General features: G+C 34.5%; 2 protein-coding genes across 2 annotated transcripts; one reads left to right on the top strand and one right to left on the bottom strand.

Annotated features, from left to right (window-relative positions):
• Positions 1 to 29,114: 29,114 nt before the first annotated feature.
• On the top strand, positions 29,115 to 32,722 carry LOC113504512 (cilia- and flagella-associated protein 299-like). The gene is made up of 4 exons (XM_026886845.1): positions 29,115 to 29,415; positions 29,786 to 29,963; positions 30,389 to 30,586; positions 32,417 to 32,722. The coding sequence occupies exons 1-4, from the start codon at positions 29,246 to 29,248 to the stop codon at positions 32,585 to 32,587; spliced, it is 717 nt and encodes a 238-aa protein (XP_026742646.1). The 5' UTR covers positions 29,115 to 29,245; the 3' UTR covers positions 32,588 to 32,722.
• Positions 32,723 to 34,193: 1,471 nt separating this feature from the next.
• On the bottom strand, positions 34,194 to 49,171 carry LOC113504511 (nitric oxide synthase-like). The gene is made up of 21 exons (XM_026886844.1): positions 48,946 to 49,171; positions 47,695 to 47,857; positions 43,639 to 43,730; positions 43,216 to 43,357; positions 41,806 to 41,948; positions 41,212 to 41,386; positions 40,645 to 40,826; positions 39,855 to 39,969; positions 39,096 to 39,326; positions 38,672 to 38,776; positions 38,517 to 38,593; positions 37,930 to 38,030; positions 37,571 to 37,800; positions 37,234 to 37,482; positions 36,876 to 37,029; positions 36,391 to 36,560; positions 36,092 to 36,302; positions 35,758 to 35,845; positions 35,412 to 35,682; positions 34,918 to 35,109; positions 34,194 to 34,592 (listed from the first exon to the last, which is right to left on the bottom strand). The coding sequence occupies exons 1-21, from the start codon at positions 49,110 to 49,112 to the stop codon at positions 34,449 to 34,451; spliced, it is 3,402 nt and encodes a 1,133-aa protein (XP_026742645.1). The 5' UTR covers positions 49,113 to 49,171; the 3' UTR covers positions 34,194 to 34,448.
• Between the last annotated feature and the right edge of the window lie 22,918 nt (positions 49,172 to 72,089).

Here is a 72,089-nt window from a genome sequence, read left to right as displayed (position 1 = left end):
TGCTTCGATCCCGACCATTGACCTAAAATTCTATACTATCACCATTCTCGACCTCGTTCTTTATTTGGAACGGTACTTAGTTTTCGGACTAAAGATATAGGCACTTTGGATAAAATCTTTACTAGTGGTAACAACAGTGTTAACAGCCTTATACTCAGAACGCATAACTGCCAATGACATGTGCAATAACACCTATTATCATTCAAACAATAAGAAACTTATTATAACATATCAGTGCTTAACTTTGATTAACCCTGGGAAATGTTCATCATCACACTTATAACTTTAATCCAATCATAAGCATCAAACCAAAATGACCTCCCTCCGGACATGATCATGCAACCTCCTTAGGTAACGATCACAACGGGTAACCTCTATCCAGTCACTACCACACGTAACTTCCATCCGGTTACAAACACAACACCCACTACTAGAGAACCTCACTTTCTCAAACCTTGATCAAAATAACATTAAACTTGGTTTCTTTCAATTTGACACTTTATTTGTCCTATACATAGCCCCTTTTGTAAATCAATAACTTTAAAATCTTAAATAACCAACTTCTTAACGAAACTGCCATCAACTCATACTGATAAATATGCCGCTCCTTATCAAAAATAAATTGTAATCGACCCACCGTTGTGTTAGTGATCCTAAGGAAAGCTTGACCATAAGCACCCAGTTCAAATTAACTCGATACTCGCTGGAGCTCACACAGCGCAACACGATCAGATCACTCTCCGCACTTCGCACCAGTTTCCCTCGATGACTTTAAGGTACAGACATAGCGGTCGACATAGGTCGCTCCTCCTCCGCAAATAACTGTCTCTTTGAATCGACATTATAAGACGACAAGCTGTAATAAGAGCAATAATTAGTTGTCAATATTGGCACCATACAAAAATCAAACTCAAGACATTTTGCTTAAACTTCCGATACCTCGCCTAATGGCTACAATCGTTATACTTACTCACTTCTTTTTTTCAAACACAAGACATACAACTGACTTGACCACATACAATTGGCTCGAAGTGATGATGCTACATTCCATTTAGCAAAGACAAATTCACTTACGTGCGTTGCTTTTCTTTATTAACTTAGTACAATAACCATCAAACCTTTAAACGTCTTGCCGAATTTCAATTTAGTACGCATTGTAAGACAGCAACGTAGTATATAGTTGGCCAATTTTCATTTTCAAATCTAGATTTCAAACCAAATCAATCCGCTTTCTTCCAAATGCTTGATCTGTCAACCTGCTTTTTCTCGTACAAACTGCTTTATCGTCGATACCGATTTCAGAACAACCTCACTTCTGTCTTCTAGAAGCTTATACAGGAACTTGATTGTTTTCTTTATACGGTTGCGGCACTCATTCGATACGTAATCCTGCTTGCCACAACTATAGGCCTTTGGAACGTCTTCTACTCGTGACTTCATTGCCACTATCGGCGAAATGGTATACTCATACATAGTAGGCTTTGTTTTCTAAAAGTAAGCGCGACGAGTTCTTGTTGCAGTCTACTGCGACTTTTAATATCTGTGGTAAATGCAATTCTGTACAATCGTGGTTCTATCATCGCTGCGTGCGCCAATGTAAAAGCAATAGCAGTCTTCTCCACTGACAAGAACTTCATCCGTGCGGTTCAGGTGCTCATAACTCATATCAATCATCGACTTCTATTGAGTAATCGCCATAAATTTGCAGCTGGGGTTTTTCAATTGATCAAATGTTGCCAAAACACGTCTTCAATTCAGGCATGCTATTCCAGGAAACGGTCTATATTATCTTCACCAAATGTATTTCGTAGTTGCATTGCAAAAAGATATTTCCAACAATCGCAATAATTTTCTGAGGACATATTTTCATGCTGACCTGTATTTATCTTTTACGATGCGTCGCTGGTAATCCCACTTCTGATGTGGGAGCGTCAGGAACATTTTCCGAACAGTCTAGGTTGGCCTCCATCTTGGGCGTATGAGCGACGGGATGTTCGAAATAAAAGCGTCAATGTTATCTTGTAGATTGTATAATGTGAACTTATAACATTATGGAGTAGAATACAATAGGACGGTTGAGATGGAATATTATTTGGAGCCAATAGGTTAGTACGTGCTCGCTATTTTTATGACAACTGTCTTGACAAGCAAAACGAACGTCGTCGCACCTAGCGCCACCTACTACTCTATTCGGGGTAACCCGCTCCCTTTTATAATTTACCACTTACTCATTATAATAATAATTATGGACTATCTTAATACACATTTCCACAATCAATTAAAATCGTCTAAATAAACAAAGTATTCTCAATTAATCCGCGCGCCGTCATATATGTATATATAAATCGTAAATCGTTGGTCTATTTATAAATAGGAATTTAAACTACAGTTATTGTAATTGGTTCAATTCAATTTGGTAAGTTTAGGGTCAGACCAGGTTCACAAGAGTATTAAACCTTTTACTTTCCGTTGTCCATAATTCACGCCAATTACACAGCAATTTAATACGTTTTTCCTTCCTAGCCCACTGTGTCCCAATGCTGGGCAAAGGCCTCCCCCAAATCCTTCCACCTTTCTCTGTTCTGGGCCGTATGGAGCCAGCCCGCGCAATACATAATGCAATGGCAAAATATTTTTACATTGCATTGTTGCAGTCTTGAATCTAATTAAAACTCTACATCAAAAATTACATACACAAAATAGTTCCAAACTATTGACGGCCTACTCGGAAAGGTATTCGGGTTGAAACTGAAACAGCGCTTATGAACAAAGTTTACACATATCACGGAATCACGAGATTAATTAGCTATCCTCGTCCATGGAGTCTGGCATTCAATCGCGATGATGATTTGATTAATTGCGAGCTATTTCAACTATTCATATATTCGAATGTAGTTTTGTTGTTCGTTATTTGTTTTGGATATCGTGTTGTGGAATTTAATGTAATGAGTTTTAAAAGAACGCGTTATGTTTTAGTAAGTTTGGCGTGCAAACGACAGCAGGTATGTCGTTCTACTTTCTTTTATAAGATACTACTGAAAAACATTGATTGAAAACGACTTGAGAAGATTTTTAACCACTACTCGTAGCGACCTAGCGTGCTCATCAATGCGAAAACCTTTCCTTCATGGGAAGACACCTGTGTCCAGCAGAGGCAAATTTATAGGCTGTTTTTTAATGATAGACTAGAAACTGTTTTATGGTATAAGCGTCAGTGTTACAAAAAAGGTGTATGAAATGAAAATACAATATCGGAAAAACTTTTCCACACCACGAAGTAAATAAAGCCGCAAAACTGTTGGCAACTAGAAAAACATACCATGTTTATTAATTCAGGCAGGTGCCATAAATTACTCAAATCAGTCAACAGTATAATAGTCTTATGTAAAGTAGGAGGCAATTGTAGGCGTAAGTGGGTAAAACAAATGGCGCCCGTCTAATGAAAGCCTCCCAATTTGCCGCGACATGTAAAAACTCTGGGTAATACTGCACATACCCTTTCTTCGTCCTTTTTATAAACCGCAGACCGCAACAACGGTCAACTCGCATTCATTCTGACTTTCATAATGAACTCTTGGTTACCTCTCCATCCTAAATGCATATAACTTTTTCAAATAGTTTTTAATCTCAAAAACGTGTCGTCAAGTACTCGTTATGCTGCACGGATAGAGAATGGTTAACTTTATAAAACCTACTGAGCGCTTTGTGCCTCAGTGCACAGGTGCGATCCCCGCGTAGGACAAGCATTTGTCTGATCCACGATTACTTGTTCTAATCATTGAGCATGTCATTTGTAAGTTTATGAAACTCTTAAAAATGCCAGAAAGGCTTAAAAATGCCACTTGCTTGTAATTTTTATTGTAACCTAACACAGGCAAACTCAGCTGATTTCAAAAAACAGTTAAACGTACCTACTTACTATACTAATTGTAATTAGGCAAAGAAGTAGCAGACACGAAAAAATATTAAAATATCTTAATTATACGTTAGCTATTATGATATCATTACTAAATTAAATCTGATAAACATTTCAGCGGATAGACACCTGTCCAAAAATAATTTGGTTTTACTTAAACTTAATTAAAACTTGATAATGTAGTCATGAAGTAAGAAAACCTAGATATAAGTGGACATAAAACATTTTCAGTCCTTGTTTCATTCTGCAGCAGATTCAGTCAGTAGCTTACAAAGATTTTTCAGGAGCAGATTCCATTGCAGGACCTACAAGATTACACCACATAATGAGAGAGCAATATTCATATACCATAACCTTTTGAAGCTGTATTTTTTGTACCAACGTTGGAGCGAGATAGAGAATCTCATCATAAAGCAGCATCTCTTTTCAACAACTGCAAAAGTACTACTCTATGACTTGTTGGTTTCTGTAATGTGTAGATGTTTTTTCAACCTTATTCAATGACGAAGTAGGACAAAGCTTTCCTTGTTTGCCCGTTGAGTTTGATTTGTATGTCAACTGGACTCGCGTAAACCCGTGTTAGCTCTATTTGTGTTTGCTTTGTGACGATTATTATCGTGGATTGTGGAATATTTATACGAGGCGGAGTGGACGAAGTGCTGTGATAGAAATGTGAGATTTTTGTTGAAGTTGGAAGGAATTTTCGGGTAGGAAATTTATGCCCATCGTGAAGTGCACTAGGTTTATAGCTTGGCATTTTTTGACTTGGTATTTACAGCTAACCTGAGTGCAGGCTTTGACTGCTTTACGGGACTAATTGGCTAGACTTTACAAGTCCCCAGCCAAAAGCTTGTTCTGATTTGGAGATTTAAATGTCTGGTTAGCATTACTCTCAAGAATTGTTAGTATTTACATTACTAAGACAGAAAATAAACGTTATGCTTTATTAGTAATTAAAGTTTTCTTTTTCATTTAAATCGAGAGATTTAAGAAAAAAAAATCTGATTCATGTTTTTAACGAAATCCACAAAAATATTATTATGATGTCTCCATCCTAAAAGTATAAGTAAGGTTCTTCAATACCACGTTTTTGAGAGTTCTAACAACATAGATTTAGCTTTGTGGATACTTACAGTTAACACCATTTTCAACTGGCTTTAGAACTGAATTACAAATGGTTAAGAGGTATGCAGTTAGAAAACAGGAACTAAACGAAAATAGACAAGTCCAGAAACTTGGGATGTTCACCGCTCGAACCAATTCACAAACTTGTTGGAAACAGACTTAATTCTATCGGTTACCGTGATCTGGAAGTTTAACATTGAAGTCGTTACATTGGCGTGGGATGTAAAGAGTAGCATAATATTAAAATTGATGGAAAAATGCGTATCTAGACCAAACTTTAGAAAAAGTTAAGGGAATATTTTGAGATGAATTCAAAAAACATCTTTTTTATTGGATTTTATAAGAATTAGGTCTATTAACTAATTTGGTTATTGTTTATGAATGTCATGTAAAGCTTATTTTACACAACCAGTTTTCTGACCTCTAGTATAATAATTTTAGAGAATCTGTCTCTGGAATGAATTGAAAAAAACTATAGCAGGCAGAAGATGGGTGCGAACTACAAGAGAGAAGACAGTGGTATAAAGAAAAGGAGATTTACGCCAAAGTAAGTTACTCAAGGCAGATGATGAAGAAAGAGGTAAACAGAATTTTTGACCGAAAGGTATTGGTCAGATATCTGTTTTACTTACATTTATCCTTAAAAATCTAGATAGCTTATCTTACTAAGATAAGGTATCCAGCTTAGCTCAGAATGCTGCGCACGTAAATACCTAGAGCGACAAGCACAGACCACATGTAACTCACGTAAACGCATAATTTGCGTAAACCAATAGAAGATTTGAAGAGTCATCCCTATTTAACAATTAACATAAATTCTATTATCGCATACAGGTAGGAATAGAATATTTACGTAATTAAGAGACTCAGCTTCGTTTTATGAGAAAATTGGTGGTGGGTTATTGTCGGGGTATTTTTTTTTTTAATTTTGTCTTTTGTATAAATATGTTCAGCGCTATACATTCTATGTATGGTAAGTTTCCTATATTCTGAACTGTAGTTCGAAAAATGTTGAACAGCATTATGAAAACGATTTCAAACCTCAAATCATACGTCTCATTACAGTTTAATTATTCTATTACATGACAGTTTACGCCAAATTTGAGGAAATTAATATTAATACCCAGCACGCATAAATATCGAAATTCTATTCTGACAATTAGCATAAACCTAGGCTGTCAGGGTAATTTCATAGATCAAATTCGCAATCAACGTGATTGGGTGAAATATTGTGCTCTTGCATTTCGGACAGGCGACAATTAGGCATTAATTGTAACGGGCGGCGAGTTCCATCTCCTGTGTCATGCGGACATAGATGGTGATGCAGTTGTTGAAAATTTCAATATTGATTCAATAGGTATTTGACTAAAAATATGTACATTTTTCATTTCATCACATCATCAAAACATAAGAAAGGTGAAAAGCACTTTACTTTGGTACTGACAACTTAAAATATCACTTGCTAGTAAGTGACGTCACACGAGAATTTAAATCAATGTGTCAAAGAAAACATACGAATCTAATATTGTTGGAAACCTGTCTGACGGCGAAAACATTTCTTTTTGTCAAATACTCTATTGTGTCAGTTTATGAGATGTTTATAAGATGATCCTCCAAGTTTCGGAAGAAGGAAGAATTAATTGCCGCCATTTATCGAACACATTATTTAATTACACTTACACGCATACACAGCAAAAGACCTACAAAGTGTTCAAAGGGCTAAATACATTGCAGTACCTACAAAATTTCTCTTCACATCAGTAACTAAATTTATCTCTAAACCGAGGAAAAAATTGATAATATCATTTGTTTACGAAGTCTTTTACCATAAAATTCTATTATACTCTAGCCAAGGCCGTAAAGCAGTTATGAAAATAAAATTATTCCCCTTCCTTACTCGATGGAGCTTCATACTCTATTGTGAGACGGTCAAAGAAAATCTTGTCTTTAAATATTTGAGGTATCCCCCCGATCGTCAGATGTTTGTAATGCAATTTCTTACTGAGTATCTTGAAGCTTGTGACATGAATTTTGTCTTAGGAAAACAAAAGATGCTTTTGAATACCTTTTAGACTTCTTTTTTAAATATAGAAAGAAAGATGTTGTAAACGTTCCAATTAAGAATGTTTTTTGTTTGAATTTTGTTATAATACTTTACTTAATTGACACTTAAAGTTCCTATTATTATATACCTACTTATGATACTTCTCCCAGGCAACGCAAGTTCCTATTTAATGCGCGAATGAATAAGGTTGTTTTGCGGTTGTCGCTTGGTAACTAAAATCATTAGCATTAGAACCTAGCGTTGCCAATTGTAGCTGTACTATTCACACATTGTGCTTTTTACATATAAGAAGATAATTTTAGAAAACGATGTATATAATTAGCTGCTCTGTTGGACTAGTGGTTCGTGGCCCTGTCTACTATACTATGAGATGAGAACCATCAATTGTGTTTGTGAGTGTATTTAATAAATATGTATATATATTTATGTATATAGAAGTGTAAAAGTATGCTTATTAGATGCCTAGTACGGCTAGTACTCACGAGGTTAACTGAGTTTGAGAGAAGATGACGTTGTGCGATGTGTGATGAATTGCAATGCCATGCTACGCCCCAGTTGAAAGCGGGAGATGTTGCACAGCGGTTCAAGTTAGGTCACTAAGAGTCCGACTCTATCAACTACCTCGACCGGTGAGGACCATGGACACCCATCCACGAGAATTTCCCAGACAAACCAAGTGACGCGTGAAAGTTGTACGATATTATGTTATTTTACTTATCCAAAAACAAACAAGCTATCTAAATTACCTCTGCTATTTGGCCGAGACAAGGATGATCGTTACAAAAATGTTTACTTCCCACACAGCGCCGGTATTTGTCAAACTCTTGAATGGTTTCGTTTGTAAAAATAACAGGGAGGGAATAAAATACCGCTATTTTTGGCAACTTGTGTACCTTATAGGTCAGAATGTAGATTTGTCTGCTTGAATAATGGTCTACCTACAATTTCTTGGGTCCTGAAATTTGCTTACGTAGATTTGTAAGCGAGATGTTTTCATTTCATAACCGTTTACCTACATTATGACAATAGAGATGACAACATATTTTTTTCGATTTCGGTACTGTAATTTTTTCTTTTGTCCCGCAAACATAAATTGATTAAATAGTGAATGGAACTTACGCATGACGTCACTTTTGTGTATAAATTATGCTTTCTTACGTCACAAGCGTACTCTCCTGAACTTTAGACCAGTTTATCTTTATCTTTAGGTGTGATTATTTATTGTCCGGATAAAGGCAGAATACTTGTTTAACATTTTTAGTTATCTATCTGATATACTAAATAGATTTTTATATCTATCGTCATACTCATCGAATGTTATATTTTGGAGGTTCGTCATTGGTCAAACATTAGTTCTTTGTCGAACTCCCACACTCCGCTTCGTATTTAACCATAGTTTATATCCTATCATTAAAACCCACTCAAGCTCTACAAAGAACTTCCACAATTCCAGTTCTACAATATATTTTCAATTACTACAATGTAATATAAAGCTTGAAGCCGGCAACATCAAAGCGGTCATTAATTGGCTGTCACCACAAACCGGTCGCTCGCACCACATAGTTGAGACTCGGATAGATTCCCGATGGCACACGTAAGCAGGTAGGAAATAAATAAGCTTGGATGTAGTGGACCTCATTTGTACTGTATTAAGGGGTTGGGTGGATTAAATATGTTTTTGTATTTGATAACGTATGGACAGAATCAATTTAAGAAGAATGTTGAAGTTCAGAAGAAGGAATTTTCTTAAAAAACGACTATCTGAATAAGGAATTCTTGTGTTAATAAATTGTGTTCTGGTTAATTTGTGGCTTAAAAAAGCAACACTAAGGGATATTTGAATATGATGAAAATCCATAGAAAAGAAAAAGAAATGTGTATACTTCGATGTCATATAGAAATTTTAAAATAAAATAAACTAAGTACCTCTTTCCATTTCCGTTTGTCCACATAATTGTTATGTATGGCTCAATCTAAAACGACTTCTGCCCAAAATGAAAAAGCCACATACAATGCTAAAATCTAAAACATAAAAATGTTTTCCGTTGCCACAATTACGTTAAAACGTTCATTTGTAAAGGTTTGTTCATACAGAAAATATAAAACTCCAAGTCCTTTTTGGGTTCCGTACCTGAAAGGTAAAACCGTAACCCTACTAAGGCTACGCTTTCATTCTGCCTGTCCGTCTGCCTGCAAGTCTCCTCGTTATGAACCGTGATAGCTAGACTTTTGAAATTGTCATATATGTCGTATCACTGTTGCCATTATCACATTGAGGGAAAGCAATGGTTGGCGCAGGCAAAGATGTGATTGATGACTAATAAAATTTTAATTGCAAAATTATTTTTCCTTTGCCTACTCGTACAGAATCTTCAGTCAAAGTGTTAGAGCCAGAGACTCACTCGTTTTTAAACAAATTTTACTACGCACTATTAGTGATAATTCCATGTAATACCTACTAGAGCTTAGGATTAGCTAAGATAATAAAATAAACTTATTTCCATTCCATACAGTTCCCTATTCAATGTGTATAATCCAATTAAATTAAACTAAAATCGACAGGATCACTTCGAACATTATACAGAGAATTAAAAGCTTAAGCCGTAACAAGAAAAGCTTTCGCATCACCGCCAGTACCTATAAAGTACTCGAGACAAGTTAATCTAACTTACAAACTCTAAATCGTAACGTATGAGGCAAACGAAATGAAACGATTAATTCGACGAGGTAACTACTACCTGTAATAAGGTAAATAGATGGTTATACAATTAAGTAATTTTCAAAAGAAAGCGAATGACAGAATTATTTTTATTTTTTTAATACCATTTCGCTTTTAAAGAGTCCAGGCTTAATCAAAATCACAAGTCATTCAAATTATACCACTAAGTAGCACTGTTTGGAGGTCAAATTCGACAAATTCGACGGCACCCAGTTTTATCAACCCTAAGTGCTCTTTCCGTGAGAGAAGAAAAGATGCAACCAATTTCTCATCAAAGACGGTGTGTCTTTACTTATAATATGGTATACAATATACAATAATTATCATTATTAATATTTAATTTTTTGAAGACGCTGGAAAACACTACGAAATTAAGCTATCAACTACTAAGACCAAGGTCAGTAGACCAACCAGGCCACGCAAGCACTACCCGTTAGCGAGTATAACAGGAGGGCCAGCTTTCAAAGTTTTTAAAATCCAAGTACATGATTAATTCGCCAACAACTCCCTCATTCAGTCTGTACGCGGCAAAGAAGTCGAGAATGAGGATCTTTAAAAATTGATGCATTGACAATAATATACTCACACCGTATCATTAATTGAGATTGGCATTACAAGTCAATACCATCAACATATTTTGCTGCGTGATAACGTCACTCTTCTTCAACGATTTTACTTTAACAGGCCGTGGTAGCCTCCCAAGAGTTTTCTTTAAGGAAGTCCGTAATAAATTTATCTTAAAATGTAGACGTACCTTAACCCTGCGTCGTCACGCAAATGTAAACCCGATATGGGAGCGAATAAATCACACCCATCGCGATGTTTGAACTGTTAATTAAGTTCGTAACAAGCGGCACGGACAGGGTTATTCGTTGCCGACAATTATTTGCACACGTAAACATTCGTTGTGCATAATAAATGGATTAATGGAATAAAAATCATGGACTGGACATTAATAAGTCCGGATGTCATTGACTTAATTTTATTCATTTGTTTATTTTTCGCCGTGTTGGGAAAGGAAGACATTTTAAAATAACTTAGACCTAAAGCACATAACGAGAACGTATAAAATAGGTAAAATTTACGTACTTATGGTATAAGGAGAAATGAAGGCACATTTCTTAGAAAATAATGAAGGGTTTACGGGCAGACATATGGAGAGATGATATTTTTGCGAGAAGGGTTGAATGAAAGAAAAATGAATATTTTTCTAACTGGTTCTCGAGGCAGGGCAAGTGTATACCTAACATTTTGAGCCTTTAAGCAGCCCTTACATTCTCTGACGCTTCTTAACTTATCAATCAATCCAATATTACCTTACAAAAAAAAAGTATTAAAATAACAACATTCGAAAATATTTAATCTGTTTGTCTCACTGAAAAAAAAACCACACCAAATAAATCCACCATTGCTTCATAACGAAAGCGTACAGGTAAATAATTATAATCGAACAGATGTCCCGTTTTAACTTAACCACAAAAATAATGAACAAAGTTAAATCAATTTAAGGGCTTAACAAATGTAAATTAACACTCAATTACCGTACCTCGTTGCGGTCTCGATTTAAATCACAATAATATAACGTGCCCATTATTTATACCGCCATTTTTTCGGGTCTCACAGACCTACGTAAATTGGTATATGAAGCTTGGCGCTTATAAAAATACCGCATGAAGGTTCACGGGCATTGTAAGGGTTGGATGTGTTTTGTATATTTATTTTTATTATATTTGGGGTGTTTTGGTACGATTTGATCGTTGATAGATTGTTTTAAGAAGAAAACTTGTTTAAAATGTCACTGCAATTTTGAAAGTTGAGTGACTTCCATAGAATTATTTATTTTGCTTTTGCAGTATACATTATTTGTCTGTTGGTACGTCTTTATAACGATAAGGAAATTTTGAATCCTCAAATAACATCACAAATGTGTACATAATATATAATAGTTTTCCTAGATAGGTGTGAAACAGCAAATTTTCAGCTTCAGCTTATTTTAGGTATGTTTTCAGCTAATCAAGTTGATGTTGCTACACCACTATAAATTGAACTGTTTGTTTCAACAATTAAGTAGTTTAAAGGCTCATTTAGGTGAAGCAAGCATTATCGACCAAGTTGGAATACATGGCCGGTAATGATGTATAGCCTTTAGTACCAAAGCTTTGTGGTTCCGCAAATTATTGTATATCGTTCTTAAATCAGCCTTTAGGAAGTATTTCCTTGAGCAATGTTATCCTTAAACACATTGACCAGAATGCGGTGTAATAATGTCAACTTAAAGTGAATTTTATACTTTTAGTGTAGAGTTGAAATTAGAATGGAACACACAGCTTTAAGTTACAAATCTAGTGCTTTGGGATGGTATGAAGTTTGAAGTGATGAAAGCGCAACAGTGGTATGAATACTAATGTTTATATTTTGTTTATATAATAATATTGACGTCAACCTACAGAATGATATGACATGAAACCTTCGACGACACAAAACTTAAATTCGTTTAAAAAAAATGTTTTGTCTTGTTTATATGTTATAAATATATTTCGTATTTAACGAAGCTTGATTCAATTTTTACAAATACAATTGCGGAGCTAACACCGAGTAAAATATGTACTGAATGCAAATTATTCCAAATTTGTAAGGGTTGATGTAACTCCAAAAATTTGTAGGCCTTTGTCAAAAACACGATTTGTGACAAATTTCCTTTGAATTCTTGCAACAAAACCACGCGTAAGGACTGATTTGAAGGAAAAAATGTTTGAAGGAAAAAGGAAAAAATGTGTTTTTGACGACCTCCGTGGTCGAGTGGCGTACGCACCGGTTTCAAGGTGTCGCTAGCTCTGAGGTCCCGGGTTCGATCCCCGGTCGGGTCAATGTAAAAATTCACATTTCTACATTGTCTCGGGTCTGGGTGTTTGTGGTACCTTCGTTGTATCTGAATTCCATAACACAAGTGCTTTAGCAACTTACTTTGGGTTCAGAACAATGTATGTGATGTTGTCCGCATTTACTGTTAATTTCTGTGAGTAACTTTTAGAACGTTAGTACACCTTATGATTAGATTCATAAACCTGAAAAGAAAATGCAAAATTGTAGTGAATAACTGTTTCTTCTTTAATTGAAGACTTTTACTATTACCAAAGAAACCATGATCTCACCGATGTTTTCCCCGTTTTACTAGGAAAAAGATTACCATAGCACATTTCTACCAAACCTTTGTTATTTATCATAAGGTTTACGAACGTAACTTTCAAAAAGCCTCTCAAACGAAATGTGCCTAGACTTACCGTCATATCGCCACAAACTAACCGAAATTCTGCTTGAAAATCAGATTTTGTCTTCATCTCAACATCGCCAACTAAAACTGCAACACGGCTTAGGCGTCAGTCAAATTAGAAGCAACGTTAACTAGATGCAAATGTAGAGTCTCTTCCTCACCAGTTAGAATTCAATGAATTGAGCTGGCAGGAACTCGGCATTCTAGTTTCACTATGAATTCAATTCACTTGAGGTACAAATTAAAAGAATTCACGCGGACGGAGATTGGAATAGTTTTAAGACTTGTTAGTTCCTTTTTTCTGAGCTTGAGAAGTGTGAAGAGCACGTGGCTAAGTAACGGCTATGATTTTTAGCCTGTTTTTTTTGCAAAAGTAAATTAAACAAGAATTATTCCCTTGATCGCTTTCAATTTTAGAAATAATTGGCGCACTCGTTTAGTGATTGGGTGACCATCTAGATCATAGCAAGATATTTCGTATTTCGGAAGGCATGTTATATGTAAGGGTGACCTTTTATGTCATTTGGTGGTTTTTGGAGAGCACGTTACATTATGGGTGCCATTTCATACTGTTCATCTTTCACAGTCTGCTAATTATGGTTACGGGTAGTCGGACGAACAGTATTGCCAAATAACTAACTCTCTCTAACTCAGGTCGCTCTATGCAAACACACTATTTAGCTGAATCCCGTCACACTGGAAACCGTCTCCACCCTCTCTAACATAGTTGGGAAATGCTAGGTTGACGATGATGAGTTCCCATCTTCCCTTTTCCCGACTGTCCTTTGTCTTCAAAAGTAATGCAAACACAATTCTGAAGCGTACGAGTGCAATTTGAGGATGTGATGCGCTGTGGTTTCGTGTAGCAATATTGTTCATGAGATAACTTGTTTCCTTTGACGATGTCCGGAAAGAGATGTGACAGGAATATTAATTTCATTTTTACCTGTTTGTGTTTGTATGACAATGGTAGAGGCGCATCTGGAAGCTTTCTTGTAGTGATTATGATTTCATAAAGATTGTCGGTAACTTTTGAAAAGCTAGCGTAAAATGTTGAAAATGCTGACTGAATGTAGCAAAACTATTTTCTTTTAACTCTAAAAGGAAGCAATAAAATAAGGGTTTCTGCGTTATCACAGGACTGGTGCCTAATGCTAATGCAGGGTAGAATTGCTTAAATTGATATTTTTAAAATGTCGCCGAAGTAAACTTTGACCGAAACAATATTGAATTTTATCTAAAACTTTCTTAAAATCCTTTTAAATTAATGCAATGCTGTTACAATCTACACCTACAATAGTCACAAAAAAAATAGGTGTAATGCAAGGAAACATAGAAATTCATCGTTATTTATTTATGAAACAAACACCCAAAAATTACAAACAATATCACAAAGGCAGCAATAAGCCAACCCGCTGATTCATCTCGATCCCGTTTCGTAGACACGCGGATGTTACTATTTTTATCTCCGAGCTTTACGTTTGAGTAAGGTAAACTGAGGATAGGAAACCAATGGAACAGAGGAGGAGAAGGAAGTGGGGCTTCGGCTACGTGCCTGTTGCAACTTGGAGTTGGCGATCAACCTTGTCTTACCGCTTTTCAAAGGCCGCATGCGTTAGTAACGATACTTAGCTAAGTGAATTTCTGGAATGTCTATTTGTTTGCAGATTCTACCCGGGATTGAAAGATGGCATGACATAAAGGAAAAAAAAATCATCATCACTATCCCAGCTTTAGTGCTTCTCTGCTTTACAAAGCCGTTTCTCGCGCCCATTTCTAAGGTTCTATGCCAGTCCTATACACACAGGTTTTGGCACCCAAAGACGGCAAATCTCCTAGTTTTCAAAGGTTTCAAATCTGTCCTCAAATAATTAAACTAATTTGCGCACCAGTGGCAGTATTAAGCACTTCCTTCCACTTCGTATTTCCCTGGAAGATCTATGATTTGAATGTGATCGTGTTTCTTGTGTAATCGCGTTGGATTTTGTTTCTTTTGTTGTTGAGAATTAGTATTAGATGTTATCGGTGCTCGGGGATTGTAAAAAGATGAAAAGGATTTTGTAGTATTCCAAAGGTACAAAGTAAAATCAATGCCTATTCCTTTTATAGGATTCCTGAACCAAAAGGTAAACACAATACATATTAATAAACCTGAATGTTTGTCCGTCCCTCTGTCCCCAGATTGACTCTCATGGACCATATAGCTAAATAGTTGGAATTTTCACACATGATGTATTTCTGTTGACGATATAATGAAAATGGAAGTAAGTTGTTTCTATTTTTTGGTCTTTTGTTGTATTTGTTATTTATACAAAGTGTTTATCACGCTAAGTCTTATTCTAAATACACACTTTTTTTATGAAAATATAATATATTTTCTCATTGAAGACAAAGTTTATTCAGAAAAAAAACGAGACTAAAAATAACAGTAAAAAAAAAACTATTACTATTTTCCTCTAGAAACCCTAAATGCACAGAACCAGCACTTACTTAATATAAACGAGAGAGTGTTCAAAAAACAAAAAAAGATACATTGCAAACTAAAAATCTACTAAATTTTCTCCAGCTACTAAGAAGCAAGTCCAAAATGTTTCTCCAGATTTCCGCGAGTTGATTTATATCGGTTGGAATCGTTGCACGTAGACCATGCATTACCCCGACAAAGTCCACAACCGAGAACCTACTACCACATCCTAACATAATATACTTTCACGAGTGGAAGAGAGACGGCACTCTACGCCATCTAGAGTATTGTAGAGCGCTCTCCCGCTTGCACGTCTGCGATAATAGTACTTTAACTAACAGTGCACTGGCAATGCAGGGAGTATTGCAAGTCACGTAACACATCGGCTTTTAGCCACCTGTAGAGTGTATTACTTCCCTGACTTTATTTGACTTCTCCGATATTAGGTTACTGAGTTAGGAAAATAAACCTTATAGTTTTACTAAACTATATCATTACTTAAAACATCGAAGAACAAAGTTAGCAAAAAAGTAAAACAATTGTTCCAAAAATGGCACCTGTAGCTCCGTCTGTAACATTTCGGAATATTTTATCTTAATTAATTTCTATTGCGCTTCCAGTTGTTCGCTTCCTTTGCTTATACTCATAAATTGAAAACAAGATCTTCTCTCCCGAAGTTTGTTCAATTCGTTCCATCCTATTTACTCTTTTATTGTTTTTGCATAATTTTGACTCCTATATCGAACGAAGTCTGACAATCTGTATTATATTTTATCCAAACGCGATGCAATTTCGTTTTGCTTATTTTACCATTGTGTTTGGCATTCGGTAAAAGCATTGAAAAATAAATAAACGAAACTAGTGATGCGTATTTGCCAGCCGTATGTGCAAATACAAATACTTTATTGAGAAATGTAGTGTTGGATATAATCCGAAATACGGAAATGGAATGCTTTTACTACTCAAATTTTAACGTTGAAATTATTATAAAAACAAGAGGTGATAACTAAAAAACAAGGTGAAATTATTAAGGTTAGTAAAATAATATTGTTCATAAATATGAGTTTGTTATTATTTTATAATATTAGCCTATATACGCCCCACAACGATATAGGAAACGTTTGAGGTTTGATCACCATGCTAGCTCGCTGAGGATTGCCGATTTCAGATACCAATATTTGGAATCTAGATTTCCTTACGATGTTTTCCTACACTGTTTGTCAGTGATATTGAAATTTGAAAAATGACATAATTACTTTGGCTCTGTTCGGATCGAACCTACACCTCGTGCGTAGAAATCCCTACATAGAACCGCAAGGACATCACAAATTACGAGTTAAATTAGATTATAAACTCTAAGTATTTAGTAATAAGAGAAAAGTTTTCATTAAACGGAAAATCTTGATTTAAACTAATAAATCAGATTAACTGTCGAGTTTCGGTCGTCTCGTAAATAAATTGAAACCTGATACTAGATTTAGATTCCCTAAGTTGTGTAAGTGCCTGTTAATAGTTCTCCTAAGTTCAGTCTTTGAGACTCGACGATCATTGGACTTTATCCAGCTTCTTTTAAATATTCATTTACAACCTACTTGGGGATATTACAAATGCCCGTCGAAAATAAAATGGGGTTCAAGTTTTCTTTGCTGTTTTAAGGGGAAACTTTATATCGTTGTTCGCTTCTGAGTGAAGTATTTTGGATGGCGTGCAAGCCGTTTTATTACGAGACTACAAAGTAAGTAGGGTCTTAATAATATAGTGTGATATGTATATACAGGATTTATATCTTAAAATTACTTCGAAAATAACATGACTTGATTTTTTTAGCTAGTTTCTAGATGTGTTTTTTTTTCATAAATACGAATCCCGTATTAAAGGTATACATAATATTCAAGCAACATAGCAAAAAACCCCAAAGTTAGAAAGAAATACCTCAATCACTCGTATCGTCTAAATTCATAGTTAAAAACTTCCACATTTATAATATAACATTTTTATTAATCGCGTATTAGCCCACTAATCCGTAAATAAACCTTTTTAAAATAATCTCCATATTAAAAAAATGGCATTTCTTGTAGACACCGCTAGTACCAGAGATTGCGATACTTTAACAGAAAAATGCAGACAACAAACAAACAGAGCAAAGCTCTAATAGTTTAAAGTATTATATTGTTATGTTCAGTTACAGTTATAGTCTGTTGGCAGTCTATGTGTCACCGCCCCTACTATAGTACTTGAGAAGTGTTTCACTTTTTCGTATTTCTTTTTGTAAACATTCTGTTTTACATAAGTCACATAGAGGAGGTAAGGAGTCTTAGTTACTTCTTTATGGATAAACCATCTGTGCATTACTTATTCTTGATGCTAGTTGAAAACTATTATTTAATGTCACACCGTAAATTATCCGTTTGTGTTTAGAACGATAAAATACTTCTAAATGGGTAGTACTATTATTTGTTTAAACTGAAAGCTACTTAAGCCAATATTTTGTAGTATTTTATAATTTTATATCATAACCACTTTTTTTCTAACTATTTTACCCATTATTTTGCTGCCAATCTAAGTTCTGTATAGGTTCAAGTTCAACAGGGAAGACAGGACCATGTTGTCTCATGCATTTTTTTAATTTTAAGGTACGTTTAAGTATACATAGTGAGTTTCCATAGTAGTATCCAGTTATTGGCCGCGCCAGCTCACTTCACACAATCACACAGCATTGTCGCCTGCTTCTAATAACTCGGCCGTTAGCCCGCCGCGGTGACTTAACGACGACTTTTAGTGCGATAAATAGTTCATTACGGTACTGTGGTAGCACCAGGTTGCATTATGGAGGTTTCATTACGTTTTAAAAGCTATTGTTGTGGAAAAATGAGAAAAGAGTTTATAGTAAATCTTTTTGCCGACTTTTTAATTGACCACGTTTTTCGTTGCATCACGTGTTAACTGACTTTTAAAGAACTTATGCATGTGCAAAATGGCAAAAATGACGTCACCTGAATCAATTGTATTGAAGATGCCGTGGCGATTTTGCTTTGATCACGAATGATCAATGTTTTTTTAAGGCCTAATGGCAGGGCCAAGGTAATTCGCATCGGTAAAAACTATAAAGTCACCGGTAATCCAAATAAAAACAAAATGAAGGCAATTAAAATTCTTGAGAGCTTATCTAATGTACATTCTACCCATTTTACTGTCCCACTGTCCATTTGATTTGCTTCTCACAACAATAATTAAAGCACTAAGTAAGACTTGAAAATACATCATTTTACATAATAGACACCCTTTCTAGCTCCCAGCAATGCCTTTGGCACTAATCCCTTTATCCCCGTGTTAATAAATAATTGAGTCCACTCCACTAACAAAACGAACAGTATTACACAGTTGTCGTGAATCGTTGGAACAATTGTAACTTTCCTGTGAGACTGAGTAAAAAGGACAAATATGCGTGTTTCATAATGGTTGGCTACTAAGTTAGCACATGGGTTTTAACAAATATAAATTTATAACAAATAACAAATTTATAACAAATACAAATGTAAATTATGTCTAACAAAATAATGATGAATAAGACTATAGTTTTAGGTTTGGTCATATATCAAATATTCGAAGCTGATGTTGGTGTCAAAGACCAAGTTTTAAATAGGATGACTCTTTGTCATTTGCCCGATTATTCTTGGGGTAAAGTATGGTGTATTGTATATGTAGTATTCATCCAACGTAATGTGACGACGAGGATGAGATGGCGTAACAATCTGGATGCATCAGAACAAATTTTCCGAAAAATTGAGCGAAGTCGATAAAGCTGCTAACAAATGTAAGTGAATAGACGCGCTTGAATAGGAGTCTATATTAGATTTAACAAAAATGTTTTCAAGTTCTTACTTCTTAGTTACCAGCATAACCTAAGCTTAATTTATCAACATACCTTTCAGAATTTTCAAGAAAATCACTTTACTTGACATGAATCCTGATGCACTTGTAGTAATGAATTTTTGATCTTCAGAGCTTCGATCAAGTGCAGATTGATTAATAGGTATTTCAAAGTATGTTTTTAAAAGTGTTTGAAAGAACCCGAGTATTGCAACATACTTAACATAAAAATTATAAAATGGTTTTTACCTCTTGTTTTTATTTTTATATCATTTATAATATCGTATTTTCAAGGTACACTAAGAACATCTTACTTAAAAAAACATCGAAATTGTCGCGCGTTTCCTGGCCACGCGAAAATGTATGTTTGCATGTTTACCAAGAACAGAGGGAACACATCAACTCGACACAAACAGTGGAGTCCTAACGAAGCATGAACTAGTTGATTTTGTACACTTTGACTTTATGTAAAACATTATGATTGTTTCATGTGTATGAATAAGAATATAGTTATAACAACAAACTCTTAGAGCATGATTTGTTTTACTTTCAATGTGTCAAATGTGTGTATAAGTGAAGCTAGAAAGTTGTGATTATAAGAATTGGAATTGAGTAGTAGGTTGACTAGGTAATTCATTTTACTATTTTTGGGCTGAACAAAGCTGACGTCAGCAACTCAGTTCCAGGTGGCGACACGTCTTGAATTTTTGTACCAGACTATCATTTGCTCTTTTTGGTCTCTTCCAGTTTAACCGAAAGTGCTTTACAAGGAGCGACGTGTTTGGTCACCCATCCACGGACGGACCGTATCAACCGTATTTTATTCTGTGATCGATCAACTATTTAGTTATAGCTTAGCCACGAGCTCCGAGTCAAATAACCATTGTGAAATCAACAATGCATAACGAAATACATCAGCAAATGGTATCCAGAAAAAGTAATTTACACAGTTTCCTTAGAAATAAGAAACGTGTTTGTTACTGATTTACGATGTGTGATCTCCCTAAGGAGTCAAGGTGGTACGTTAAATGGAGCAAGTACCTGAGTAAGCTCTACATTGCAGAGAGATTTATTAAAATATACTCAATGGAAAAAGCTTATAAAATTAAGTAAAAGTATTAGCGTTTACTTAGCGGCCCCTCTGGCAAAGTAACAAATAAAAAGTTGATAGAAAGCGCTCGAATGTATGAGGATGACAGCTCACATGACACCTGAATCTAATCGATTGACAAAATACATACAAAATGACGTTTCCATAAAATTTTGAGATCCTCAGGGCATTTTTTTTACGCTTAAACTGTTTTTATTATTTCTTTGAACCTAACCATTAGAGTTAAGAGTGAGAATAAGTTAAGAGTCCGTTTTTAAATGTGTCACTAAAACTGGTAGGTACTCCTTTTTCATTGGCCACCAATGATATGTTTCAGTAATATTGTTTATATTTCGTCCATCCTAAAAGTGATGTATTAGCTAAAAATGTCCGTTCGCTCTCCATAATGAAGGGCTTTTGTAAACAATCTTAATTAGAATTCTTTTGAGAGTTATTCAACTTTGAATTTTATATAATCGTAGGCTATAAGGTAATTTTCGGTTAAAAGTGATTAAATAAGACTTCCTCTTGTTTACAAGGAAGTGAAATAAATGGCAACATTAAAGTTTAAAAATCTTGTTGAATGACACCTTTTAACGTTTTTCTTTTGGAAAAAAATTAAATGTCTCTTGAAATATATTCAGTATAACAAACAGGCTTTTAATACGGGTGTATGGAGGATTGCAACGCATTCTCATACAGCGACACAAAAACGTGGATGACGTAGCACATCGGTTCTGGCTTAATCAGTAAAAAATTGACACAACCCATTTCCTCCCCCGAGGGAGTACGAATTTCATTACAAAAAGTAAAGGTATGTACCGAAAATTAAACAAAAAACAACTATTCAAAATATCGACAGAACATTAGTTTCCGTAAACAAAACAAATTTCATGCACATACATTGATACAACCCACTGATCCCACAGATATTATAATATTTTACCCGACCCCTAGATCCCCTTTGATATTATGAGAAAAAGGAATTTCGTGCTTCTTGATTTCGACTTAAGTGGATTTTTGTTATCCTCAGATTGGTGTGGTCATAAAATTATTTTAGTGATGTGGTCAACATCATGTAAAAAATATTTATATTGTCCTTGTCTTTTTACTTTCATAATTTGAGCGATATTCAGAAAAAAATGAGTATATTTTAATTGTTATAATCGTGAGACCTCGACTTTAGAGTGTTTATAACATCCCAGTTATACGACTGTTTTTATAGTTAAAAATTATTTAAAAGCTTTACCTACTAAACTGTATGCTCAAGGTTCCGTATAATCAGTATACGTTCTACAGTTTTGTGTACAATTAATAATCATATTAATTATACCTAATAATCTAAAAACAACGGCTGAAATATGTTGAATGCGAGCCAACTTCAACATTTACTTTATTCTTTTAAGTATCTGTTAAAGCGAAATCAAAGATGGATAGACAGACCGACAGAGCCTTAGTTAGAGGTTCTTGTTTTATCCTCTGGGTACGGAGTTTGTGGAACAGTTTCTCGGATTATTACTTAGATTTTATTGATGGGGTGACCGTAAGGTCAATATTCGACCTCTACGTTAGAAACTCATTTGTAATGCTAAGAAAGGGCTTAATCAAGATTTGTTTTAAATCTGTTTAGCCATAAAGTACTTAAACCGGTTATTCAATGTTTACATCTGCATTTAGTTAAAGATTAAAAAATAGTTATTTGGGATTCAAATGGTAAACTTAAAAAACCGGTCCAGTGTAAGTCGGAAACTTAGAAATTTTCCGTACTTTTCATACACTAGCCAGCGAGGTCGAAATCACATGACCTATATTACTATAAGTAAATATTGCGATTTCTGTACCACAAGGGAACCACTATTTATTTTTTGACTGCACGGATAGCCTTAGTAGGTACATGAAGATGCTATGTTGCTGAGTCTGGGTGTCTTGCTGCCATGTGATTTGAATGTTTTTTTTTCAAATAGCCATGACACGAACATTAAATTCCTAAGAGCGAGAATCCTTCTTTAAAATGTTATAGAAATATGTTAGTAACCATTAAACGAGTATATTTTCCGTTTAATTAACTTTACAGGGATCGTTTTTCTTTTTACTTTTCTAAACAAATATCTCATATCAAGAGATTTTGAGTTTATGACGAGTCACTGAAGGAAAGGTTGGTTTTCCTTTTTCACTTTATGATGATTGTTTTCTACTAGAAGCTCATAAATTCATTCGTTTGAGATAAGGATCAAAATAGGTCTGACTCTTCATTCAGGATATGTGTTGAGGAAGTATATTCAATTTACTTCCTTTTTAATCGATAAAATAAATGAATGATAAAGTATCTATAACAATAGGTTTGTGGTTTTGTGGGGCTTAGTTAATAAGTTACCTACCTTTTTGTTTAAAGATAAATAAATTAAAAAATGTATATTTTAAGTTAGCCTAATAATTTATTAATAGTTGATTCTACTAAAGTTTGACTTTAAATAAAATATCATTAATTATTTGTAAAATGTGTTTCAGAAACCAGCTTCAAATGACTTTTATTATTTTAAAGAAGGATGGGAATTGAACAAAAAAAAAACCACTAAGTAATAATAAGATAATGCATTTAACTATAATGTAAGTATATTTCAAGTATTATGGAAAGAAAAATATAAGTTTCTCAATTTTAGTAATAAAACATAGATATGCATGAATACATGCAGACAAGTAACAACCCCGCCACCTACCGTGAACACTATGAATACAAAAGCAGTGAAGTACAAAACGTGATAAAGGCTTGAAATGGACCAAATAATACACGTGCTTTTTTATCTTTCTTCAGAATTTATTAGAATAAATTATAGTATAGAACTTAGGTACAGTTTCATGTTATCATTGCAATATAGCGACACAAACTAAATGCACGCTTTCCTACCACAATTACTTCTTCAAGGTATGTACCACCACCTCTTAAAGTGAAACTGTTTAGATGTGGGAGCGAGACAGCACTACACCACGTAGAGCTTCATCTCTGTTCCATAATAGTCACGGTCTTAGTTCAAGATGTTGTGATAGGTCCACAGTCAACATCTTATTACGAGTTATGACGTAGATCCACAAAACTTTGCTTATCCCAGTATAACAGGACCTCTAGAATGCTAATGTCTGCTTGTCTTGTACCTTGTTCGTATTTATATTACTGTTTTACTACACCTAGATACGTACGAACGTTTTGCTTTAGATATCCCTCTTAATAATTTTAATCTACTATTTGCTGTTTTGGCTTTTATTTTAAAGATAATTGTGCTGTGATTTGCATTATTTTACTATCTTTTACGTGTGTTTGTCACTGAACTCCTTTCAAAGGGCTAGGCCGATTTGAATGCTTTTTTTGTATGGTTTAGTAGGTGCCTTGAATAGTTTAGGTTCACGAATCAGCCCAGCCAAGCAAAGTTCGTCGGACCAGCAAGTTTAATATCACCGTAATTATAAAAAATACTTTCAGGCGCTTACTTGCAATGTACTGCTGTTCGTTTTTTAATTGCGGATTGTAATAAAGAATATTTTAATGATAATAATTGCTCAACATTTCTGTTACTGGGCTGAAATCTCTGAATGGTATGTTGTGGACGCTTGATAAAATTATACTGTGGTATTTTAACTAGAAGTACTAAATCTTCCAGTAATGAATATAAATACATTGTTATATAAATATAAAGCTACGACTCTCCATTCAATATGCCTACTATCTATTGAAATTGATTATTTGTTTGGTTTCACACGACAATCAGATCCTTTTGACTCCCGAACAATACATTTCTACGAAACAAATATTCTACTATTTTTATTTTCACTAGTATGGCAATATCATAGGAATTCAAAATTTTATATAAAATATAACAATAGAGAAAAAAAAAAGTATTTCCGATTTATTATTTGGTAGAGCTTCATGAATTCATTTCAATTCGCATTTGCATAAACTCGATAAATGTTAACTCCGGAAAAGTCTGAAGGGCCTTTCAAATCTTATACTTGGTTTAAAAGAAGTTGTCGTTAGAGAGCACTTTCTTCTGCTCAATTTAGATGCTTCATAGGTTTATTCTGAACGATTTGCAAGTTCCTTCAGTAATGACCGTGAATTTTACGCTTTCATTTAATCTTATTCAATTTTATTCTTCTGTTGGAGACGTACTCGAGAATCAGTCGCTAAATCTTAATTAAAACCTGATTCGTAATGGATGCAAGGATGCAACTTTATTCATGCCACCTCTTTAGTTAAATAATATTTTATCCTGTGCTAAGAGTCCAGAAGGAAACAAGCTCCAAAAATCTCTGCTGAAAACAGTTTTAATCATCTAAAATTTTAGACCAAAATCTACCTTCATCATAACAAAAACGAATCCTAACCCAAGTGGCGGGAAACAAAACAATCAACCAAGTTTTCCCGACTTCTAGTGGTAAAGGTGCATTCATAATTGGATATTTGAATGGTTGTCGTTAAATCTATATTAATATATACGGCCCTTGTCCCAAATTAAACTTGGAACACCTGTCCTGTCATCTTATCCCATTGTATTACAATAAGTTGGTACCTTACGGTTCACCATACTGGTATTGTAATCATTGAGGGTTAATTTGGTCTAAGTCGTCGTTATAACTGCCATGGTAGTGTGTGGTGGTTCCTTGATGAATATTTAAGTTAGCATCTAGTTACAATCGCGGTATTTCAGTATTAGTACCTAGATAGTAGCAGGCGCAACAGCATATCTTTCTTATAAGGTATAACCATTTTTTTGATAAAATTTCGTTCTTAAACGAAATTTATTTGCGAAGTTGTGTTTGCTAAGGTGGTTCAAGAAAATCTGTCGGTAAATTAGCATTGCACCAGTGCGAAGCAGGGTTGAGTAGCTAGTTTAATATTAAAAAACTTACCGTCTTGCGTTTCTCAATACAGATACTGTGTTTCAATTATTTCATCATCTCTTTTTAATGGGTATGTATCCGCCGCGCGTTTTCAAGGAGCTGAGACAGCAAATTGAATTACGTGCAAGTGTTGCATGAGCACAAGATGGATCTTATTTCCTATATGCACATAGATTAAAAACTGTCCTTTTAAAGATTCAGAGAGACTTCATGGAAGGGTAATGGCCTTTAATGATGTAAGATGTTAGAGTGGTTTAGAGTAAATATTGGTATCTTTTATGTTTTAGTCAAAGCATTTGGAAAGTATATAACGGAAATTCTACCTATTTTTGCAATTGATAATCGTTATCAGTCGGGAGGAGGCATTCTACTAGTTAAGATATGTTTATCTGTCACCAGGCTGTATCTCAAGAGCCGTTATAAACAATAATAAAAATCGATTTTAAACAACATTTTATACGGTCATCATACGGTTATACGGTCAATTTTTTGCTTATTTCAACGAAATTCGCATTGATGCGAGTCTTTAAAAAGCTTTCAATTTTAATTACAATTTCAACGCTAGAAAACATTTTCCCAATATCTACCCACATATCATTAATTCAAATAATGACATGTATCCAAAAACCGAAACACTCTACCACATCCCTAAATGTCAAGTGATGTTACGCAAATCGTTTTAAAACCCACGCGATATCGGAAAGTTAATTTTTTGAAAGGCAGACGAGGTCCCAAAAAGTCCTCTGATAGGGAGATGTTTTAAAATTTTGTGTGTAGGCAAAAGACACGGTATGTCCAATATACACGGTGATTTTTTAGTCGTCTTACAAAAGCAGCCCAGTTGATGTATCCGACGTAAATACCCCTAGGCGCGATTATTATTTGTTTATCATCAACAAGATAATAAGTAGGTACGAAGAAAATTAAACAAGAGAAATCTGAAATATACTCTTAAAAATGATAAATCACCATTGATACAAGGCTCGGACCGCGCTCGCAACAGAGCTGTGTTTCTACAAAACTACGAATTGCATCATAATATTGAATAAAAATGGCATTTTTTTTCAAATCTCATAAATACCTATTTTTTTATCGTGAACGTGTTCTAGTCATTGGATACATGAACTGGGCTGCTTTTGTAAGACGACTAAAAAATCACGGTGTATAAGTAGTAAACGCTTGGCAAAAGTTACAAACTGATGATGAGGACACTAAAAGGTAAAAAATAAGTAAGTTAGTCCACTAGCAAGTAAAAAAAAACTATTCACATTTTTCAGTCTGAAGTGCATTTGCCTTAAGCATTCTCTGTACTAGATTCCTTTTAAAGTAGTTTGAAACAAATAAAAGAAACATATTATTGCAACGTAAACAGAATGTGAAGGATGAATTGGCTACAGGAACAATCGTGACAAATATCTGCAAGACTGATAAAACGTAATCACACAAATAGTATGTCAACTACGTGATGTATGAAAACGATCAAAATTGTTGACATCTGTGGGTAGTATGAAGTCATAATCCCCTGCATGCGGATTCGCGTGATTTTCGACAATAACTCCGACTGGCACAATAAAGGTGCTTTTCCGTTGGTGCAGACTTGAAGTAAAGAGGGAAATGCCCAATCAATTGCCACGAAGCGACAAGCTAGCATAGAAACATTTTTTTTAAAGATGACTTCCGTATTCATATAATTATTATATTGATTATTTGTGCCAGGGAGGGTTACACAAACATTTAAGTCATATGTCCCAAGATACTCAGATTCGCTGAATCAGCTAGTAGTACCTACGTATAAACTAAACTGTAATTTCATAGTTTACAATTAACATTAACCACATTAACAAGACCACAAAGGCAATGGATATTGAAACCTCACTGTTTAATTACTAGTTAATTTAACCTCAAAATTGGAATTTTGTGGTATACACTGACAACGCAGGTATGTTGTACAGTTTACATTGGTTATTTGTATTGCTTATTTTACGCACCTATTATTAATAACGTGTTGTGCTTTGGATACGCCAAATATAATATAAGGTCGACTACCTTACTGAAAATATCAAGTCGGCTTGGCTTCAAGCGTCAAGGAGATACAAAACATGTACATTCTGAGAACGTTAGTTAGCGACTTTAGTGAGAGAGAGCTTCAGAACGAGTTCAGGTTCAGTTACGTATGTCAAGTCGAGTTGACTGCGAGCTTTAATTTATTGTCGACTTGAATAATGTCAAATGTGTAACGACTGTCCAGTCCACTTTACTACGAAAATCAGGGTGACTTAACTACGAGTAACAAGAATATCGAGTATGCTATGGATATTACTTGACATTGCTACAATGCATTTTGAGCCACTTCACGTAGATTCTTAATTTGGTGTCGCAATATTCGAAATACGTGACGTAATTTTCATCATGCGAAATTGAAAACTAGACACTAAAATATTTTCATCTTAATTCAACTTACACCTCTAAGGGGCAATCCAATTTTGGTCATAATGAAAAAAAAAACGGAAGACCATATTACACTATTAGGTACTTATCTAACGCTGCACCACTAAAGTCAACCTACCCAAACCCCTAAAACAGCGTGAACCATAAATAAACATCAAGAATATCGTTAACATAACAAAGGGAAATCACAATCGGCAATATAAAGAGACAATATTAATATTTAAATAAATGGCAAAAGGATGCTTCAGATGTAATGGAAATGTGATATGAATCGAATGCCGTCTTCACATTAAATATTAACAGAAACTATTCGCTTTCAAGACAATATTAGAATTACGCGTAATAGACATTGAAATGAAACTACTTTTACGGATTTTATCGCGGTTTAATTTTACATTTTAGTTTCCTACGTTTGGACACCTTTGCAGGTATAGGTCACGGGTAGACTGAGATGGTGTTCGTCTTGACAGAAGATGTTGCTCGTTCTACCTTCATATTTTAATTAATTATTTGTGGTCCGACCTAAACGTCGGGAACTAAAATCTAAAATTAAACCGCGATAAATTCCGTAAAAGTAGTTTCATTTCAACAATATTAGAAGTATGAAGCGCATGAAGTGACTTCGAATTTATTCAACCTCAAAACCTTTTTGGCTATTTTCAGTGAAATTGTATTACAAAAAAGAGGATTGAGCTGTTTAATTTGTGTGAAAATGCGGATTAGGATTTCGATTAGCTCTTACCGTATTTAAGCTTTCGAAGAAAGCAACAAAAAGAGCAAATTTTTCATCCACAAATACGATGAATTTCGTACTAATTGGTTAACAGGAAAACAATCTGAATTTCTCTTTAATTTCCACGTAACCTATCTTTAGCCCGGGTTAGCATAAAGAGTGGAGAGTACAAAAAATATGATGTAACTATAATTTCAGTTATGAAACTACGCAGTATTAACTGCTCTGGCATTCTCGAGTAAAAAGAAGAGAAGAGAGAAATCTATTTCCATTTTATACTTGTTATTTCATTTGTCTGAAGCTCGATTAGTGCCCGGACGTTATGTTCTTTTAGAAAATGTAAGAATTTACGGTGAGTGCCATACGAAAAAAATTTTTTGCTCGCCATAATATTACCGATACAGGTGTGTTGAAGTTTGAAGTAATATACTAGAATCTAAAGAGGTTTGAAGCAATGCCGCATTGATTAAAACCTTAAAATTATACGACCAGATCTCTGTGGGCCAAAACTTAAAAAAAAACTTTTAAAATACTCCAAATTCTCGTCACCTCTGGCGCTGTCAATTTGTAACTGAGCTTTTGAGATGAAAATTTATTTTTGACTTTTACATTAGATTATTTTTTTATAGATTTTTTTATTAATCCTTAAAAATGGCGATGGCAGAGAAGAAAAACGAATACGCGCCGGGGATAGAAGCCGACAGAAAATTGCTTCACTTCGAGACGTGGGAGGACTATTTGGATTCGCTCATAGAAATCGCTGATCTCAGGAATTTGAGGAGCATAGCATCTGCCAGAACTATCGCGGCTCTTGGATACAGGTACTTACAATTTACTTGTATAAAACAGCATCTATAATGAGTCCATTATGTATAGTCTAGGCCCTCGCGTTTTATCACAGATAAAGTACGATGAACTTCCATTGTGAATTATGATTGTATCAGTCGAAATGATGATAAGAATGATATTCTTAGAGGTAAAAATAATAAAGACCGAAAAAGTAGCTATATCAAATTTGGACATTGTCTCTAATGGTTCGAGATGACTTTTATATAAGAGCATGCATGTTCTAAGAGTAACTTAATACCTTATATACGAGTATATCATAGGAGGGTAACCTGTTACCCATTAGATACGTTACCTTAAGAACCAGAGTACTGCGAGTAAATTTCTTTGAACATTCATTTTCAGGGCCTATGGTGACACGTTGACTGAGAGGGAATTCTACAACCGTCGTGAAGTCATACATGAGATCGTGTACCCTAAAGGCAAGCCGTATGTGCTGGTCAGCGAGGGAGCCAACTTAAATGACTCCTTCAATAGGGAACTAGCTGTCAGAGAACGAGCTAACAGAGTGGGCTTGCTACAGGTAAACTTAGACATTTGAGCACTTTCGTGGTTTTAATTTTTCCACCAATTAGAAAATATCGATAGTCAGGAAGAAAAATAGTGTTTTTTTGTCCGACCTAGCCATTTCCCATATGTAACCTAACGGTAGGTATCAGTTATTAGAACAACCTACATAGATGCCGCATCATCAACTTCCGTGGATTTAATGCTTAATGGGAACAACACCTGATTCGCAAGCGTCTGGACAACCGATAAAAAGCGCCAATGGGTCAGGATGTATCAAAAGCATTTCAAATCACAATTTTATTGAGGTAATGAACTTAGAAAAAGTAGGATATTTCAACGAGCGGCTCGTTATTCTATTCCAAATTATACATAGTTATATTTATCACCATTATCAAAAAACATTAATACGTATAACAAACCTCCATTCTCATCTTCTAGTCCATAATCTTCATCCGCCACTTCACGAAGGGTGGTTTCGAGATATCAGGCTACATCGACTACGCGCACAGACTCATATCTGAGAACTGGACCCCGTTCTTCAAGGGAGGCAAGATGCTGTGGCCCAGGGACAATGATCTCGGATACTATCACTGGCGTCATGGAACCGTTCGCAGTAATATTAGCAGGAATTATAAGGTAATATTCATTATTGTTATTCGGTTGTATAATATTATAGCGTTTGTTAGTCGGATGAAGATAGACATCGATGACGTTGGTGTCAATCGATTGGGGAGTCTTTGGTAGTCAATTGCGAATATGTCCAGCAATGGATGAATATGGGCTGATGATGATGATGTTAGCGTCTTGTCACACTGTAGAACAAAGGCCTGCCTAGCTGTTAGGGTTCCATAACCAAAATGTAAAATATAAACAATTTTCGGCTCCGCAAGTCTATTCGAAAGTCCGTATATCAGTCGGTTATATGTCCAGCGTATAACAAACTCTTGACCGTGATTGTGGAATAGTTAAAATATTAATAGATAAAAATTGAATTCGAGTAAGCAGCCGTTGGAATGGTCATAGTTTTTCAACTTATTATTAATATAACACAACAGGAAAGAAAAAAAGTGACTGATAGGTACTATTATCGTTAATAATAAAATTTGATTACTTGTAGATATTTAAAATGTTTCTTGAAACCTGATATACTCTGAAACCTCGAGGTTAGATATTTCGGCGAACGATATCGACGTCTTGCATCACTTCGCGAACATTATTGCATAGTTCTCAAACTTTGTTCCCCTGTATTGAGCAAAATATGTCGCAAAGTATGCAAATCATTCCTTACTATAATCAATTTGTTTTGAATCTTTAATGACCTTAAGTTTTATCAAAAAACACAGTTTAAAAATAGAATGCGTCTAAAATCCAACAATAAAGATAATTAAATTAATCATACTAACCGCACTGAAATATATCAATCGGTTATTTATTTAAGGGGTTTTTATAAAATGACACACCAAAACCAAAATCTATGGAGACAGTACTATTTATAAATTCACTTTCATGTAGTTTACGTTCAAAATCTGCTGGTAAACGTTATTCAATAAAAACTTAACCAAGTAATGGCTTCGTTAAACTCCTTCAAAGTCCTCCTTTCCTCATTAGAAAGTTTAATTATTTACGAGTTCGTTTGATCACCAATTTGTAAGAAAAAAGTTAAGGAACTTGCCGTTCAGACCGTGTCATGCTTGGTCATTGCAGATTTTACAGAAATAATAGAATGAAAGAAAATTTATAATATAAGAAAAGAAAAGAATAATTTTAGATAAATCTCATGTATGCGTTGTTTGAGTTATTTAAGAAAAATAAAATAAACCATTAAAATACTCAGTGTTTCGAAAACCTCATTAAATCTATTGATTAAAAAAACTACATCTAAATTTAGAGAGACGAAAATGATAAATGTTAGAATTGAATTTGCCAACGTCATCGGGAGTAAACAAATTTGTTTGCCATCGTATTTTAGTTATATTTAAAATTCTATTATAATATTGGCTCTCTAGTATGATTTACGAGAGAGCGCTCACCAAACATGCAAACAATTGCAACAGCTGCCGGTGAAAGATAGAGCTTTGATAGGAGCACGTAATATTTAAAAATCGCTGTGTAAGGTGTTGCCAATTTTCCATAAAAATACTGCTGAATTTTGCTGCAAAACTGTTGGAAATATAACTTGATTGAAATACTGTTTCGTAAAATGTAACTAATAACGTGTGTGCAAAAATGTTATGTAAATGGCCAAAAAAAAAATCATTAAAATTTTCCACGGTAGCGTGGGAGGATTCAGCGTAGGCCTTTGTCCAGCAGTAGGATACTATAAGCTAGAAAAAAGAAAGACTAGATCGGTAGTAATAGCTTCTTATGTCTTCATTTCGCGCCAATAATAAACGTTTTCGTTAGTGATGAACTTTATTATTTTTCTATTTTTGTCATTATAATTGTTGATACATTTTCTCATTGCAGCCAGTTATGGATCCAGACAGAGGGTTGCTATTCCAAAACCGTCACGACCACAAGATCATTTGTCCCGATCCCCAACAGGACCCGGGGCAGAACACCACCAAGCAAAGAATAAACTCACCGAGATACACTCAGATCGAACTATACGACCATGTTGTAAGGAGAAGAAGTTGATATGTGCTAGCGAAACTAGTAAAGTGTCCGCGCTATGCTAGGAGGCGACCCAATGCGCTATGTGAGCGATGAAAGATCAAAGAGTTTCTTTGTTTTGAAAAACGACTCCGTATTAAGGAATTTTAATCTTCGTGTCGCGGGCTTCATAAACATTCAAGTCACATGCAAAAAGACACCCAGACTGAAAACTTGCATTCGTGAATCACACCAATGGTTGTAGGAGATCGCTGAGTGCCGATGAGCTGGGTTTGGCATGGTGACTTCAACCACTCGGACAGAAGATCAATCGATAGCTGTCTGAAGTCGCGTGACTTGCCTATGGCCTACTTCTAGTCTCACCGCTCAAATACATCAGAAAGTGACTAGCATTTGCGCGTACACTAAAGTACTGCTCCTAGCACGAAATAAAACGAATAATACTTTGAGTTATCTTTAATCATATTTTATTATAAATAAAAAAAATAATGAGCATGGATTGCTCCCAAAATATGTATACGGATTGTTACAAAAAAAATGCAAATCTCTTGAAATTTAATAAGAACTAGATTTAGGCTGTTTTGCTGTTTGAGGTTCGTAATTGAACATGCTGATTCCTCTAGAAGATACATTATGGCAGCTGTCAGTTTAAACTTCTTACGACCAAGGTTGCAAATTTTCTTTAGGAATCAGTATTATATTAATAAAGAAAAATATTTTAAATATTTCGTATAGTAACTACGGTAGATTTTATAGAAAATCCTCATTGGTAGTCACTTTTAAATTTATATCAGTTTTAATGAAAATTATGATTTCTTATATCATGACATACATAACAAATATTTTATTTATTCTAACAGTTTTATCAGTTGCTCAAAATCAATAAAATGTTTAAGTAGGTACATATTTTGTATGGGGCCGCCAGACTTATTTATTTGTTATAATTTGGCAGAATAAATGCCGTTATTATTTGTGGTCAAATATTGTATTGATCATTTAAAATGATTTTATAAATCAACATATAAAAAGCCTTATTTTCTAAAATATGTATATATTTTAAACACCGCCATTAGTATTCGTTTTCAAATGCCTGCCTTAAATCTAATTATTTGTAACTATTTACTAAGAAGAAATATTCATTAAAAGCGAAATATCCAAACAAATGTCTTTTATTTCTTCTTGTTTAAATCTGCTTTTTACTAATTTATTTTTTAATTCTTAATTATCCTTAGAAATCAAACTATTATTATTCAGTGCTTAAATTGAAACTATATTAAAAAGATGGGCGTGAAAGACTAACATACACACTTAAAACTAAATAATAACTATAACATTTTTTTCATTAAAAAAAGATAATAAAAGCGAAAATTTTGATCTTCTCGAGAGCAAAGCACATGTTATAGTTATTTATCTAAATAAATATAAAGTAAATAAAAAAGTTTTGCAGTTCCATTAAAATTGTGTAGGTATTATGATTGTAAAAGCGAAACAGTGATACAATGTGCGTAGCGGCCTGAATGAAGGGACCTTTTTCATGATGACAATCATTTTAACTTTAAGAAGTATTGGTAGGCGCCCTAACCTTCGACTTGCAACATACTAGATAATCATAGTCAATAGCAAATTGTCAAAAAATAATAATTCTAACTTAATTTTTAAGCTGGGTTAAAATCAATTCCCGTATAAGCCTTTCATTAACATAAACTATTTCGGAGATATTTCTACACAGACGTAAAACTGTTGTTTTTTGAACCACAAAAATATAAATACTCTTTATGTCTACTGAAATACGAATAATGTTTTCTTGCCCAAAATATTTCGAAGAGCAAAAAAATATTGAACATGGTCCCAACATATCCATTCTATTTATTGTTTAATTATTTAATTATAAATTACCAGTAGACACGGTTGAACTTTGTGACTTAAGAGATTCTAAACGAGTCCTTTTTGCGGTTTCTCTGGATGCGCTTTGTACTTCTGCAGTACGGAGAGTGATGCCAAATATGTCTTCGTGGTAACGATTTTCATTCTGAAACAAAAAGAGGAAAATCAAACTGATAACCTCCTTTTTTTTGAAGTCTTTAAAAAAATAGAAAAAAATCATTATTTTCCACAACGAGAGTTAAATATATTAAAAATATTGTCATCAATTATGAAAACGAAGTTAAACTTTTATTTAAGTAGATATCAGATATTTTCAGTACACAAATACTTTAGTCGAATTCTTGCTTAACGCATCTTAGGAAACCTGTCAAACATTTGTGTGAAAAATATAATTTGTCTGCGCCATAGGTTTCTCTCTAACAATGAACCTTCCAAACGAAAGTACAATGAAAAAATAAGTCATGTCCTACCCGTAGAATGGCGATGAATTCCTTCGCCTCCTCTTGTGGCAGTTGGGCATATTTCTGAATGATGTCTTGGAGTTTTTGTTCAACATCGTCCGCCATTTTACAATCGCCGCACACGTAGAAGTGGCCTCTTTCCTCCGTCAGCAGTCTTGTTATTTCCTTACCTTCATCTTCTAGCAGCGTTTGGACGTATTTCTAAATGAAAAAGAAGATTTAAAAGTCAATTATAGTTTTATGATGTCTTCAAGAAATAACTCAAATTTTGCTGGCCATAAAATAAAATAGGTGATCAAAATCTATTAATGTTCGAGTTTCAAAGTTAAGCAGGACCGATCGGTTTTAGACTTTTGACTGAAGTCCGATGGAAGACAAATCTCAATATTGCAGATAATTGTTCACCTCATGTTACAGAGATTTCAGGGAGTGTAGTCTACATTGAATTGGTTTGGAGAGATACTTATGAGATACTTATGGATACAGTTACTAAGTACACTTACTTTACGAGAACCTGCCTCTCTTGATACTGCTAGCATAGCTTTGTGTAGTACGCCATCACTCAGCGCAACTTCTTTTTCGTCCTTATACAATTCCATTTCCTTATATCGGCACCCGAAGAACAGCCACATTGGTCCAGGGTTATGGGACATCAAACGTTTGATGAGGTGCCTTCTGTGGTGCCAGAAGCCCCTGAACGGTGCTATACCAGTACCAGGACCGACCAGGATAAGCGGTGCAGAAATATCTTTAGGCATGTGGAAGGTCGGTTTACTGTAAAAAGCACATTTAGTTAGTTTTTGCTCTCACGAATTAGTCAAGAACATGGATTTTTGAAATAAAGCTTACAATCTGATGAACGCGATCACTTCGTCACTAGGTTTTAGGTTTTGGAGATAAGTCGAACACACGCCGTAGTGCAATGGTCCTTTGCCATCTGAAACAATTAATTCGTTTAGTTTTACTATAGTCTCAATATTTACTCGCATTTTATAATTGTCTGGACTTTAAAAGAGACGGCGACCCCTGAGTTTGTTTCGAAATTTCTACTCAGATAGGACATGTCGACTCCATCGATCTCAAAAAAGACATGTAAAATGTAATGATATATGCAATTTGCAGAATAAATTATCTAATTTTTTTCATAGTAGAATAAAAAGTTGGTATTTTTCAAAGAGCTTACTTTCAGTCCTATATAAAACAACAGCGACAGTGAGGTGGATACTTTGAGGATGTGCCAAAAGCGACGAAGATATAGAATAAAATCTTGGTTGCAATGGACTTAGTAGCGTAGCGAGTAGAGACGCCTGAGGCGTGCATGACGGGAACTGCTCCAGAACTTCTGCCAAGTGCGGATAATAGAAACTTATCCAGTCGTGATATTTGTTTGAGTCCTGAAAAAATAAGGATTTTATAAAGTACTTGAAACAAGTAACTTTTTTCTATATGTATTATATTTTCCTTAGTCATATTTTTCCTTACCGAAACCAGTTCTTTAATTTTCTCAGCGTCTTTTTCGTCCGTGCACGCATCGGCAAGGTACTTCAGTACTTTAGTCGTTGGTGGGGTTGTGATGTCCAAAAACCTTGTGAATATATTTCGGATGGTCGCAGGGGGTATCCGATCGTATGAGTCCCAAGTTCTAACAGTACCTGAAACCAAGGAACAATAATCAAATTCTATTGATATTTTCTAGAAAATTTCTGTTGGGTAAATTGTTTTCTGTTAACAACCAGTGACCATGACCATTTCGTTTTATTAATATTTGCTTATTCATTATCATACCGTTAATAGATTGGATATACATACTATTTTGCACGAAACAAAACAGGTAGTTCTTTGTAATAATTATTGTGACCTATCACGCTAATTTATACAATTAATAATTAATACTACCGCATAAGCGATAATGTTACAACCAATAAAAAACGTTTGAATAATATAATCAATAAATATGTTTACTTTACCTGTTGGTGTTAGTGTTTCCTTCATGACTTGTAATTGTACTATGCTATCTAGGTCATCAACGCCTTTCAGCCTGGCTAGCACTGTATCAACGATTTCTTTTCTATTAACAGCTAATATACCTATATGATCTCCTGGTACATATTTTATGTCACTCTGAAATGAAAGAAGAATATAAATGCTTATTTTTTTAATGTTCCGTTTGATCTTTGATACATGTTATGAATGATGATCCTCTTGGTAACGAATTCAACATTATAATTTTACGATTTACATTTAAGCAAATGGGTTATAAACTTTCGGCAATAAGCATAATTTTACATGTTTTAATGCTTGGTATTTAAGTAAATCCTTTGTCACCTTTGTCTCCAAGTTTATAAATATCGTCTCAGTATTCGACTCTTCATGTTTCGCGAGGGTTTGATTTTCTTTCAGAGTGCAGGTTATCAACTGTTTTTTGAAACCACCTTCTAATGCTTGTAGTAAAGGCATTTCTGAACTAGGCTTGCCAAATCTGACCGTTTCTTCGGTGGCTGGGAGCGATATAAGTGAATTTTGTGCATTCTTTACCATGTCAGATTCGTCCAAGCAGAATGTTTTACATGATTCCTAAAAAAATCAAAAGATAAATTAATTCCAATTAAGGCGACCCATAATTTGTGGTTATTCAAGACAAATATCGAGAAACTCTTCATACCTGGAATATGTCTGATGACCATGAACGGAATCTCTGTTCAAGTCCATACATTTCATCGCCACAACACAGATCCATGATTCTTTCGCCACCCAATTCACCAATGAAGGTATCTATGAGCTTTCCAAAGTTACAGAATTTTGGATAAGCACTTGATCCTAAAGCAAATACTGCGAAGCGAACATTGCTTAATGGAGCTATGTGTTCTACCGATGATGTTCCTGTAACGCAACCTGCGAAAAATTATGTTGTATCAAAAATCAATAAATGTGCGAAAGAGAGAAAAGAGTTAAGTCTTATCGAGAGAAAAGAGTTGTTATGTCTTCTTTAAGTATAATAAGAGTTCTTTTTCCAAAACTTACTTCTGCTGGACTCCAGTCGGGTTAACTTTCTATTATCCATATTTGCAGCAAGAATACTGTTTGTTCGAAGGAATGCCTTTTGTGTCGGTGTTTTGTATCCCCTGCAAGGAATAAAATATTAGTACCTGCACTACCTACTCTTACAATTTTGCTTATACACGGTGATATTTTTGGTCGTCTTACAAAAGCAGCCCAGTTCATGTATCCGACGTAAAGTACCCCTAGGCGCGATTATTATTTTTTATCATCAACTAAGATAATAAGTACGAAGAAAAATTAAACAAGAGAAATCTGAAAATACTCTTAAATATGATCAAAACGCCGCCGCCCGCGCCCCTCACCATTGTTACTCGGCAATCGGCATTGGCTCGGACCGCTCTCGTAGCAGAGCTGTATTTCTAAAAAACTACGAATTGCGTCATAATGTTGAATAAAAATTGCATTTTAAATTTATTAAAATCTCATAAATACCAATTTTTTTATCATGAACGTGTTCTAGTCATTGGATACACGAACTGGACTGCTTTTGTAAGACGACTAAAAAATCACGGTGTATATCAAGAGCTGAACTAAGTTATTTCACTCACGCAGAATGGAAGTCCAGCTGATCCATTTGGTTTTCTTTTTCGTTATTCAACATTTGGATCAAATGTTCGGCAAAATCCTAGAAAATGATACATCAATATTACTATCCACCTTCTTTATAAGGCAATACATCTTAATGTCTGTCAGATATACATACTTCTCCGTTGGCCGGTGGTTCCCCATTTCCAAACGTTGATGTGACGATGAGAAGTAAAGTTTCGTGCTCAATGGAAAACATGTCGTAATCAGCCATGCATTGAACCTAAAAGATTAATTGTGATCAGTTTACATAATTTTCAACAACTCAGAGCATTGTTTGACTAGGGGCCTTAAAAAAAATGTAGGGATTTTAGATTACAACTCGAATCATATTATTATTCTGGTGGCCTATTTTGATGTTAAGGATGATCATTATCTTTATTTGAGTGCTAATAAAACCTGGTTCATCAAATCGCTTTAAATTCTGATAATGCTAACACCATTATTTTTTTGCGCCACAATGACTAAGCATACAATTTATCAAAATTCCAGACACATTGTGAACTTTGCTCTGATGCGTAGTTAATTTTCAAGACGCTTACCTGGGCGTTGAATGCGTGACCAAAAAGGTTTCCTAACTCCTTAGCATACTGTTCAGATTTGCCTGTCTCGGTGGCGTACAGGATAGTCGCCTTGATGCGTTTAGAGAGAGCCCGACCAAATAGTTTGGAAGTAAATTTGACGGCTCGGGCAATCTGCTTAAAGTGGAACTTCCTATGAACAGACTTAGTACCGTCCGATTTTGTCCATACGTGGGTCTTCCAAGCTGGTTCCTGTTAGTTTCAAAAGATGCTTGTGATGATATTCATATTAGGCTTAATATAAAGCGTGTTACAAATATGTTATGACATGTTTTTGATTTAAATTATTGCTGCAAACAATCTAAGCATTAAAACTGATAGACGTCATTAATGATCGATACCATGATATAATTTTTTTCTCAATCAATACACTTTATAGCACAAAAAAAATGAATCATTTTTTACTTGCCTAATCAACAAAAGAAGAGCACTATGTGAGATAATATTGTTGTTTTAGTATTGGGGGATTTATGGTCGAGTGTCAGATTGTGTTAAGAATGATCCCGACCCATCGGCCGACCTCGAATAATTGGGAAGCGGTGGGGAAAATGAGTAATGACTTCGGATTAACACAACAATCTGGATACTCGGGCTTGAGTATGTATGACTATATTTAATGAAGATATATGTGCTAATGGTTTTCTTGGTCCACTTTGCTAAAAGTCGCTATTTGGTGAGAAATTAGTGATTTTTTGAAGATTGAAAAGATTGTCATGTTACCTGGTAGTCATACGAAGGCCTCAGATGATATGCAACCATTTCTTGATGGAAAACCGGAGTTAGGGATCCTGACATCGGTGGCACTATCCAGATCCAATCAGAAGGACATCCTCCCCTGGAACGATTTTTTGGTATTGAACAAGTGAAAGAAAGCACCTACAATATTTATTTGTATAAAACAACAAGTCTTTGCAGAGGTTTATAATATGTTTGCGAAAAACACACACGAAACATGTAAATAAAAAGGAAAACAAGACGATTTTCTCCTTTGTAAAATGTTGAGGTCACATTGGTTGTATCAATTTTATAGTCTCGTAAAAACAAATCACCTTTGGGTCTAGGGTCCTCTACGGTCACTTAAAAACAAAATTGGAAATCAAGTTTTGTAATACAGTAGTTAAATTCTAACAATAACGCCATCCAATCAAAACAAAATAAATGTATTACTAGGTATCACTTTATGAAAAAATATGAAAGACGAGGGAGATGCGAGTGGGAACTGTATGTAGTACGTTAGTTATTCTAGGTGAACCATGTCCATTTCTTTAAGTGGTAGTTTTGCTTAGATAAAAGTATGACGTAAGATCCTCAAATTGCCAAAATCAGTTCTGTAGTGCCAGAGCGCGTTACCTTTTTGTAATATTAATATAGAAATAGTAAATACATATTCCTGAAAATGTTATTTCTTTATTATTATTTTTATTAGATAAACTTATATTTTTCTACCACTCTTGCCTCTTTTTGGGCAGAAGTTCTCCCAAAATGTTCCGCGTTGTTAAGCGCTCCTTACCTCACTTTGCTTTCGGTCTCCATATGTTTCATGAACTGCTCAGACGCTGAATGATGGTCAACTATAGAGACGTTATCCCGATGAAAACTGTACAGCACTGCTATATTCACTTCCACCAGTGCTTTATCCTTCCACAGGGATACCGACATGTTTGTATCCAAACCCATGTTTTTTGCCACGTCCTAAAAAGAATTTGTCAACTTTACTCACGATTCCCTTAAAATAAATTGTTTATATGTAGAGCTACGTTCATATCGTCTTATCGCATGGTTGATGCGACCAGAGATTAAGTCATAATTGAACTTGACCTTTTACGTGACTAATATTGTAAATCGGAACGTTTGTATGAATGGATGTATGTATGTTTGTTCCTCTTTCACGCATAAACTGCGAAACATGAAATTTGGTACAGGTTTTCCTGTGGGATCATTTTCGATTTTTAGCGGGCGGGCTTGGGGGCAACAGCTAGTTAAGATATAAGGATTTATTTACTTTATGTATTTCGGTCTAAATAACGCGCTGGCAATGAAAAATTCTCATCAACCACATACAAAACAGTTTTCTTACCTCCAAAACATTGAGCCTGTTGGCATCGCAAAGGTTTCGGCACCCTATCTCTGTGCCCATGTACCAGCCGTTGAAGGCAGTCGCTGTGAACTCCAGACCACCGCAGTCCATCCTCATGTTGGAGACGGCTGGTAACGCGTACCAGCGTAGCCCAAGGTCTTGGAACCAGTCATATCTGGAAGGGAAATATGGAGATACAATTTGTTCTTAAGTTTCGCTCAACTTAGAGATATTGGTTCATTAGCTAAGGCGATTTGCGTTTCTTTTGGTATCATTTTTCTTCCAAAGAAGTCATGTGATGTTTTGGACTTTTCTTTAATTTAATGACATATTTATAATTTTGGTTTTAGGATGTAATATGTTAAAATAAAGAGATCATAATGATTCACTCGTGAATAAAAAATCCGTAGCCTCGATATGCGTGCCTGTAAAACCTTAAAACTACTTTGAATTTATCAACATTCTAAGCTGGCCAATGTTCTAACTACGGATTGCGTAACAATTCCCATCCACTATATTCTTTTAAATAATTCGTTTTTGAAGTTCAACTGACATGTAGTCGACGAGATCCATAAAAATATAACACGAACATACTTGGGGTGATCCATCTTGACTTCCATGACGATTTCTCTAGGGATGTCGAAGTACTCGGGATCCTTGCCGTCAGCTGACAGCACAAGCGGCAATACATCCCAGGCAGTCCTTTTCTTTGGATTCCAACCTAATTTCAGACAGACCTGAAAAAAAGGACAATTGTAGTGTGGACGTGTGATTATTGTTGTTATTTTGGGTACAGGATTTACACATCTGTAAAATATGGTATCAGAGGTGTATGACTATGATAAAGGTATAATTATTTTCACATAATGACATCTGAAGACCTGAAATGTCCTGAACTTTTTGACTAAAGATAAACATTTGAATAATTAATAAAGCGGATTAATTAATGTATTCCCTTGAGTAAGAAAGTCACACCTATCAGTGGACCTAACGCTACGAGTACCTGCTTAGGAATACGGTAAATGTGAAAGTGAGGCAGAGCATTTTATGTTGTAGAGCGTTGTATCTTTCCCAAAACTGCAATATCATTCATATTTTATTTCAAATAAATGCAAACTAAATAATTTACATGATCAAAATTCTTAATTATTGACAAAAACTTAACCTATAAACTTCTATTTACGTGTAGACAACCTGTTATACTTGATAACGTAGACTTTTATTGTTATTTTTTCTTTAAAACCTGTTCAAGTTATGTCATTCGTATAATACCAATAAGCATTAGAAGGTTAAAGTTGTTTTCAAAATATATAGACAGGTTTTATTAAAATTTAAGTGGCTTGTGCGAGTGTTGGTCGTGATTTAACATAAACCTGCTAATAGCACACATTAAAGTAAGCAATCGTTAAATATTTTGTTATTTAGTTCTAGAGATCAATGAAGTTATGTACGCGTCTGTAAACAAGATGAAATTTAAAAACCCCCGATACTAACCCCCTTACTTGTTATCAAACGAAGCTAAGAACTCTCTTTGTTAGTCATCTTTCTCATATTTCAGTGCGCTGTCATTTAAGTCTCTACTTTCAAACGGTTCGAGCCATTTTCATCAAAAATACCTTAGAACTCACGCACCCCATTCACCTTTAATACAAAACAAACTAAATTGAAATCGCTCAATCCATTTGACGTAAAAATAAAATTATTCAACATTTTAATTCTCATAAAGACTGGCAAAGTTTAATCAATTCTAGTTTAAGATCTCACAATTTATTTCTTTTCATCAATTTAATTGTTATTTGTATCCAATTAAAAGCAAAGAAATAGAGTTTTATACTAGTTATTAATGTTATTTTGTTGCTTTCAATAGCTACATATAATTTCGCATAGAATTTGGCACACATTTCAATGTCTATAATTTTTTACAGCCAAGAATGAATTATTCTCACAATAGTTACTATAAAAAAGTCAGTAAAATTAACATTTTTGATGGGCCAGTGTACTTACATCAGTAAACTCGACTTTTCCCGGATCTCCGAGCACGGTGCCGTCGGGCTGGCGGTAGCCGGCGTAGCTGATGAGCTGGGGGTTCCATATCCTGTAGTCATGCTTACCATCTGTTCTCTGAGGGAACACCGTTATCGCCGACCTGAGATAAAGTTATTTTAGTTTTGAATAGAGGGTTTTTTGATTCGTCCAAGATGTAGAGCTTGCGTAGAATAGTTTGAAAGAAGTATGGTTAAATTTTTAAATGATTATTACGAAAATTATAAGCATAAAAAAATGACTCAGGGCATAATCTTGGCGACAATTGATTTTTTCGCAACGATCTAAGTACGTAATAATTATTACCGTTTAATTGATAACTGTAAAGATACATTGAATTCGATTTAATTACAATTATGTTCGGAAAAATTGAGGTGTTGTTACCTTATGTTTCCCTTATTAGTGCCATATTTGATGTGAGTGCAGAGCGCTTCAAACATACCGCTGGCAGTAGTAACTTCCCTGCAGTCGAAAATCTGTGAAAATAATATTTTATTAGAGTGATTATAAAACATTCATTAAAATTAAGATAAAATTATAAATGAAAAAGCGTATTAAAAATAAAAGTTACGTAATAAGGGCTTTACTTGGTAGTTTTTGATTAATCAGAGTGATCAATATAGAGACTAGAAATACTTCATTATGTTGCATACGCCATGTATGATATCTAGTCTTATGCATGTAATATTTATTAATCCCAGTAGGTTCAAAGAAAAACATGGTACCACCGTGTACTAACTGCACTAACTATTAAAACGCGCTTTTATTATCATTTACATTAGGTAAACTCTTTCATTTCAGTTCTAGTTCCTCTCACTAAAACTTTAGAACAAATACACGATAAACCTACGTATATTTAAGCACTTGTTACACATACTAAAGTACCATAGACGTTAGTAATTTATCTTTAGAGCGACATAACTTGCCAGTAACGTTAAGACGACTAATGACACTTAGTTTGTGTCTCGTTATAAAGTTGGTAAGCTCTGCAACCCTAATTAAAAGTTCGTACGTCTGTTTAGATGTGAAGGTAATTTTAAATTAAGAACAACTTTCTTGACATGTTCATATTTATTTACAAGCTTGATGTTAGCTGCAAGTCGATGTAACCCGTTTTTGACAGGCTTCTGTTTGGGATGGGAATTTATCACGATTCCACTCGAGTGTCTCGGATTATTGTTTAACAATTTTCAAATCGAGTTTTATCGACCTATATCAAATGTGACCTGTAAAAATGTAGCATGAAATCTCTAATTCCTTTTTAATTTATACTTACACTTTGCGACTCGTGTTGTAAAGATTTATATGTAAAACTTAAGATTAGCCGAAAATCCAGGTTTAACAGTAACATTTAAAAATATGAATAACATAGAAGTTTAGTTACAGTTTTAAATACTACTGAAATGCACGCGTAATCTATACTTCTATACTAATATATAAGGCTGAAGAGTTTGTTTGTTTGTTTGAACGCGCTTATCTCCTGAACTACTGGTCCAAATTGAAAAAATCTTTTTGTGTTGAATAGACCATTTTTCGAGGAAGGCTTTAGGCTATAAACCATCACGCTGCGACTAATAGGAGCGAAGATACAATGGAAAATGTGAAGAAAACAGTGCAGGTATAAATCATAACTTATATCTTCTACCCACGGGAACGAAGTCGCGGGCAACAGCTAGTTTTAAATAAAGTTTTATTATTAAAGTTATTAAACCAAAACAGTAGGTAATTTAAATTGATTGTTTCAATATACTTTATTATGAATATAAATAATGATTATAATCCAGCTCTTATCTAAGATATTAATTCTAGTGCATTGAATAAACAATTTATCACATTATATGTATTATGAATATTTATAACCATTTTAAAATGGCATATCATCGTCATATTATTGTTTATGATGACGTGCCTCCTTTTATTGGTTTGTATCTTGCTGCTGTAAGCTATTGTTCTTGATATAGGGATGATAATCACATAGTACGACATAAAAGTGCAGTATGTTAGTACTAGTATATCTTACGAGCGGTTTGCCCGTGTGCTTGCCCGCTACGAAAAGGAATCATCTTGCTACATACGACGTAATATTATTTTTAACTAGCTGTTACCCGCGACTTCGTCTGCGCGGTTAGGAAATAAAATATTTTCTCGTAATAAATCGTAGCCTATGTGTTAATCCAAGGTGTCAGCTAACTGCTAACAAAATTTCATTAAAATCGGTTCAGCCGTTTTAACGTGAAGAAGTAACAAACACACACACAAACTTTCGCCTTTATAATATTAGTGGGATATTTTGTTTTGTTGCATTGTTTTCGCAAACTAGACACTGCTTCTCCTACCAACTTTGCTTTGGGTTGTCTTTTAATGCATCTTTTTATTCATGTTACAGATACAGAAAAACTATACCTACAGATTAATTCTACACTTCTAAGATGATAAGAGAGTTGTTAAAGGCCCTGACTGCTAGACCGGGAGTCAGTTCGGTTCCCATCCGGGACGAATGTTTGTGTGATCAGAACGGTATTTTCTTCTGTGCCTAAGAGTAATTTATCTACATATATCATGTATGTATTTTAAAATATATAAGTAGTAGTATGTTTATCAGTTGTCTAGTACCTACTCATACAAGCCTAGCTTGGTTTGAAACTAGATGGCGTTGTGTGAGAATTGTAGAATCTTATGGTGGTTCTAAATCCTAGTACATGACAAATCTACTTTATCTTGTAAAGAGTAATACCAATGACGTATTCATATGATATATTATTCAAGTCATGCAAATATTTCACGTAACCTGTCATACAGTGAAGCAAAGGAATTCGGGAAAAATCTTTGGGAAACAAATCTAATTTGAGTCACGACTTGACGAGTGATGGGTGGTGTACCAAACTAGCTTTATATAGGTCGTTACAAAAATCCGAAGGCACAATATTTAAAGGACCTTATATTAATTGCTAAACATTTTTTGTCCAGAAATTTGAAGTATGAAAGTAAATTGTTATTGAGGGACAACATTTAATTTGTGTTTGTGACTCTACACTGAGTAATTTAATACGTTTGTCGTCAGGGTTTCGGAAACACCTAAGTCACATACAGAAAACTCTCAGACTTGTTTTCGTGGAGTTCACAATCCAAAGCGGGGATCGAACCCACGGTACGTCACACATAGTTCACTTGGCAGTTATCCCTGCAATGTAGAGCTTCTATAATAACTGTGTATTTATACATCATACTGTATATTGCTTTATATATTAACATCTTATTTTCGGAGGCTACAAATAGCAAAAGACACGCAAGACTTTTAGACCACTCATTATTTTGGGGCACCTTAATTGGTTGGCATTTGTTTCCTGTTATAAACAAACTTGGTACTTATGTATGTAAAGCATGCAACTTGTATTATATTCAATGTCATTTTCAACAGCCAACAGTATGTGTTGGTGTTGTTTCAGTAGCAGACTATGATCTAAATCCCCCAGACTTAGTAAAGCCATATTTTAATGAGGCTTGAATGATAGAGTTTTATCACAGAACGACCGAACGTTTGGACAAATGAGATCTAATGTCTTAACAATTGCCACAAAAAGAAAAGTACATTTTTCAGTCAAAAGGTAAGTAGTCGAATTACGATAGTATTATTTTAATTTCATTACAAAAACGGAATTGATATTATGAATGTGAATGACTTTAAATTTAATGATATTTATTAATAAATGTGAATAATTAAGAGCTTATTTGATATTCGCAATTATTAACATTGAAAATTGCATAATTATAGGCGTGTCTGTCTAAAAAAACGGTTCTCTACTTTTTACAGACAAAAAAGTCTACTTAATTAAAATATTTGCTTTTGATAAACAGGTCTAAAATGAAATTATAAAACTTAGTCGATAAAAATATAGGCGTATTTTAATAATACTTAAAAAAAAAAACTACTTTACCTCGTTTACCTGACATTTAAAATAAATAAATATCAGATGCCATTGTGAAATAGTTTGGCTTTATTTTTTTTTACAATAAACTAAATATCAATGTGTAGTCGTAAGGCACCTTTTAATATTTTCTAAAACTTTAGCGTCGATTCCTCGTTTTGAAATGAGTATCTACCGCAATGAAATAGATAGATATAAAAAAGTATTTTTTTTCAATTTTCCTTTTCTACCAAAGATAAATAACATAGCATTTTCACAGTTGACTTTAATATTGATTTGAAACATTTTAAAATTATTGTAGTACCTCAACTTATTATATAGGTAAGTATAGCAACCAATATTTTATCTGGCTTATTGGACGATTCGCACTAATCTCATTTAGTAGCGTGCGAATCGACACCTTTTCAAATATGTAGTAAGTTATTCGCACACATTTTATACGATTCAAAACCTATCTGTCTATAGTGAAACTAAACTAGATAAGGAAGTATAAATACTAAGTTTGAAGACTTACTTGCAATTTCTTCCACTGTATTCTGCCGATACATCTGAAGGCGTTCCTCCACGCCAGCTTAGCGCCGAACACGAGTTCCGGAGTATTTAACTGATAGGTGCCTTTAACTTTTAAATCCTTTTTGATTTCCTCTAGTCTAGCCCTGTGGGGTGGTGTGTCTTCCCTGCAAAGAAAACGAATCTTTTGTTACAAAAAAAAATATATTTTTATTTACAAAAAAAAGTAACTTAATACCTTGAGTGGCTACACTCATTACACAACGCTTCAACAGAGCCTACTAAAAATAAAAAAAATGATTTGGCAGTGTCAACACAAATTATTTTTATTTTCAAAAAACAAAAGTTGCACCGTAAAAAGTGACACGAGTTTTATAATATGAAATTAAAAATTCATGAGTTATTAATTTTTTTAGTGCAGTAAACAATTAAACGTAAATGTCACGATGCGGTTTATTTCAATAAATTTAAATATTTATTCTATTAATACACTTTTTATTACGACAAATGGCAAAAATGTACAGCTAATTTCTGTGCTACTGCGACATAGCAGTATAACCTTAATGTGTATGCATTTGTTTATTCCTGGTGTTTTTTGTATTAAAAAGGAAAACTATTTACTGTCTGACTGGTATTCTGCCATGTCAAGCTGCGAGCTCACTTGTTATCTTTTTGACTATAAGGCCAGCGATAGCTTGAGACAGTGTCTTTATACAAAGACTGATTTGGTCTTCAATCTGTTACAAATCAAATAGTTTACTGCAAATTTTTAAGGTTAATTGATAATTATGTCTATGCGATGATTTCAAGAAGGAGTGTCTTTATATTTTGTAAAGTGAGTTCTTGAAGTATTTTGCCACAAAGTAACACTAAGACATGCCAAAAATCGAATTGTTAAATAAATACTTTTGGGTTCAGTAGGTATTCAATTAGTAAAACAGAACCCTATTACTCGAGCGTCCCTGTCTGTCCGTCTGTAATACACCGTTGTAGCTAGACAGTAGAAAATTGTTATTGATAAGTTATACCTATAGCCGCTAATACTAACAAATAAAAAGCGAGTTTAAGTATTAATTTGACCATAAAGTAGGGTGCCCGACCAATTTGATTATTTGTAGACGTAGTGGTGAAGAGTCCGTCTTGCATCTGACCGGTTTTGAAATTCGGTCACATATCACTTACGGGTATAAGGTACGGGTATACGGGTATATGGGTATAATATAACTTGGTACCTAATTTCATATTTAGTAGTTACCTGCGGATAGACGCGTAGTATTGTCTCAAGAAGGACTCAGCCTCCTGGTATACTTCGTCAGCTGTGCGTGGTGTGTCTCCCCTTCCCTGGATGCCCATGATACTGGCCTTGCAGACGCGTTCCGTACATCTTGTGTTCTGGAAATAAAGATAGGAGACGTTGAACATTTGTGATAAAGAGCCGAAGTTTGTGACTCAATTCTTTATTGAAATCTGATGTGATATTCAGAAGAGTAAATTCAGTCTAGGGGGTCCCAGGCAACTGGGTTAAGGAGGTCAGAGAGGCAGTTGCTTCTCGTAAAACACTGGTATTTAGCTGCAACCGGTTGGCGTGGAAGCTGATCCTAACATAGTTGGGAAAACGCTAAGATGATGATGATTCAGTAGGATGAGATCAGTCTTTGGTCCCCCGCTGAAATCGAAACCGCCGACGCAAGGTGTCATTATTACTGTGCCATCAGTGCTATAAATATAATTGACCGTTGATGGATTCACTTCTAAATGATCTACGGTATCAAATGTAACTCTAATTGTTTTTGTAATCTAATGACTGTAATTTCTTCCACGGACGAGAATTTGTCATTAATTTCCTCCTTTAATGTGTTTTATACAAATTACATAAAAACAGTTTTTCCACCTCATCAGTAGTACAATAATCTTAACTATACAAATCCCAAGGCCGTATAACCAGCTAGCTATATATTATAATTATAATGAGTTGTCATACGCCTGACCACATTTGTATAAATGTTTGTATACAAATATAACAAAGCCTTTGTTTGCTTTGAGCTATATGGTCAATGAACAAATACGAGATAAATTCTGTGGTCAATAAAATAAAAATACGTGTGGCACTCGGGGACTGCCGCGGTAAAGCTATTGCATAAATACTTATACACCTATATACTTTCTCACAAACAGCTGATTATGTATTCGTCCGATTTCGGAGCAGCTCGTCTCGATTCGGGCGAGTTCCGTAAAGTCGTACAATACGTCTAATCGCATGACACACAGCGCCGTGTCGAAGACTGCCGAACTGACACGACGTTAGACGATGCACGGCCTTCAAGCCACACCTCCGTGCCCGTCGGAGTGGGGAGCGTGAGATTTTTTCGTTACGGAATTTCTGGGTTTAGTCCCCGCGCTCAAGGCCTGCGATAGAAGCTATGCAATAGCTTAAAAATATTTTTTAACTTTAAATGACACTTCTTGTATAAGGTGCATCTTGTATTGACTGCACGGATAGCCCAGGGGTTGAGGTCACCACGCCAAACCCACTGTGCGCGACGTGTCGCGTGTTCGATCTCCGAGTGGTACAAGCATTTGCATGATCCATGAATGCTTGTTCTGAGTCTGGGTGTCTTTGTTTACGTGATTACATACAGTTACTGAAACTCCAAGCGACACAAAGATAATTCCTCATTGAAAAGTCATTAAAAAAAGGTTTTAGACTAAGAATCTACTCTCATTACGTATTCCACCAAGCTAGATCTTATGAACTGTGATAGCAGGACTGTTGACACTTTCAAAAGCGATGTACTTATGCTGCCGCTATAACAACTAAAGTTCGAGGTTAAATAACGGTTGTTTTAGTAATAAATTTTTTAACTGATTTATTTTCATTAACCTATTTGTACGGAACTCTAAGAGCTCAGCGTTTGACTCGCACTTTAATGCTCTTTAAATAATCATAGCATAATACATAAAGTTGTCATTTGTGAATTAATCGATGAAATGTACATTGTTATTATACTGTCATGTCTGCTGACATAATAATCTCACTTCTTTTGTTTCCTTTGTCACCAGTATCTAATTACTGTCCTAGTTTATAAATCACCATTAGAAAAATTAATTTATCAATAAAACATGTCTAGGTGTAATTATATAGTAGGTAACTGGAATTATATGATTTATTGTTGACTTTTAATTTCTTCGATACAATTTTTTTTTTCTTAAATCTTTTAATCATTAAAGTTTACTGATAAACTTTAAGGAAAAACTTATTACAAGTTGACACATTTACTACGTTGTTTTTAATTGAAAAATATAAACAGCCTGGTATATTATACGTTCAAAATATCAAAGTTGATAACAGCATATTAAGTAATTTAAAATCAGCGAAACGTAATATTTAATTTATACACATTTTGTACCTGGTAAGACTAGAAGCTGATTTAAAATTAGATTTTAAAACGAAACTGTTTTAATCATTTTAACACAGTAAAAAAAGTTATAAATCTTTTTTAAAACTTAGATTGCAAAGTTATGTAAAAAAACGCATGGACGCCAACCTCAGAAACTACTGTTCCGATATGAAAAATCTTTCAGTGTTAGATAGCCCATTTACTGAGAAAGGCTATAAGATGTATCATGATATTATTAATTGGAGCAGTGAAGTTATCTTATGTGATACAAAAGCGTCGAGAATATGCGTGCACTCTTTTTGATCCGGTTTTCAAACCACGCGGACGAAGTCGCGCGCAACTGTTTGTACATTATAAATCTTCTAATTATAAAATTCCCGTGTCACGATGTTAGTTACCGTACTCCTCCAAAACTTCTTTACCGATTTTAACCAAATTCTATATGCGTATTCAGTAGGTCTGAGAATTGGCTAACATCTATTTTTCATACCCCTAAGTCATAAGGGTTGCTCACACAAAATTTTAATTTTTTAATTTTTGGACGAACTTTTTTGCTTTTATAATGTGGTATTAAAAAATAATTTATTAAGCAAAACAACGTTTGCTGGGTCAGCTAGTAAAGTTATAAATGTATCTATTTTTCTTCAACAAGAAATATTCTTTGATGATCATGTCATATTGTCATGTCATTTACATAAATATTTACACTATTATTCAATAGCTATGAATATGCAAATATCACTAGTATAACCACAAGTGATTTTGTTTGATCCGGCTTCTGTAAACACTCATAGCTAATGACTTGTAACGTAACATGTTAATAGATGTTCTTTGTAAACGAAATAACCTTTCCTGGATAGGACTAAGAAATTAAACGTTGATACGCATATGTCAAGGTCATTAAAAAAAGTTGGACTAACTTGGATAATGATGTTTGGAAATTAATCTGACTTTTGATTTGATAATTTGAATGTTGGTGTTTAGAATAATTATACTTATTACTATTAAATGATGTAACGGTTTACTCACACGTATTTATCGGGGTAGCCCGACTAGTTTCGGACCCAACCAGAGTCCTTAATCATGAGCAGACGCGGCGGGATCGCGAGTCGAAAGTTCGTGAGTAAACCGTAATGAATCATTCTCACGACAGTTACTATCAATATACTTATTACTATACAAGATTTTTCATTTCTTTTTTTAATTTAGTTTGTCTGTTGTCATCCTCTACAATAAATTGGTAGATGTTTGTGTTTTGCTCTTTGAACTCAATTTCAGTCACTTTCCCAAATTCATAAATTTTTGTTCCTTGACCAACTTATTTAGATCAAAATTCTCACGTTCTTGAACACAAAAACAAAATGTCTGAGGTATAAAAAAGAACGGAGCATCACTTACCTACACAATTATACATACGTGTAATATATGAGTATCTGTAGATTACCATTCTATAATTACGTATAAAATGGGATGACTGAGGAAGTACGGTATGTTCATTTTCCTGTGCAATTCTTGATAAAATTACACCGTTGCAGTTATAAAAAAAGATTAGCAACATATGACGTTTTAAAAATACAATTTTTAATGCATCTTTTGCGTTTCGGTACTAAGTCCTTGTGACGCAGTGTGTTTCATAGAGATTATGTCACAATGCGCAACGTTTTACGGGTTCGATTTCCGCTTAGAGTTCGTTTTTTTGTCATACATTAAAGCTTATTTTGAGTTGAGGTGTCTGTGTAGCTTTAAATGTCTGTAAACCCCTCGCGACACAACGTTTGGTATAGGAGTGTTTTTTGTTTAATAAAAATGTTTTTATTAGATATATCTTCCATTGATATGCAAATCAAAATTGAGATAGCCCTAATAAGTAAAAAAAAAACTTGTGTTGGAGAATTATTATTATTTTAAAAAGAAAAAGCAAACCTAAGTATATTTCACGCTTGTTCTATAGTTCGCACTAAAATATGACTCCTATTTTGCAATAGCTCATTTTACGAAATGGCAAACATACGTCGAACAAACAACTAGGCTGAACTAACAACGTATTAGCAAGTTCATTAACAGTTTTGCTAGCAAATACTAGACATTATTTCACTGCACTCACACATAGACACATTGTGTTTGCTAGCTTTGTACGTACCTACAGGTAGATATTAAATAGAGACTTAGTGGGAGCGTACTACGTGCATTTGTGCATGTATACATTCTGTTTTGTAATATTACGTTATAGCCGTAGCATTAGTCCCAAAATGTGGAATCTAATTTTCAGTAACGATTTTAGTCTAATTAGAATTATTTAGCATATTTTTATCCAGCCCACTGTGCCCCATTGGCATACGTCTGTAATTATTGAGAAAGTATTGACGATGAAAATAAACATTCTCTTCGTTACATCACAACTTCGTTAAGTAATTAATTCCGATCGATGTTATAATCATAATGATATGTTAATAACAAACAAACAGACAAAGTACAGAGTTCAACTTTCCGTTACGTTTTACAGTTGTAAAACTATTATATGGAATATAATTATTTGTCACGTGACTGCAATCAATACATTAAGTGTCATTAAGGTGCGTTTCCATGGAGCCAGTTGCGACCGATCAAAGGCACTTGCATCAGACGCGCGGGGCTAATGGGCGTTGTTACTAGTATTGTCAGAATTTACCAAGTGTAGGCTGAGAAAAATGGAAGGTATTTGCTCTGCAGTGGGACACTAAATGGCTATAATAAGCTTTAAGACACTACGTTTCTACTCCAAGAAATGCATTAAGATTCAATTTGTATTGACCATCATGCTGGACATAGGCCTCTTGCCTTATAGAGAAGGAATGCTCGCTCACTGGTAGTAACTGATTTTAGATTCCAGTATTTTGCATCCAAGTTTCCTTGCAATGTTTTCCATTACATTTTATTTTAGAACCTGCACCACGTCCATATAAATCCATGCATAGAGCTGCAAGGCTATTGACTCTAGAAAGTTAACCTAAAAAAAAAACTTTCTACGTCATAAAAATCGGTTTTGCATCCTAACTTAACGTCCATCCTGTCTACATATCTATGTAGGCATATCACACGATTGGGGTAAGACACTTTACTGCTTCAGCAACTTTCCAAAGTTGTCTGTCTTTCTTGTCACTGTCAAATAGATATTTTAGATTGTCATTTAGCCAAGTGTCAATCTTGAATGAGCTATCTATGTTTGTCGCATCAGCCGCATGTCAGTCGCGATGCACGAAACAGTACCTTTAGTTCGACGTATTCCATTTGCGTTTGCGTTCAGCTAATTATTTGTTGCCGAGCCGGCCATTGTGTAACTGTTCTCTGTAACTAATCAAGCCGGTTTCCAATCAATGGGCAGACCTTCTGTACTCTGATATCCTGGTTGAAACCTTGACTTAATACAATTGTAATCGTGTTAATTTGTTCAGATGGCTGTATGACAGATGGTACTTCTTAAAAATGTTGGTCGCCGAGACAAGGTTAAGCTAATGCACGGATAGCCGAGTGGTTGAGGCCACCACGACAAATTCGCGGAACGTGACACTGCTCGGGTTCGAACCTCGCGTAGGACAAGCATTTGACTGACTCACAAAGACTTGTCCTGAGTCTGGGTATCTTTGTGACTGTGACTAAAATGTTTGTGGCCACAAGAATAAAATTCCATAAAGCGGAAGTAGTTAATCAAAAAAGTATGTATGAGCATCTTTCGTCATGTTTAAGGTTGTTCTCAGATGTTGCTAATTTAGATCGAGTGGACAGATAATTGAATACCACTTATCATAAGGTGAGAATGAGGAACTTTACCTATTAAAGTCCTGAACTAACAGTAACCGCATTTAATTGATTATACATATTACAGTTACACAAGTATGTAATTCAAAGTTATACATATTCTGAATTATTCTAAGATACCTTTGAGAAACGGTGAACTAAAACATCGGGAGAAAATTTAGAAATTTCAAATATTGGAATTTGTAATCGACAATTGCGGTGAACAATATTCAAACCATCACTATATGGAGAAATCTATGCCCAGAACTGGTGCATTAACTGTTATTATAACCAAAATAGCCATACAAACATTTTAAGCTACACCATTAAACACGAAGTTTATTTAAAAAAGGGGAATATAGTGTAAATTTATATCACAAACACCATTAGTTCACACGAAATGGTTCACATGCGTCAAATTAAATGTATGACGTAAACGATAGCTTTTTACCACTATCTGCAGTTTAATCAGGGCGTAGTAAAAGCTTTTCGTGTTCAACTTTATCCTGCCCCACGTGAGGACCTATTTACATGTCAAGTTAATGATTATTGCAAAGGCTAAACTCCGAATATTAAAGTAAAGCTAGTTTAACACTCAGCGGTATTGTCTGATCGAGTTACCATGGCCCTGGTACTGCTGGAAGAGGTAGGGAAAAAAAAAGAACTTGGATGGGTGTTAGTCAGATGGGAGAAGTCATTTGAAGATTTCACGACCGATCGTTTTTCAACGTATCCTAGTACCCTTCAAAAAGAGCAACGGTTTTTATAGGGTGGTGGTGGATTCTGAAATTTGAATATTTTTAAAGAAATGAGGAGTTTAGGTAAAATAAATAACTTTACAAAGATAAGGAAAATTCTGGAAAATCAATTGTATATTTCTTAGTAAAAACTGGAGAATTACTGTCGATTTATTTAAGACAACTACAAAATGTGATTCGACGATTTCGACCTCAACTCTAAGAAATATAGAGACGAGCTTAAAATAAAGGAAGATATAACTTGGAAGCAGATCTGATTCAAGTAGAACAGTGATTCTCCAACACATTTTCCTTTACGGTTCCTCTTTCAATAACGCAAAAGGTAGTTTTGATCCCGATTTTATTTTCCTGTTTCATCATTTTGAATTTGTAGCATGCGGAGCCACTGGCAACAGCTAGTCTATCATAATGCTGCATGTACCGTTTGATCAACACTGGCTTGTATTGCAACAAATAGACGCTGACTCATATCTATCATCGCAAAATGACATTAACGCCACATTCTAAACACCACGAATTCGTTTTGTTTCTTAACTGCTTTTTATCACAGTATACAATATATATTTTAAAGACCTATTGTCTCAGAAGCTACCGTGGTATCAGAAAAGTAGTGCAAACAATAGAGTATAAATTATTTTATATCAGTAATATGTGATATGAATGTTGAATTAGTTCAGGTATTCATCTCAAGATTAATAATCTTCTAAGTCATGCCGGAAAGAGGTAATCCTAAATAATAATTGACTGATTATGTTGGGTTTTTTCTTACGCTTTTTCTAATTATTTCTGTTTCTACACGTTCCTCTAAACATTTAATGATAACAAAGTCATTATTACAAAACAAAGGAACACACGTCAAAAACGCATAGAAAATTCTTTAGACCACCTTCCCGGTAGACTCTTAGCTATTTATATAAGGTATCAGCAATTATCTTAATCTAACCATATCATCTGTTCAGTCATACTCTAGTCGGTATTCCCCGCATCCGGCTCGGTCCGTTTCAACAAAAGATCCGTAACGTTTTTTATTTTCTCTATCATAGTTACACTTTGATCGGCGTATGGCGGCCGATTGTCAGTTGTTGCGAAGTCACTGCGGCCTTGAAAACAGCGAGAAAAGAGTTGTCATTGTATTGATTTTTTAGTTGGTTTGTAATGATGACTTTGTTTATGAGTAATGAATGGTTCTTGTTTCTTTATCGGCCTGTTTTTGTGCTATTAATAGAACATGTTGGCTATTTTTGTATAGCTTAATTGGCAAGAATGTTTACGCGTGTAAAAATCTAAATCTGATCGAGATTTTCTTTAAATATTGTTTTGCAAGATTTAACGCGGAATATAGGTATTTTTTAGAAGAAAAGAAAAGTAATGGAAGTATTAATGGAAAGAGAAATAAACTAATTCTTCATTTCAAAAAATGAGTTTTAACTTTCGTATTCCAGTCTAAAATGCTGAAAACATTGAAAGCATTTCTAAATTAATAAATGCGGACAACATCACATACACTGTTCTGAACCCAAAGTAAGTTGCTAAAGCACTTGTGTTATGGAATTCAGATACAACGAAGGTACCACAAAAACCCAGACCCGAGACAATGTAGAAATGTGAATTTTTACATTGACCCGACCGGGGATCGAACCCGGGACCTCAGAGCTAGCGACACCTTGAAACCGGTGCGTACGCCACTCGGAGGTCGTCAAATTTATTTTTGAACAACACAAAACGTATTTACCTCAAAATGAACGTAAACTAATTTAAATGCATTCGTGAATAAATAGTTAGGTCATTGAAAACGCTTATTTTCTAGCCCCAACCAATATAATTCCTATTCAATAGTTTTTACCGACGTAACGGTTTACAATGGTAAGTACATACAATTGTTGTCTTGATTTTAAATTATTTGCTATTATTATACAGGATGAGACTAAGAGACGACTTAATTTATGATAAATGAACCTGCAAGTTAATCAGAGGTATAAATTAATTATAAATTGTATAATTAAATATTCTTCTTGGAACTATATTTACGTAAATGGATTGTTAAGCTAACAATGGCGGTGTTTTTAAAGTTTTAAGAATTACGTACCCAAAGGGAACAAGCCCTGTTACTGAGGGTCCGTTGCCTATCTATTTATCTGTCCGTCCGTCACCAGGATGTATCTCATGAAAAGTTAAATTAATTAAAATTTCTTCACATGATTTATTTCCCTAGCCGCTATTAAAAGCTAACATAATAATATAGTAAAAATAAGGATAGATAATATTTTTATTTGAATATCTTCAGATTTGATAATTTTAAGTTGGGGCCTCAAAAAGCGATTTCTCATTCAATCAATTAGACTTCCTTTAGCCTATATTGTAGAGAACCCTCCGAGTTCCAAGTCCGCGTCCTACTCGTTTTTTACCGATTTCATCATATGTTATCAAATTATTGACATCATATCTGAATCACAAACAAGGAATTCCTTATGACACTAATAATAAAGAACTTATTGTACTTTCTTGATAAGCGACACATCGTGGTGAGAAAAAATATATTAACTACTAATGGAATATTACAAAATGAGGCTTATTGTGTAATCAAAATATTAGAAACACAATCACGATTATTATCACACGGTTTTAATGTAAAATTCCTATACTTGTCTAAAGTATGATAATTTTAGCAAGTTTTTTGTTCACTAAGAATACATCGTGACTGTTTTATTATATCTTTGTCACTAAGTAAGTGTTAAATGTACCACATATTGCAATACCCCTCAAATTATAAGAAGATTGTGAACGAATACTTTAAAAACGAACATAAAGAACGGATACATGTCACAAATAGTTTTCAAAACTCCCATTTTATAATTCTCAATTTTATCTTATCATAATTAATATTTTAAGCTGCGAAAGTTAAGATATTTGCATACCTAACTACAATCAAACTTTGAACAATGAACGATGAGACCAGGGGGTCTACCATGCTATCTGTAGTTTCTTAGGTTTATGCGAATGTTAGACATTGAAATAAAACTACTTTTACTTCTATTTAAAAGTAGTTTTATTTCAATGATAAATATTTCAGTTATGGAGCTGGATGCGTGCAGCCGAAGATAGATCTCGATGGCGTGCAATTAGGGAGGCCTATGTCCAGCAGTGGACGAATATGGGTTTATGATGATGATGATGATGATTGCGGTTATGAAAAAGAGACCGGCCTACACCATGTAGTGTTGTCTCGCTTTAACAACTGTAATAATAGTTTAGGAGGAGGTGGTAGGCCCCCAGTCAGGGTTAATTCTACGTATTAATTAGACAGGGGTCACGGTATGAAAGGGACACTTATAATTGTTCAGAACAGGTGCTACGGTACTTAGAGCCTAGTAAAACAGATGTGACTTAAATTAATTAAAGTTCTGTTTGTTAAATCTGATTTTTCAAGATTTTTTGTAAGTGTAATCTTTTGCTTATTTCTTAAACAGCACATTTAATTAAAATTGAGTATTCGAAGCAAAAAAACTTATTATTAGGTCAGAATAATAACAAATATCGGATACGAATTTTTTACTGAAAATTAAGTTGACACACTGTGTGACGTCATTTTTCAGTACACTTTAGTGACAAGTGACGTGAATATGTGTTGAAACGTATTTTCAACACCTTTGATGCATTTTATGTTCGTATGTTTACTTTTGATTTTATAAAATAACTCTTTACCTAACTTTAATACTCAAATTGTAATTACTGAATTTAATTTATTTATATTAAATTATCTCTCATTCCTTATTTTAAGTTTCAAGCACTACTTATATAATTCATGAAAACCTTTTTTTTATGCAAAATGGAACTTGACGACGACGAATTATTTTCGTTTTTATATTCGACAGCAGTTAGTTATTATGTCTCATGTAAAAACAAATGCAAACTCTTTTTGTTAGTTTAATAATATGCAGTAAGACAATGACCTCAATGTCACCATTTGAGGAGTGCGAACTGGCGAATACTAATTTAAATACAATTTGTTTGCCATCAACAGTATGAAAAAGGTAAGGAAACTTAAAAATTTCCTATTTTTGCGGGATAAACATGGACAATTTTTTTTTTCTGGTATTCCACATAATTAATTTTACTTTTGGTGGTGCCTTTGTGGCTCATTGCAAAAGTTGCAGGTTTAATAGTTGGGGTCGAGCATACAACTCTGCCTACAAGGTACCAAGTAAATGGACTTTCTTTATTAGACTAAGACACCACTGACAAACGGTGAAGAAAAACATCACGAGAAAACCTGTATTCCCAATATTCAGATCTGAAAATTATAAATCCGCAGATTTCTAGCGTGGCGATCGATATTCAAATCTCTGTCCTCAGCAGTCACTAACCTAAAGGCTAGTCATCATTGGCCTAGCCTTTTTCCCAACTACGTCAGGGTCGGCTACCACCGCTAATTAACCTAAAGGCTAGTATTATATAAATTAATTTGCATATAATATTTTCTGTAAATATCCAACATTCCTTCAGAAAAAGACGCAAGGAACGTTAACGTTGTCAATTTACAAATATAGTCGTGACATTACACATGATAGCTACTAAATAACTCGACAGCAAACCTCGTTCATGGCTCAAAGTACCAAATTAATAAGCTGTTAATTGACATTGAAGTGTGGTCAAAATGTGATGAGAGAAGCTTGTTGTTACCCCTTGTTATGACAAGTGAGGGGTAATCAATTATTATGGAGAGTATGTTATTATTTTATGACATGATTTTAAGTTATTTCACTAATTTTTAAGGAATTAGGTACTTACTACTTACGTATTTTATTTGTGAAATAGATACACTGGTTGTCGTAGTGAAAGTCAATTCAAAGTGTTTATTAGCAAAATAAATGTAAAAAGGTTTTAAAAGAACTGTTGGTACAAGAATTAGTGCCTTTTTCAAGCGCTGCAGGGCCATAAAAGTATGTGGGGATATGTAAGTTATATTTTCAATAAGTAAACTGGATGCTATATCAATTTTTCAGCAGTAGGTATATGCCCGTCAATTTACTGAACCATTCTCATCAACTATGTTAACATTATAATTTCATAAACCTTACTATTCAACAAACTTAAAAGCAAGCTAATTATTTAGTATCATAAATACCATTAGCAAGAAAATTAATTCATACACGTGAACCAGTTTTGCCCACATTAATTGAAGTTCCATATTATTATTCCCGTTCGTAGAGTTTGATTTTGCGAATAAGAATTTTGATAAAGTGTTGTGTTTTACTAGTTTCTTGATCAACGCACTTCATTTTTGTACTTAAAAAGAAACTAATTACTTCGTTAGATACATAAAAAAATATTGGTAACGCATTTCTACAGAAAGTTGACTAAGTGAGGTAAAATCTAGAGTGACGTCACTTATTGGTACTCTTATACCGACAAGTGACGTTAGCATCCCTGTTTACGTTTAAACACCTTAGAAACGTTTTATGTTCGCAACTTCTCTTAATTTAATTAACAAGCCAATTAATTACCATACCAAGCTAAATGCCATTCCCAACAAAATTAATACGAAGCAAACATAAGAAGACTGCAGTTTTGCCCACATGGACGACAGACAAACAAACATTTGCTCTCAGTACATGTTGTAAATTACTTCACCACTAACAAGATGTTCGGGAAACCCGCTCGTTACTAAATGTGAATCTCGACAACACTGCTTTGTTATCAAATTAACACATTTTAGTGTTCTCACGGCCGTCTGTGCCCCGTACTTAGTGCTGTGTATTACAAGCTAATTAGCATGTAATTCATTTTTGTTAAGTGAATTGAAGTTATGCAATGTGTGATGAGAATGTTCTGTCGTGTTATGTTGAAAGGATGAGGTTTTCGATGTAGTTTTATGAAATGTTTGTCATTTGGTCTCATACTATTTCATCGAGTTTGGCTCAGTAGTTCTTATTTGAAGTCTGTTATACCTATATCTTTGTTGTGAAAATAATTATTCTTATTCGACCACCAATTTCTTTAATCTATAATTTAGCTTTATAAAAATAAAGTACCCTTTTAGTGCTTGTCCGAATGCAACACTGAAATTTCATTCAAATAGAATAAAGAAAAACAATTTTCAAAAAAATAGTTATCCCTCATCAAATTCATGACTATAGCAGTCGCCGCCTAACCTCAATTTTTGTGGCTATACATGCAACAGAAATGTGGCATCTATGAAAAAATATCCGTTAAGCAATCGCAGGGTTCTGTTATCATATCGGAGCGGAACCCTAAAAAATATATGGATGAAAGTGGTATTTTAAAATATTTTGAAGCTTTTGATTAGCTTCTGCTTACTTCACAGGGTCATATCAAATCGAACACTAAAAGTACAGCGTTCAAAAAACTCTTGCAGAAAATAATTGTACAATTTGATACCATTAAATTCAGATCTCGAAAACATTCTTCCATTTTAATTTTTTACTCTACTCACATAATAGCTAGCTAATTACAAAATAAGAAAAGCAAACTACTAACATTTGCAGGTTTTTGCAATACAAAATTCACAAAGCTACGTTCGGTAATGCAACAAAAAAACAATTCGTTGATGTTCCGTGGACCCGTAGTCCAACTACTTCAGTCAATTGAGTCATTAGCGGAATGACCAATCAAGATCTAAATAGCGACTATTGCGATTAATTAACAATAAACTAAAATACTGCTTTTAATTGCGTAGTAGCGAATACTAAATACAGTAATGTTACAAACGATTTTACATGTGGCAATGTTTTGTTTTTAATAATTATAAAAAGTAAAGTTTCTTACTAGGTCCATAAGGGTCCAAAAAACTGTTTTAAACAATTTGTCTTTGGACTTCGTCGAGTCTCATTTTATTTTTATTTAAAATATATTATGTATATTGCATGTATGATAATTAATTATTCTTATTGTAAGTGTTTATATTTAATTTTATTACATAATATTGTAAAAGTTCAGTGCTACAAATTGATTCCTCGTATGTAACAAATATTGGCGTGTTTCACAAATGTTAATTCCAAAGCTAACTACCAACATAGTGTGAAGGAATTTAAATCTACTACTAGACAAATGTTTGTGTGATCGACCATACTTACTATTTGTTTCATTGTTTTCATTGAAAGTAGGTGATAATCTCAAGAAACATGGATTGATATTTTGGTCCACGATTCTTTCTAAACAAACGTTACGTATAAATGACATAAAATCTCAAAACAAAACATGTACGACATGTAATCTTATCATAAATATATTAATCTTTATTATCATCGCCATTTTCCTTTTCAGAGAATTGTGTTCTACATAGATACTTATCAGACAACAATAAATTTAAATTGAAACATTAGATCTAAGATGAATCTGATTTGTTTATTGCCATCGCCATTGCAACGAGCGTGTAATAGGTAATATTAATTAAACAAATTTTCTCACCACCTCAGTGTATTATTTAATTGTGTACCTATATGAACATTTTTTCTTTATAATTTTGGATTCCAGCGGGTATTAGCCCTGTATAATATACTTTGTCTCGAATAATAATGATTGAAATAATTGAGAATCATGTGTCAAATATAATATAAAGAAAATTAGTTGTAAGTTTCATGGACTGAAAAACACTGTCGTGAATAGGTGAATTGACAACAGATTTTATGGATTAGCCGGCCAAAAACTTTTCATTATTCTACCTATAAGATGTACTCTATTAAACCTGCTCAAGGCTTCTTTCCGCATTTGTTTTGTTCATCTTATTATGTTTAAATAAAGCAAACATGGTGATACAAGGAAGTCTCATTACACGATTACACATGTCTGCCAAAACCTGGCCCTTGATAACCACACCATGTTATTATTTAATATTCAAGGTGAGCAACTTGCCGGCAACCCGTTATACCTTGGTTGCCGGCAAACTTATGACCAATTAAATTGAATTGAGAAAAATTCATCCGATGAATGAGTCTATTGTTTTGAAAACAATACAATGTCATTGTTTTAATCTTAATGAGTTTTAAATTGACTTTCAAATGGTGTTTTTTTGTCTGAGATTTTATCGATAGTGTGATGCAAACTTGTCGATAAATGTTATTTATTTAAGAACCAGTTTGCGGAAGGTCTTGATCGTAAACAAACAGCATGTGCTTTAGCAATACATTACATTATACGTAATATGTTCTTTGAAAATATAATAAAAAAATAGTGATGATTTTTTTTTAAGTTCCACACCCAAAGGCTTATAACCGGAACCCCATGACTGAGGTTCCGTTCCCCCTTCACCAGGCTTTTACTCATAGACTGTGGTAGCTAAACATGATGTATTTTTATCCACTAATTTTCAAACATGATACGGTCATAACTTTTTTGGTTAGAGTCAAATAAGTTTGAAAGTATCCACAAATTTATTTGTCACCCAACCTATTTGTTTATATTTAGCCTGTCCGGAACTTCTGCGCCGACGGTCCGACTCACACTTGGGCGAAAAAAATTAAAATGATATTCTACACCTTGAGATGAATACTCTCGCCTCTTTGTTTGCCTGTAATCAAATCTTGCTAATCACAATTACTACTTTTTAAATTTTTCTCATTGAGCTTACATGACCCACCAGAGCCACAGCTAACATTTTCCACAATCAAGGGGCACAGCCCCATAGAGTTTGAAAGAAAAACAAAAAATCAAGCTAAATAACCTGGGTCTCCTTTACACATTGGCAATTAGCAATAGTCTCTTTCTCCTTACTGATAAAAGGTCACTTTTAAATATTGATGAGTGTCATGCTGATGTTTACTCGAATCAAAGTTAACAATTATTATAAAAATAACCCATTTTTTATCTAGTTGTTTTATTATGTTTTGTTAATTACTCAGTTAAAAGTTATCACTCTATGTTATTTAAATTATTGACTGTTTGTGAAAACCCAGAGATAACCATTATTAAAATAAAAACATTTTTTTTTGATATGCATAACATAATATTATAACGATGAAACCTAGGTGAGTGAATAATCAACTTTTATTTCCTCAATCACTTTGGGGATATCCGACTAGACTAGATAAAGATGGACTCCACTATTAGGTAACTACGTTTAGCGTTCTATGGGCAATCAATTCCTTTTGGGTCTCGCTGACTGACCAATTTGAAAGCAATTTTTAAACCAGAGTGCAATCGACGCCGATATAACTGAAAAACATGTCTGTGTCACTTTTTCGACCATCAATCTTGAATCCAGGCATAGTTTTAATAAAATAACATTGAAAAGGATAAAAAGCACGAAAGGATGTGTATAATTATAGAGTACTTAATGTATAAACTATAGGCTAGATTTTAATAAAGATCGTTTTTTTTTAAATAAAATGCCTTATTATTAATTTTTTCGTTGATTTACTCGCAAACCTCGCCTTACGCTACGATCTATCTAATTCCATTTATTTTTTTATTTATGGTAAAGGGCGTCTTGACAGTGACCGTCATTACGCGTTATTAAACACAAAATGAGTTTTGTTGCTAAATATAATACAATTGAAACTCACATTGTATTTTGATGAATGCTATTGATCCGTTGTGTGAATGATTTATTTAAAGAGTACAAAATAAATAAAACAATATCTTTCCATAATACTGTAAAGTTATCGTAGACATAAATTGTCATAAATCTCGAGAAAACCTCGCCATTTACAAGCTGGCTCTATTTCTGGTATTCTATTCTTCAATACTTTAAAAGACGTAAGTTTTCAAGTCGTTTCCACAACAATATAATTATAACAACATAAGATAAAGGCTATGTTTTTGACGTGTGTTAACTAGAAGCGATCCTTTGAACTGTTTCTAATTAAAATCGGTAAGTATCGATGTACGATGATAAGACGTCAAGTCCGAAGGGCTGAGAGACGAGATCGTTTTACAAGCCCCTTTTACCTGGGAAAACTTCCTTGTAAGGAAATCGTTTATGTTAGACAATTACGAGCAAACTTGGAAATATGTTGTGTTTTTGAAGACGCTGAAAAAGATAAGGTTTTAAATATAGCATGCCATGTCAATAAAATATATGTTCGTGTTTAATGTGCATTAAAAAGTTGTTTTTAAAACTTTAATTTGCCGCGTATTTAAGTTTAATTAATATTAGTCTATCAAACCGAGATCAAAAAGATGCTGTATTACCAATTAAAAAGGCCAGATAAACAATAGCTTTGTGTAAAATTACTAACATAAACGGGATCCCCTAATATAGCAAAAAAACCTACTATTCCAACCTACAAATACCTACCAAATTGAGAGCTTCCTTCCTTTTAAAGTCAGAAAATAAATCAATTAAAATGTTTTAAAGGGAACATCTATAAATAAATAAAGCAAGCAATTCCTCAGAAACATTTTAAATAACATTATTAAGACAATACTTAGAACTCCAGACAGGTAGACTAAGTATTCAATAAATGTCTGTTCAAGAAATACCAGACTTTATTAACACAACATTACTGCATATTATCACACGTTACGTTCGTCTCGCAGAATCACTGATTGTCGTTAAGTATGTACCAGATATAAATGAATGTGGGTTAGAATGGGTTGTGTAAATGAGCCAATAAAGAAACGAGTGAAGGGAACTGGCTTAAAAAAATAGCGGAGAGATCGAGTTCGAAGTTTCAAGTCCCAGTATTTTTCAGAAAAGAGTACTTGCAACATTGACAACCTCCGTGGTCGAGTGGCGTACGCACCGGTTTCAAGGTGTCGCTAGCTCTGAGGTCCCGGGTTCGATCCCCGGTCGAGTCAATGTAAAAATTCACATTTCTACATTTTCCCAGGTCTGGGTGTTTGTGGTACCTTCGTTGTATCTGAATTCCATAACACAAGTGCTTTAGCAACTTACTTTGGGTTTAGAACAATGTATGTGATGTTGTCCGCATTTATTTATTATTGAGGTCTTTAATAATAATTCTTAAATTGATTTGCCATTTCCGAAGCAACTGCTTTAGTATATATTTCTATTTGAAATGTAAGATACTTTTTAATAATAATGTTAAAGTGAATTCAGTCTGTAAAGGTTAGCAAAATTGGAGCAACTAAAAGTTGTTCATTGTATTTGCAATTCTGTTTTCTACATTTACATTTTATACATTGTAGACTAATGAAAAGTCTTAATTGCTCTACATAGACAAAGGCTACAAAACAGAAAAACAAAAATGCATGTAAATAAATATGTTTGCAATTTCTTTTGTGGATAACATTCTGTATTAAAAATGACTCATTAATATTATCAGTCACAGGTGATCGTCACAAAGGCGTAATTATAATTGTAGTGTCAAAACCATTACGAATGTATCACATACTTGTAAGACCGGTTTAATCCTAAGATAATCTTATTGGTTTGTTAAACGTTTAATTGGTTCTTAAGATCAAAGATATGAGCTTTCTATTCGTTAGTTATAACCTTAAGCGGTTTACAGCTGTCTTAGATGAAGATAAATTAATATTTGTTACGGTAAGCTACAGTTAATTTTTTTTTTTGGGTTCAGTAGCCAGAGGGTAACAGCGGAGTCCTATTAATGTCTGTCCATCCGTCGGTCACCATTCTGTATCTCATGAACAGTGATAGCTGGATAGCTTAAATTTTGACGGCGATGTAGTTCTTTTACCGTTGTTAAAATAAAGATCGAAGTTGAAACACGGTTCTAACTGTTATAAATTTGGTGGGTGACAAATAAATTTGTCATAAACTTGTAAATTTATAAGTATATATATTATCAATTAATTTTCTATTTTTAGCCATACTTGCAAGATTTAAATCCAGACGATGGCCCAGCTAAATAAAAACAAAATGGTGGTTTCAAAAATCCACACTTATTCGATACTCGCCATTGTTTTTTCACCTTATTTTCACTTACAATAGCTACACATCGTGAGTTCGACAAACGTGATGTGGCTTCGGATATTCAAAAAAGGCATCTAAAAATCCAAGCAGCATCGTTCAGTAGTTTTAATAGGCAACGGTAACGTGACTTGTGCATCGGACAGATTTTTTATCATTTTATTCGCTTCGAATCAACCGCACGAAGATTGTTCTTTTACTGTATTACAAAAGCGTAAAATGTATGAAAAGTAATAGTTAGGTTTTTTAATTCAGTGTTGTAACTTTTGGACTATGTATTTTAGGTACCTCTATTTCTGCGTGTTGCTGTCTTGATTTACTTTAAAAAATGTCGTAGGTAATAATCGATCAATGTAGTACCAGAAGATCGGAATCATAATAAAAGTCGTGAAAAGCTGTAATCAATGCATTTTTACAAGTAGGTACTGTAGATGATCATATTTTAAGTTTCGTCCCCAAAGGATATAAACGGAACCCAATTATTATAAAGCCTCTTTGTCTTTCCTTTATGGCACCAAAAATATCGATACTAAACATTAAGCTTAAGCAAATGTTGGTATGGTCATACCTTTGACCGGAGACCGATTATAATAAGTATGTATTTTTGTTGCCAATTACTTTTTCTTCACCTTATTTGTACGTATCTACAAGTGTCGCGAGTCCGAGTCGGACTTCATCAGTTTTCTGCTCAAAAACTATTCATTTTTCTTATAAATATGTACATGTATTGCATTTCACAGCGCGTTTTGCATGAGGTTCCATTGATTGTCAGTTCATTGCTCCGCAACTGAGTTATTCTCGTGTAACCGTTGAACGAAGCTTGGCTATTATTGTTTGTTATATGTGAGCTTTGTAAACGTGCTAAGTGTACAATTGTTACTGAGTTTTTGGAAGTAGTTTTAAAAAAGGATATTTGGTTAATACTTTAATTACAAGTATTTTATATTTTATTCAGCATTAGACCTTCGAGTTTGAGTTGAAATTATTGACACTACAAAAGATCATACACAAAAAAAGAACAAAGTTATGTTTATAGAAAGTCTCCGTACGGAAAAAAGGCTTTGCCCAGCAGATGTAACACTGCTGGGCAAAGTATTTATATATATATATGACGGCGCGCGGATTAATTGAGAATACTTTGTTTATTTAGACGATTTTAATTGATTGTGGAAATGTGTATTAAGATAGTCCATAATTATTATTATAATGAGTAAGTGGTAAATTATAAAAGGGAGCGGGTTACCCCGAATAGAGTAGTAGGTGGCGCTAGGTGCGACGACGTTCGTTTTGCTTGTCAAGACAGTTGTCATAAAAATAGCGAGCACGTACTAACCTATTGGCTCCAAATAATATTCCATCTCAACCGTCCTATTGTATTCTACTCCATAATGTTATAAGTTCACATTATACAATCTACAAGATAACATTGACGCTTTTATTTCGAACATCCCGTCGCTCATACGCCCAAGATGGAGGCCAACCTAGACTGTTCGGAAAATGTTCCTGACGCTCCCACATCAGAAGTGGGATTACCAGCGACGCATCGTAAAAGATAAATACAGGTCAGCATGAAAATATGTCCTCAGAAAATTATTGCGATTGTTGGAAATATCTTTTTGCAATGCAACTACGAAATACATTTGGTGAAGATAATATAGACCGTTTCCTGGAATAGCATGCCTGAATTGAAGACGTGTTTTGGCAACATTTGATCAATTGAAAAACCCCAGCTGCAAATTTATGGCGATTACTCAATGGAAGTCGATGATTGATATGAGTTATGAGCACCTGAACCGCACGGATGAAGTTCTTGCCAGTGGAGAAGACTGCTATTGCTTTTACATTGGCGCACGCAGCGATGATAGAACCACGATTGTACAGAATTGCATTTACCACAGATATTAAAAGTCGCAGTAGACTGCAACAAGAACTCGTCGCGCTTACTTTTAGAAAACAAAGCCTACTATGTATGAGTATACCATTTCGCCGATAGTGGCAATGAAGTCACGAGTAGAAGACGTTCCAAAGGCCTATAGTTGTGGCAAGCAGGATTACGTATCGAATGAGTGCCGCAACCGTATAAAGAAAACAATCAAGTTCCTGTATAAGCTTCTAGAAGACAGAAGTGAGGTTGTTCTGAAATCGGTATCGACGATAAAGCAGTTTTGTACGAGAAAAAGCAGGTTGACAGATCAAGCATTTGGAAGAAAGCGGATTGATTTGGTTTGAAATCTAGATTTGAAAATGAAAATTGGCCAACTATATACTACGTTGCTGTCTTACAATGCGTACTAAATTGAAATTCGGCAAGACGTTTAAAGGTTTGATGGTTATTGTACTAAGTTAATAAAGAAAAGCAACGCACGTAAGTGAATTTGTCTTTGCTAAATGGAATGTAGCATCATCACTTCGAGTCAATTGTATGTGGTCAAGTCAGTTGTATGTCTTGTGTTTGAAAAAAAGAAGTGAGTAAGTATAACGATTGTAGCCATTAGGCGAGGTATCGGAAGTTTAAGCAAAATGTCTTGAGTTTGATTTTTGTATGGTGCCAATATTGACAACTAATTATTGCTCTTATTACAGCTTGTCGTCTTATAATGTCGATTCAAAGAGACAGTTATTTGCGGAGGAGGAGCGACCTATGTCGACCGCTATGTCTGTACCTTAAAGTCATCGAGGGAAACTGGTGCGAAGTGCGGAGAGTGATCTGATCGTGTTGCGCTGTGTGAGCTCCAGCGAGTATCGAGTTAATTTGAACTGGGTGCTTATGGTCAAGCTTTCCTTAGGATCACTAACACAACGGTGGGTCGATTACAATTTATTTTTGATAAGGAGCGGCATATTTATCAGTATGAGTTGATGGCAGTTTCGTTAAGAAGTTGGTTATTTAAGATTTTAAAGTTATTGATTTACAAAAGGGGCTATGTATAGGACAAATAAAGTGTCAAATTGAAAGAACCAAGTTTAATGTTATTTTGATCAAGGTTTGAGAAAGTGAGGTTCTCTAGTAGTGGGTGTTGTGTTTGTAACCGGATGGAAGTTACGTGTGGTAGTGACTGGATAGAGGTTACCCGTTGTGATCGTTACCTAAGGAGGTTGCATGATCATGCCCCGGAGGGAGGTCATTTTGGTTTGATGCTTATGATTGGATTAAAGTTATAAGTGTGATGATGAACATTTCCCAGGGTTAATCAAAGTTAAGCACTGATATGTTATAATAAGTTTCTTATTGTTTGAATGATAATAGGTGTTATTGCACATGTCATTGGCTGTTATGTGTTCTGAGTATAAGGCTGTTAACACTGTTGTTACCACTAGTAAAGATTTTATCCAAAGTGCCTATATCTTTAGTCCGAAAACTAAGTACCGTTCCAAATAAAGAACGAGGTCGAGAATGGTGATAGTATAGAATTTTAGGTCAATGGTCGGGATCGAAGCAGAGACCGTGTTAACTATGGCAGAGGTGGCGACTGAAGAGACTATGGTGACTCTGGCTGAGATTGGGTCTTGGAGAGGCCATGGAGTCGGGTGGACTCAGTATTCACATGGAATGCGTGCGGACTTTGTATGACTCAGATTCCTGCTTTGAGATTCGTGATTAGTTCCAGTAGTGAGTTGCTGGTGGCAACTGTAAGATTGTAGAGTTACTTGGTAGCTCTGACTTAATGAAAGGTTCTGGTAAAGAAGATACAGATGTTAAGATAAAGTCAACTATTATAATCATGATAACGAATGACCGAGTGGTGAGCACTGCTGTGTTGTTCTTTGATGTATAATGATCTTTAATAAAGCAGACTTTAGCTGACAAGTTTCCAGGCTAACGTAATACAATGCTGTGCAATACGTAGCGATATTTTGGGTTGAGTCAACGCGGCCGTGGCCGTGCGGACTTAAATGACTTTGTCCTAAAAATTAGGATTTCATATTTTTCATAAGTAAACATAAAGAAATATTCTTGGCTGAAAACAAATGTTGAATTTTGAGCTACGAGGTTTCCGTTGGTCAATAAGACCCAATCCACGTAAGTGTGGAGCCTGAATTTGGAACTTAACTGAGTGAATTTTTGTTCTTGGTTTCTTGTACTTTTGATAATTTGTCCCTGGGATACTTCATGAGTAGAATGTGCCGATGACGGCGCGGGTAAGTGAGTCCTACTTGTGTGGTTAGAGGAGATCACTACTTAGCAGTTGATTCAATTTATCAGTTGGACTGTGTGGCACCGATTGGACTGTGTGTTGGCCTGTGTGGCAAATAGCCTGTGTGGCAAATGGCCTGTGTGGCAAATAGCCTGTGTGGCAAATAGCCTGTGTGGCAAATAGCCTGTGTGGCAAGCCTGTGTGGCAAGTAGCCTGTGTGGCGAGCCTGTGTGGCAAGTACCTGTGTGGCAAGCCTGTGTGGCAAGTAGCCTGTGTGGCCAGCCTGTGTGGCCAGCCTGTGTGGCCAGCCTGTGTGGCAACGATTAGCCTGTGTGGCGACGATTAGCCTGTGTGGCGACAACTATCCTGTGTGGCACAAACTAGCCTGGGTGGCGAACCTGGTTGGCATTCAAGGGCCTATGTGGCATTGGTGAGCCGGTGTGTTTAATATTTGCTAATCTATAGCTATAGCTGTAGTT

The sequence above is a fragment of the Trichoplusia ni genome, chromosome 22 (genome assembly GCF_003590095.1).
Source record: "Trichoplusia ni isolate ovarian cell line Hi5 chromosome 22, tn1, whole genome shotgun sequence".
Taxonomy (NCBI): Eukaryota; Metazoa; Arthropoda; class Insecta; order Lepidoptera; family Noctuidae; genus Trichoplusia; species Trichoplusia ni.
This window is presented reverse-complemented; position numbering and strand designations above follow the sequence as displayed.

What these genes read in the sequence shown, in the direction of transcription:
- LOC113504512 (XM_026886845.1), top strand. Translation starts at nt 29,246, where the DNA reads ATGGCGATGGCAGAGAAGAAAAACGAATACGCGCCGGGGATAGAAGCC. An exon ending in ATCGCGGCTCTTGGATACAG is followed by an intron (nt 29,416 to 29,785) that starts GTACTTACAATT and finishes ATTCATTTTCAG; the next exon opens with GGCCTATGGTGACACGTTGA. An exon ending in ACAGAGTGGGCTTGCTACAG is followed by an intron (nt 29,964 to 30,388) that starts GTAAACTTAGAC and finishes CTCATCTTCTAG; the next exon opens with TCCATAATCTTCATCCGCCA.
- LOC113504511 (XM_026886844.1), bottom strand. Translation starts at nt 49,112, where the DNA reads ATGTTCAACGTCTCCTATCTTTATTTCCAGAACACAAGATGTACGGAA. An exon ending in GGAAACACTAACACCAACAG is followed by an intron (nt 36,561 to 36,875) that starts GTAAAGTAAACA and finishes CCTTGGTTTCAG; the next exon opens with GTACTGTTAGAACTTGGGAC. An exon ending in AATTCATCGCCATTCTACGG is followed by an intron (nt 34,593 to 34,917) that starts GTAGGACATGAC and finishes TTTTTGTTTCAG; the next exon opens with AATGAAAATCGTTACCACGA.